Below are 72,089 nucleotides of genomic sequence, written 5' to 3' on the forward strand. Positions count from 1 at the left end.
GCGGCACGGCCGCTTATGTCTCAAAGTCAATCAGGCCTGTCTTCTAGCCCTGAAACCTTGGATGGACCCAATGTGGTTCAAGCGCGGAGTACCCTTACAGGCGGTCTCACGAAGGACGGTGCTCTCAACGGACACTTCCAACTCGGGTTGGGGCGCTGTGTGCAAGGGCAGACTGGCCTTCGGCTCGTGGAGTAACGAGGAAAGCCGTCTACACATCAACTGTCTAGAGATGCTAGCAGTGATGAAGGCCCTTCAGTCTTTTCAGGCTCACTTGACAGGACGTCATGTTCTAGTCCGATCGGACAGTATGACAGTGGTGTCATATTTAAACCACCAGGGCGGTCTCTCATCCAGCCGCTTATGCGCGATTTGGGAGTTCTTCGGGAGGGCAGAGATAGACCTCTTCGCCTCAGAAGACAACTCTCATTGCCCAACATTTTTCTCGAAGGAAGTCGATGCTCTGGCCCATACATGGCCCAGCACGCTCCTTTACGCCTTCCCTCCGATCGCACTGATCCCTCAGGTCATCAGGCGCATCAGAGAAGACCAACACAGAGTCCTTCTGGTGGCCCCGCTCTGGAGGAACCAGGTTTGGTCCTCGGAGCTGTTCAAGCTCTCCCTGAGAGCCCCGTGGCCGATTCCCCTGAGACGGGACCTCCTCTCTCAGGCAAACAGAACGATCTGGCACCCACAGCCGGAGCTTTGGGCTCTGCACCTCTGGTCCCTCGATGGGAGCCGACCAGCCTCCCCGGGGACGTCCTAAATACCATTTCTCAGGCTAGAGCCCCGTCCACGAGACGCCTCTATGACCGCCTCTATGCCTCTTGATTGGTGTTCCTCACGCAACATAGACCCTGTGGAGAGTGACGTATCCTTCATACTGTCTTTCCTCCAAGAACGCTTGGAAATGGGGCGCACCCCTTCTACTCTTAAGGTTTACGTAGCAGCCATTGCGGCGTTCCATGCTCCCATTGCTGGCCAATCAGTGGGTCGTAACGGCCTTATAATCCGTTTCCTGAGGGGTGCTAGGCGATTGAATCCTCCTCGCCCCCTCACCGTTCCCACTTGGGACCTCTCGCTGGTCCTCAGGGCCTTAAAGGGAGCCCACTTTGAGCCAATGGGTTCAGCCGATCTCAGGCCCCTAACGCTAAAGACCGCTCTGCTGTTAGCACTGGCATCGGTTAAGCGCGTTGGCGATTTGCAGGCCCTCTCTGTGAGCCCTGCATGCCTTGAATTTGGGCCTGGAGACTCGAAGGTCGTTCTGAAACCTAGGCATGGCTACGTTCCTAAGGTGCTCTCAACCCCGTTTAGAGCTCAGGTCATCTCGCTTTCTGCTCTTCCTCCCTCGGCGGATGAACGAGAGCTAGAGCTACTCTGCCCAGTCAGGGCATTGAGGACCTATGTGGAGCGATCGCAGCCTTTCAGGCAGTCGGATCAGCTCTTTGTTTGTTTTGGTGGCCGCACCAAAGGGTCTCCGGTCTCAAAACAGCGCCTTTCCCGTTGGATAGTGGACGCTATTAACCTGTGCTACTCCTCACTGGGTGCAGACTGCCCCATAGGAGTCAGGGCCCACTCCACTAGAGGAATGGCTTCCTCGTGGGCTTGGTCCAACGGAGTTTCCATTCAAGACATCTGTGAGGCGGCCGGCTGGTCTTCGCCGTCCACTTTTGTCAGATTCTATCATCTCGATGTCCCGACCTTGCAAGCTCGGGTTTTTTCAGTGTGATTAAGCGGCCTCTGGCGAGTTCCGCCTCACACAACCCCAGGAATTATTTCCTTAAGTGTAACTAGGGTTCAATTAAGGCTTTGCCTTCTCGCTTGTCTTTTGGACCCACTCCCATGTATCCAACTTCAGGCTATATCGTTCCCAGCCGTGGCACGGCGTGGTTGAATTCGTTCCCCATACGCAGTACGAGTGAAGTATCGAAAGGGAACGTACTCGGTTACTAACGTAACCTCGGTTCCCTGAGATACGGAACGAGTACTGCGTCACTTGCCGTGCCACGAGGCTGCGGCTGCGGCTTCAGGGTCGTCGCTTCAGTCGATTACACTGAAATCCTATGGCGAAACGCCTGCTTATATAGCCCCTAACCCCGCCCATTTCGGTGGGAATATTCGCGCGCTTTGTCGCCATAGGCCGCGCAGCTATGCCACGCCTGAGATACGGAACGAGTACTGCGTATGGGGAAAGGTCTCCCTTTTTCCCCGCTGCTGAAGCCTTTTTCAATAACGCAGTGTAACTGCATCGTCATTGGTTCACTCATAGACAAGTTGTTGAACCAATGATGATGCAGTTACACTGCGTTATTGAAAAAGGCTTCAGCAGCGGGGAAAAAGGGAGACCTTTCCCCATACGCAGTACTCGTTCTGTATCTCAGGGAACCGAGGTTACGTTAGTAACCGAGTACGTTTTTAAGATCACGCATCATTTATTAAGACCATTAAATCCACAGTCAGTGAAGGATGAAAACATTGTTTTTACCATTTCTACTCTGTTACACACACTTTATTTTATTTATTTATTTTACTTCTTAATAAGGCTTTGTGTAGAGTTTGTGTTGTGATTCATGGAGGCAGGAGAGATTGTGAATCTTTATGGAGAAAATGAACAAGACAAAAACTCCCAGAACAGAAATGACTGTTTACACTGAATATCATATTAATTCTTCTGCATGAGAAAAACTGTTATAATAAAAAAAATACTTTAGATTTCCTGTGGCATGTTGTTGTTGGTGTTTATTTGTTTGTTTGTTTGTTTGTTTGTTTGTTTTACTGAATTGTGTTTAGTGTATTTCTATTTAATTCAACTATTAAAATTCATGGAGCTATAATGTAATAATATTTGTACATTTAAAGCATCTTCATTCATCATCATAACCATCAGACCAACTTATCAGTATCATTCCATCTGAATTTATATTTATTGTTATACAACCTTCAATTAAAAATATAGGCTTATGATTTATTGATGTATATCAGTTGGTCCTGCTCAGTTCTCATTTTGCATTTGATGGTGTTTTATTGGCAAATATTTTTCTTCATTTGTGTTTCTGAAGCATTTGCAGCAAATTAAATGAAATATTGATGAATATTCTGGGTTTTGGTCACCAGATGGACCCAAAGTACACAATCACTTCTAAGAAAAAAAAACATCTGAAAATGCATGAATGTAAATCATATTATAGATTAAAACTATATTATAACAACTATAACAATATTTATGATATCTGATCTGTTTTTTTATTCAATGCCACAAGAAAACATAATTACATTATTTACATTACTGTCAGAAAGAGAAAAAATTACATAAAGCACATCAAACACACATTTCTATCATACACACCAGTTTTCTAATTTCTAAATCTTTCCAAAATAGTCTTGAGCAGATACAGTGATAAACATACATAATATAAATATAAACATATAAACATGCTTAACTGATAAATTCAGTGTTTTCTGCTCTGATTCTGTTATTCAGAAGAACAGCAGCTGGTTATCGCTCTGTTTCAGGATGTAGATGTGATTTTGCAGGACAATGTGGGACACGTGTGAGAGAGATACTTTACTACTATTATACTGTAATATACTAATATTATACTGTATTATACTATTATATGTAAATATTGATTTTCTTGTAGAAAAATTATATGTATCATGGCAAATGTTGCATCATGGGATTGTAGTTCATTCCATCGTAAAAGACAACAAGCAATCTCAAACTTAATCTCAAAATCTCAAATCTTTTTCCATATTTTCATAAATTTCACAATTTACACTGTTTTAATAACTGTCTAATGCTGTAAATGTGTTTTTATTCAACCGTCCTTCAATCTGATTCTGAATTCACAGTTTATTCTTATTATGACATATTCAAATATAGGCACATATATGATTCATGGATTGTATCAGTTCAGTAGGTAATATTTAGTTCAATTCTACAGTGATTTATTGATGTGACAAATATTTTTACATTTGTATTTGTGGCGTTGCTGCATACAATTATGACACAAAATTGAAAAATTAAAATAACAAATTAAGAAAAAATGAAAACTGTAATTAACAATGAAATGTAAAATTAAAGAATAAAATGAATTGTTAAAGAATATTTATCATTTTGGCCACCAGATATCACTGAACAATTTTTTTTTTTTTCATCTTTACAAATAAAACTCTTATATATGTCACAATATTTATGACATCTGTTCTGTTTCCTCCTTTTTACCTCTCGTAGATCTGACGTCATTGACCAGAAGAACAGCAGCAGCCGCAGCAGCCACGCCCATCAGAGCAGTGACGACCAATCGGAGCACAGCTTCAACAGAATCACAACAATGGGTGTGGACTTCTGAAAAAAACAAAAACAAATGAGCAACAATTAAATGAACTGTGATTTTCAACAAGCTGACTTTAGTCTGTCATGAACTAAAAAAAAAAAAAAAAAAAAAAAAAAAAAAAAAAAATCACCTTTTATGCTCCACACAAGAAAAAAAAAAACATATATGAAGTATATGATGAAGATGACAGAAGCTCATTCATCATTTCAGGCATCTTGAGTTAAAATGAAGATGTCTTGTTAAAATCAACAAATATTCAAATTCAGTGAATATTATCAGCTCTGTTGTACCTGCACATGTGTGACAGAGGTGAGTGATGTCCAGATGTTGAGTCTGGTTGCTGATGGGATTGTTCAGCACACAGCTGTAGGTGTTTTTATCCTGATATTCCACCTCCAGAGGTAGAGAGAGACTGATGCTGAGATCAGACACACTGATGCTGGACAATAAACTGTTTCCTTTGTACCAGGAGAGAGTCACATGACTCACATTCACAGCTGAACACACCAATGAACAATTTGATGAAGATGATGATGATGATGATGAACATTGTGAAGAGTCTCTGCTGATGACAGGAACAGACAGACGAGCTGGAAAACAAGAAATAAGATCAGAAAGTGTTTATTGCAGCATCAGTCAGTGATCTTCACTCCTCTCAACATTTTTAAATATTATTGTTTACACATATGGACAAATATCAGAGAGAAAAATGATTCATCATGATTCATTCATTCATGAAACTCTTGATCAGTCTCTTTCTCACACTGTTGGTCAGTAGTTGATAAACTCCAGCATGTTTCATTGTGGTGTTTGTGATGGTCAGAGATCCAGTTTGATGATCTACATTCAGTCTGTTTCTGAATCTCTCATCATATAAAATTATTGACATTGACAATCTATTAAAGTGTTTTCAGGTCCAAACCTCCACTAAACATCCTCCATCATTTCAGTAAGATCAGAGTTTGAGTGACTGAATCTCCCTCCATCACTGACACTGACTTCAGTTCATCAACAAACACTCCTGAAGAACAGCCCATCCAGACAGCAGGTGACTCCGAGCCAGATCCACGTTACTGTCACATCCATTTCACTGATCTAATACAGATCTAATCCAGGCCCGGAGATTCAGTGGGTGGGAACAACAGTCACAAAAAGATTTGCTTTCCGTATTCTTCAAAAAGCTTACGATGCGAACGCAGCGCCAATTCCATTTTTTTTTTTCCGTAAGTAGAATAGGGAAGGTGTAGGACATACAGCGAAAGCTTTTTGAAGAATAGTGCAAGGCGATCATTTGTGTTTATAAAGCATACACAGTTGTATTTTTGTAGAAAATGACTGATTGTTTCACTAGATAAGACTCTTATTCCTCGTCTGGTATTGTTTAAAACTCTTTGAAGCTGCACTGAAACTGTAATTTTGACTTTCAACCGTTTGGAGTCCATTGAAGTCCACTATAAGGAGAAAAATCCTGGATAATTTCTTTTCGACTGAAGAAAGAAAGACATGAACATCTTGGATGACATGGGGGTGAGTAAATTATCAGGAAAAGTTTATTTGAAAGTGAACTAATCCTTTAAAGAATATTTATGGTTTTGTCCACCAGATGGCCCCAAATACACCAGATTAATCTAATGAACCTTTTCTGATCCAGTTCAGAGGAGAGCATTGGTAAGCAAAGCTTTGTTTCAACATCACTATTTTTATGTTACATTTATGCATTCAGCAGATGCTTCTGTCCAAAGTTACATCCATCAAAGAGCCAATAATTGTTGTAGAACACAATCCCAGTGTATTAGACAACTACTGTAGATAAGAGGAGAGAAGACTGGACAAGGCTGTGTCCTGTGCTCTTTTTGATCTTTCTCCAGGAGCTCCTCACTGCAGAACACTGGAGATCCAGGGGGCGGAGTCGGGTAGGTTTAGGGATATGTAAAGTGGGAGGAGTTTGATTTTGTGTCCTGCAGTGAGGACCATCTCTCTTTTTCAGTGTTTTATTTCAGGGTGTTTGATGTCTTAGAAGGAAAACCAGTCTTACATTAACATACTCATATTTTCATTGTTTAATCGAATCTAAAGTGTAATTAAAAGCAAATATATTTTGCAAACATCTCCTCACTTTTGGTCACTATACTGTATCAGTCACTGACTCAAAGAATCGTCCTGATCAACAGGGGCTCAGGGTTTAACTGGATAGCAGCCTTAAAAAAGACTGTAATTTACTATTTTGCAAGTGGAGGCTTGTATAGTGTACGATAAACATGTTTTTCACTGTTGGTAAAAAAGGAGTGTTAATGCTGAGCATCAGTCACATGACACGAGGGCGGTTGAGGTCTGATCTCGCCTCACTGCTAGTGTTTGCAACAAAGGCTGTTACTGGAAAAGAGTCACTGTTTATAAAAACGTTAGTCTAAAACAAAATATTAATACTTTTAGTTTGAAACTCCCCAAAATGGATGAAACGTGCTGATCTGAAGGTCACAGTATTAATATGCAAATCATGGATATATAAAGAGATTCATATGCAGCTGAGAGTCAATATTATATTTCACATACACATAGTATAATATGATATACAGTATATTAATATTTTTTTCTTGTCAAACATTAGCGTTCACTAATTCTGTACTTTATTTCACAGTAAAGCTGTTTCTCATAAAGAGTAAGTTAAACTATGGGCGTTCTTTCACCCACACACTATTCACAGCTCAAGACATGCAAACACAAACTCACATTAACCACAAACGTCCAGAGATAAACACATTCTCATGCACATAATCTCTATGTAATGAAACTACATTCACATTATATATCTGAAGATGAAGCCTTCTGTAGATTGAGCCTAGCCTTATTTTGCAGTATTAATAAGAATTATGTCAATAAATATGCAGAATCTGTAATGTAATATAATAGTTGTGTACTCACCATAGACAGTAACATTGAATCTGTATTTAGTCTCTGAGCTCCTGCGGCTGATGTGAACTTCATAAACTCCAGCATGTTCAGTTCTGATGTTTGTGATGGTCAGAGATCCAGTTTTAATGTCCAGCTTCAGTCTGTCTCTGAATCTCTCATCAAGATGATCAAAAATCGTAATGGTCACTCCATCAGTTTCAGCTAAACGACTCCTGTTAGTTCCAAATGTCCATGTTATCTCATCACCTGTCTGTATTTCAGTATTAGTCTGTAGAGTGACTGAATCTCCCTCCATCACTGACACTGACTTCAGTTCATCAGCAAACACTCCTGAAGAACAAACAGAAACAGACTCTCAGTCACACATATTAAAGTTCAGTTAAATAATAAAGCTTTAATTGAAGTTAGCCATAGTTTTAAAATGATTACAAACTCTGGGCAAAATCCTCAGTGTTAAATTAACACTGAATCAGTGTTGAAGTTAAGTAGATAATTAAGTGATTAATTAAGTGCTGATTAGTCATTAATCTGCTGTTAACAAGCAGAATCACTGAAGGACAGAGGAACACAAGAACTACAATTGACTTCAGTCACAGGCTTAAAGCCGGGAGCACACTGTGCGATTTATAACAGTCCTTTACGATTGTTGCTTGTCAGACTGTACGAACATGATCCTCACGTCACACTGTGGGATCCCAGCTGTCATTTATGTCAGACGTGTTAAAAACGGACGTGCGCATGAAAACTTGTCCAGAGTTTTACATCATCAAACCACACACATTCGGTGACTGTGAGCCGCGTTACACACGGGACTGAAATAGCGGCTAACAAAGACATCTCTAGTGTTAATTTTGATAATGGCTTTGCTTGAAGAACTAAGACAATTTGACGTTCACCGCAGGAGGTCACACTGCAGGACTGGGTGCCAAATCTTCTGACACTGCCAGAATTTCGTCTGAAGTAAAATTTGATCCCAACGGTCATTAACCGGCTGTCGGTGAACATGTCAAACTAGCGATCAAAGACAACAGATTTTAGCCTAGGATTATATGAATCTTTTAGGATTTGCAAAATTTGTCTCAGATGACCAAATCGTGGCCAAAATCACACAGTGTGAACCAGCCTTAAGATGAAATCAACTGAAGATAAAAGACATTAAATCTCTGAAGATCTGATTCAACAACTCCACAAACAGCATTACCAGCTTCACTTATTACTAACCAGACTGACTTTATTTCTGTCACACGTCTACAGAAGATCTTACTGAGAATTAACAGAGGTTTAGATGTTGATTTATTGAAAATAAGCTCTGCTTGAAGTCACCATTACAGTGGTTAGTTCTTGCTTTAGTTAAGCAGTTTGACTCTTGACTTTTTAATATTACTTTTCTTTGGTTGTTTTAATTGTGTTTGTTATGGCAAGAACAATAAGAGAAAATGTGATCAGATGATGTTGGCTTGATGGTAAGAGTGTGATCATCATGTTATGGTCTCATAACTGATCTTATTCAGTCTAGTTTCTGTGTTTTAAGAACTGCACAAGATTGATTACAGTCTTGATATTGATCATAACTTGAAAAATATTAATAAATGGTCACATATTGTTATTTTTAAACAGACACCAGCTGAATATACACATATCAAGAATCAGCATATGAACCTCAACAATGGTGACATACTTCATGCCGCAATGCATGATGGGAGCCATACGTTTTATACTATGGTGTCTCCCAGCATGCATTGCGGCATGAAACATGTCACCATTGTTGAGATTCATATGCTGATTCTTGGTGTCTGTGTTTTTCTGAGAATTTTTATCCTAAATATATTTAAAAAATCAAAATGCATAACAACTGATCTCAAACAAACCAGTACAGTGAGAAACAAATGAACATTAAGCAAACACTTACAACCAGTAATTGAAGCAACTTTAAGATAATAAATATATCACCTGGTCATTTTTTCTTTACGGTTTCTTTTCCAACCAATTTGACAAACACACAGTTAAAAAGGCCACAAACATATCAATCCCCAGAGTCAGGAGCCCAACTAAAGCAAACACTCGTCACTACAACAGTGAGTATAAACCAAACTATTATTAATAAGATCTTCTGTATTCGTGTGACAGAAATAAAGTCAGTCTGGTTAGTAATAAGTGAAGCTGGTAATGCTGTTTGTGGAGATGTTGAATCAGATCTTCAGAGATTTAATGTCTTTTATCTTCAGTTGATTTCATTTGAAGTCAGTTGTAATTCTTGTGTTTCTCTTTCCTTCAGATTCTGCTCATTATCATCAGGTGTCTTCAATAATGCTCAATCATCACTTAATTAATCACTTAATTACCTAATTAGCTTCAACACTGCTCCAGTGTTACTCATAACACTCTGAGTGTGGACTCATATAAACTCTGTTCATTTAACACTGGGAAATTTGCTGTGTAGAAAGATAGAAACTGCTAAAGATAGAAATGTATGAAAATAGAGATATGAAAGTAAATAGATCAGTGTCAGTTTCCATTTCCTTTTTATTTATTGAAGGTGGAACTGAAGTTCATTAGAGCTAAAATAACATTTTACTGCAAAAATATAAACACTTTGATCCTTAAAATGGTAAAAACGGACTGAAAGTTCAGCTGCTCTGTTTGGTATTCTAGTGTAACAGGACAATCAGAGAAATACAAATAATTGATGAATAATGATTAAACAAATGCACTAAATCTGTAAGTGTTGTGAAATCTCAAACCAGGATCTGAAGACACTTTATATCAAGATCACATTCTTCTGACTGATTTAAATTGTGTGCTATTGATCTGTACTAATACCAGACCCCCCCCCAAAAAAACCTAACCAAAACACAAAAGCACAGCCAGAACCAAAAAAACAAAAACAAAAAAACAGTTTTTCTTTCAACAGCTCTGGGGTTTGAAATATGTGTTTATAAAGATTATCAGAGAGTGTTATGGACTGTAGTGAAGTCATGTAGGAAAAATTATATTTCTGTCTTTGTGGTTTTTTTGCTGAGTAGATTGTTGAGGCTGTTTGCAGAGAAAAAGATTTTTTGATCATACCTCAGTGATCATACCCTGCAATCAAAGCTTTTATAATATTTATATCTCAAATAATGATTATGTGAAAACATAACCAACAACACCTGATCATCTTTTAACTTTGCTTTTCTGGTTGGTTTTAACGCAATTAAAACTGCCCAAACAAAATCTAATACTAAAAAGGGTCAAGGGTCAAGAGCCCAACTAAAACAAACCCTGACCTCGATGATGGTAACTTAAAAATTGTGATTTTCTCCTTTGGTGATTCTGCTTGTTATCATCAGGTGTCTTCAATAATGCTCAATCATCACTCAATTAATCACTTATTTATCTCATTAACTTTAACACTGCTTCAGTGGGTGAAATAAAAATATGGCAGGACTTTTACTTTATAACCTTAAATATAAGACTAAAAATGCTGTATTCTGCTGTCAGGCCAGTAGTTGGCGATGTCACTTTGGAAAGAAACACTTCATGCTTATACTGAACACAAAACGCACATGACGTCAACTTTTGATAAATTTACATTTTTGTAGTTTACACGAAGATGACAATGTTATGGTTATCGTTTTCAAAAAAAAAAAAAAAGGCACCTCAGTCATTTCCTGTCGAACCAGCAACCTTTGCGTTACCAGTCAAACTCACTAACCATTAGGCACATGACTGCCCTCAAAACACTGTTGTAAAACACATAAAAAGAGTTGTTTCATATTTACACCTGGCCACTGCTTGCATGACATTAATATGGAGTAAGCTTCATGAGTTTTGAAATACTCTGACAGTATGACAGGTGTGACAGCGACAAATTATAATATTACAAAAGTTAGAGGCTTTTCTCATGGTCAGTTTTCATTGTCTTTAGTCTTATGGATTAATAATTGGAAAGGAATTGTCATAGAAATGTGTCAGAATGTTATATATTTAATTTTATACTACTAGGAATAGATATGACAATGAATATCCCAAATCTGTAATATATAAAAGATTGAGCTGTAATTCTTTACTCACCAGTGACAGTAACAGTAAATCTGTGTGTGGTCGTCCTGCTGCTGCTGCTGATGATCACTTCATAAAGTCCAGAGTCTGTGTTTCTGGTGTTTGTGATGGTCAGAGATCCAGTCTGATGATACAGCTTCAGTCTGTCTCTGAATCTCCCATCAAGAACATCATCATATGTGGAGATTTCATCAAGCTCTCTGTTGATTTTAGCTATTCGAGTGTTTCCAAACCTCCACTCTATCTGATCACCTGTCTGTATTTCAGTAAGATCAGTCTGTAGAGTGACTGAATCTCCCTCCTTCACTGACACTGACTTCAGTTCATCAGCAAACACTCCTGAAGAACAAACAGTTTCTCAGTGAACAAGTAAATACAGTGGGTGAAAAATCTCTATTTTAATTGATTAATGGTGGAAGTTGAAGTTCATTAGAGCATCACTCAAATAACATCTAACTGTTAAAACAACAAAGTTGTCCATAACTTACCAACCAGACAGCAACAGCAAAAAATAAATGCGTGAAACATTTTCTTCATCAATTCAGTGATCTGAAATAGTTTCAGTGTGAAATCCTGTGAGTGTCTGCAGTAAAGATGTGTGGAGAACAAGCTGCTGACAGTGTTAACTATTTACTAACTTCCTCCAGACTGAATTAGACCACGCCCCCGTCTCCAACCACACCCTCTCTCCAAAGCCCCCAATGCTGTGTTTTGCAGTTGCTTTAATTGTGAAAGATCCATCTACAAAGTTATGAATTTAAAGTAAGTCATCTTAATGTATAAATAATACTAAAACAAAATCTTCATATTCATGCTAAGAAAAATCTTGCTAACGTAAAATCAACCAGCTATCTTATTTTATATTCTAGTTTGTCATCGATTTAACAAATGTTTTCATCTGTCACACTTCTGATTTGGCTAGATCACAAATTTGAATATACAAGATCCAAAATCCCAAGCAAATGAAACTCTAATTACCATTATGGTGAATTCAAAACAAATACAGTAATAAACAATTACATTTCTTACATATAGACACACTGTAAAGAAAAAAATGTCAAAAAATGGTGAAATTCATGGCAGCACAGGGTGCCAAACGTTTACCATTAATGAAAATAACATTTGAAGACCATCAACTGAAACAGTAAAAAGGTATATTGACCATAAACTACAACATCATGCTTAAATTGTAATAAAAATGTCACGTAAATTAACAGTAAAATACTGGCAGCAGAGGTGATGTGTTAATGTTCATTTTACACTTATCTCTATGATTATATATACTGTAAAAACATTATGGAAAATAACCGATTTGACAGCAACTGCTGACAAACAAAAACATTAAAATTAAATTAAATCTCAATTATAATAACAATTGTTTTACAATTATTCCAAAATTATTACGATCAAACATCTTCACTGTTTAAAAAATATAAATAAATAAATAAATAAAAAGGTAAAATGACACAGCACAGGGTGCCAAACAAAAACCTTAAAATTAAAGTGAAATCTCCTTTAAAAGCTGAAAACACTGTCACATTACTGACAGAAACAGAACAGATCTCATCTTCAATCAGGGTATCTTCCGTTCATTCATGTTTTGATTTGATACTGAAATCAGAAAAATGAGAAAACCGCACATTTTTTCGTTTTTCATTTTTAAAATGAAAACGAAAAAACAAAAAACTGGCTTGATTTTTCTTTTTTCGTTTTGGGGTTGGAAACAAATAAGCAGTTTGAATATTCGATCTCTACATGTGGGCGGGAATGAAACGCCTCTTTCCGCTGATTGGTCAACCAGACGTCAAACCATGTCGTCATCAGTTGTTCATCGGTTCCGCTCAACAGAATAAAAGTCCCTCGCTCTACAGCTGTACGGATTCTTAACGCGTTTATTCTAAATTTAATCTCTTTCTCATCAAATAGCCAGACTAGTGAATGGCTTGACACAAATCGTTCGAGTCGGGGCTTAATTCTGTGTAGACATTAATTCATCATGAGAAATATTAGTTTATCTCATAAATATTAATTTACTTTGCAGCCTCACACAACTAGCCTACCCCCAGCCTACAACTTTGAAACATTGAGTGTAAAAATGTCTTTTGTTTTAGACAACATGGGATGGATATGAAATGATAGATAGGCTATGAATATTATGCCTATTCTATTTTGTTTCTATTTTTTTTTTTTCATAGAGAAGTGTAGGACATGTCAAATGTCAAATATTCAGTTATCCTTGTGTATCATATATATATATAATAGGCAACATGCTATTTTTTCCTTTTCTTAAAGTTATAACTTTTGTTTAAGGCAATATTCTGAGTTTATTTCATTATTCATTAATACTGAGTATTAATGAATGTCACACAAACTGGTGTTTTAATTTCTCTGCCGACTAAACTGTAATTGCTACACATATACTGCCCTCTCTGAGCAATCTAACAACTCATAAATCTAAAAGCAACTTCAGGTGCTGCTTCTTTGACACCTCTGCAAGCCTTTGGTTGATACTGATTTAATTGGTAACAACCTATAGCATCATATTATTCTAATTTAATTGACTAAATTTAAGAACTTAACATAAAAGAAAGCATACATATTTAATAAGATTAGGAAAAAATCCCAAAATCCCCTGAAAATCAATTAAATCAATTAAAGTTAATTTCTGACACAGACAGATGACAATAAATAGGCTATAAAAATACTCTTTATCTCATTATTGTTAGTGTTATTTCAGGGTTTTGATATATAGCCTAATATTGATAAAGTATAATTGATATCTTCTTAAGAGAGCACTATAATGGTTATTTTTTAACACTGTTTTAACATTTTTCCCTTTATTTATTTTACTTTTTTTAAATGTGTGATAGCCTATTTCAAATTGGCATAAACGAGTTCACCTCCGTCATCAAATCATCCAATTTACATTTTAAGTCCATCTCTCTATAGCACCGCTTTGATGAACTAATAACATGTAATATATTTTCATATCTGTCATATTTCAAATTCATCCCATGTCCAAAACTCAGGGTGTTGTCTAAAATAAAAGTTATGACTGCTGCATATTTACATCGATAGGCTACTGATTTGCACTTTTTAATTCAATGTGTGCCTATACATTCGCTGCCCAGTGCGTTGAGCAGCTTCGCTAGATTTTTATAGTTGGTCACTTCAATAAAACAGGCAGTGTGCTAAAGTTGTAGAATGGGGTAATTGTGTGCAGCAGCAAAGTAAATTAATATTTCAATAGAACGAGATTAAATGTAGAATAAACGCGTTAAGAATCCGTACAGCTGTAGAGCGAGGGACTTTTATTCTGTTGAGCTGAACCGACGAACAACTGATGACGACATGGTTTGACGTCTGGTTGACCAATCAGCGGAAAGAGGCGTTTCATTCCCGCCCACATGTAGAGATCGAATATTCAAACTGCTTATTTGTTTCCAACCCCAGAACGAAAAAAGAAAAATCAAGCCAGTTTTTTATTTTTTCATTTTCATTTTAAAAATGAAAAACGAAAAAATGTGCGGTTTTCTCATTTTTCTGATTTCAGTATCAAATCAAAACATGAATGAACGGATGATACCCTGATTATCTTCTCTTATTACAAACCAGTCTGACTTTCTTTCTCTCATACAAAACTTCTTAATGAGGTTTTTCTCTGACTGCTGTAACTGTGTGTTTCTGAAGCACATTTGTACTGGAAGAAGACCAGATTTATTGACGACGATTCACTGATTTCAGGCTCAAACAACATTTTCAGATAACAAGCTACTGAAATAAAAAAAAAAAAAAGATTTTTGATGATTGTCACAATTGTTGTTAGAATATCCGACTCTCACAACATCATAATATCACAAGGATGCTGTAAATAATACAAAACCGACAGCTAATATACTCTGAGACTAGACTTATTATGAAATCAGTGAATCAGGCCACTATATGATGACTGAACCATCAACATCAATAACCTTCAGACGAGAATTTCTCTTGCAATTTTTGTCATAACAAATGTGCTTCAGAAACACACATTTACAGCAGCCAAAGAAAAACTGAAGCAAACTAAAGCGAACACTGATCTCCATAACAGTTGCTGCATCCATTAGCATACTCTCTGTCCTAAATTGTGTTTGAAATTAAAATGAGTGTGTCACAAATAATAGTATGTTGAAATCCGGATCGTCTACTTTTACCAGTTAGAAGATCTGAGCACAAGCTAACGGCTAATATTACCTACAACCCATTGTGCGTTGGACAAGGATTCGATTAGAACTACAAACACACATAAAAAGTGTTAAAAAAAAAACTACAAACATGGTGGGTGTGTGAGTCCAACGTTTAAAGGAATAGTTCACCCAAAAATGAAAATGTGATGTTTATCTGCTTACCCCCAGCGCATCCAAGATGTAGGTGTCTTTGTTTCCTCAGTAGAACACAAATGATGATTTTTAACTCCAACCATTGCAGTCTGTCGTGTAATGCATGTCAATGGGAACTCAATCTATAAGAGTAAAAAAACACACATAGACAAGTCCAAATTAAACCCTGCTGCTCGTGACAACACATTGATGTCCTAAGACACGAAACGATCGGTTTGTGTGAGAAACCCAACAGTATTTATATCATTTTTTACCTCTAATACACCACTATGTTCTACTGAAGAAACAAAGTCACCAACATCTTGGATGCCCTGGGGGTAAGCAACATCACATTTTCATTTTTGGGTTAACTATCCCTTTTTAGTAGCGAGGTTTACATAAAGGGATTTGAGTGATTAATTTCCAGTATCTAACTTGACAAAATATATTTATTTAATGTTTTCCACATTATATTTAATCCGCAACAGCATTGTGAACTTTTATAATGATGCGTTTGATCAGTAACTTTTAAATTCATCATTATAAAAACACATGAGGAGAGTCTCCGCATGAAAGACCCATCACTGGCAGATCAACGTGCTACTGCATTTCTCTCTGAAATGGTAAGAAATGAAATTGAATTTAATGTGGAGGATTTTAACTGTAACAAGATGATTGACAGGGCAGTTTAAAGGTTACAGGTTGCAGGTATGTAAGCATCTGTTAAAGACACAATTATGGCAAAGTTTGTCCCAAAGCTTGAATTCTCTTCTGCTAAACATTCAAAAGTATGTACTTTTTTTCTTTTACAAAAACAATACAAACCGTTAGGTAATAGAAGGCAAACTGGTACATAGCAAGTGAATTTATAATAAACTTTTACAGTGACTTTATGATAAACTTTTATGATAAATTTTTACAGTCTATTTTAATGTTGTTTTTTTTTTTTTTTTATAATTTCTCCAGCTAAACTAAGAGACTAAGAGAGAGTTAGAGAACCTTTAAAGAACTATACAAGGGCCTAATGGATTCATGACAGTGGTGTGTCACCCCAAAGATCTGCTGAAGAACCAACATTTTGTTTTGTGTTTACTTTTTTTGGACTGTAGATGGCGCTCAATGCTGTGGTGTTTGTTTAATGAAATGCATGAAGAAAAGGATTGCCTGGTTAACATGACCAGTTAGTCTTTGCTGTTGAATGTTGTAACTAAACCATTATGTGAACAAAAGCAAGGTGTTCACCCAGTAACAGATTTTTGGAGGCTCTTAAAAAGTTTTACCTTGTATGCTGGAAGAAGTTTCAATATGGAGTGATCAGTCACATGACATTCTAACTAATTTCTCCATTATCACACTATAAACCCACAACAAAACTCATCAATAACAAAACATTTTTTTTTTTCACTTTTATTAAATGTGTAGTGACTGCATTTAGCCATTGGAAGGCAGCACTACACTACTGAAGAAAATAGTTTGTTAACAGCTTTGCTACTGTCACCGTTATGTTCAGTTAGATTCTTTTTAATGGACTTCTATTTTCCCACCAGCCGTTTGTCACCATGGACATTGATGATACACCTGCCTGTAATCAGTTCATCACCTTGTCTATTTAAGTTCCTCTTTAGTTCTCGTTCATTTGTCTGGTGTTCATAGAAAACTGTTTTGTGTGTTTGTGCGTTCTTGGGATCATTTGAGTTCTTTAATAAACCTTGTTTTATTTGATCCTTTTGGCATATACTGTCTGTAACTCCCCAAAACTGATGGAAACAAAATAAATGGTAACACTTTATTTTACAGTGCCATAGTTACACGTTACTGCATGTACTTACTATAGCAACAGTAAACTATGAATAATTACAAGTACCTAACCCTAAACCAAACCCTAACCCTAACTGTAACTTTATAATAAGTACATGTAGTTAATTAATAGTATTCAGTACTTATTTGAGTAATTACAATGTAACTACAGCACTGTAAAATAAAGTGTAACCAAACAAGCATCAGACATGTGCATGATACCATAAATGTTACAAAAGTAAATTATACAATGTAATTAACCTTAAAACTACTCCCAGATGTTTTATTTATTTTATGTATTTATTTATTTATTACAGGGACAATGCATATTAATAAACATTTCCGTCAATATGCCAGAGTTAGCCAGAAGGCTATTTTTCACCTAGTCCCTATGACTGACCACAACAGGGTATGTGCTTCAAAAAGAACAGCACAGGATGTGGGGACGAATCAATTTGATTTGAGATATTTTTTTTTTATTTTTATTTTTGTCAAACATCAACATTGGATTCTGTACTTTATTTTACAGAACTGTTTGGTGTAAAGAGGAATTCAAACTCTGAGAATAATATTAGCAGGACATAAAAACAAACACACTGTTACACATCACTGACACACCTGAACAAACGTCCAGACAAACATTCATGCACAAGCTGTTTGTCCACCAACAGATCAAACCACATTTCTTTCCAGAACTAAAGACATGAGACCACAGCAGGTTTCAGTTTGACTCTCAAACAGAGCAGTTTGACATTCAATTCACTGCAAATAACCTCAGTACATTTGGTGTCCGACGACAATGTTGTTAAAACGATCCCTGTTTACATGTTCACCCATTTTTAAAAATGATACAGTTATGGTCTCTTTGTAATGCCTGCTGCGATTTTGGCAATCCTGTAAGATCATTAAGTATAGAAGAATTAAAGTCATCAGCGTGCGCTAATGGTAAACGAATAAAGCAAGATGAATCACACTTTGGCAAGTGTGGTTTTTATGTGCACTGACAAAAAGAGGATGAATGAAAGACACATAGCAACAAAAACAATGTCAGATGATCATGCTAACTTTCTGATGCTGTCAGAAAATGATCACAGGCTATCTTTGGTCACAAGACCATGACAACAGCCATCTTTGAACCTCTCTCACTGTACAAAGTAGGACAACCGTTTAGGAGCCACAACCACCGAATTCGCCACAATTGGTCATCTTTTGTCTGGAACAGCATCAAATTTTACAATATGTACAGGGAATAAACTACAAAGAAACATGAATTTGTGAAAACTGTGACATAATGCACATGTGTATCGGCATGTGTATTATGTGTGTGTTGGGAGTAACGCATTACTGATGGCTATTGTAGTAAAAACAGTGAAATGCAATCTCAGAATACTAACAATACTAATATATAGAAGGAGCACACAGTGTCATTCACACACACACTAAACACCATCATGGTAACATGCACGAAATTTTAAAAATGCAATAAACATTAATTTAACAACATTAGATGTAACATAAAACCCTAATGTACATAACTGATTAGAAAAAAATGAGAAAAACTAAGAAGAAACAGTTATTTCAACAAAAATATATCAAATGTGAAGTGTCACGCAGGGAATTGTGGGAATGTCAATTTACGGTTTTTCACTGTAAATTTTACAATGAATTGTTATTTTTCACTTTCAAAAACTGTGAATTTAACGGTATTTTACCGTAAAATTACATTAAATGTACCGTTAGATCTATTACAGTTATTCACCGTATATAGTACGGAAACTTTCTGTAAACCAATTAACAGTTTTTCACCGCAGCATTTTTACAGTCTTTTACTGTTAAAATCACGGTAATTTTTTACAGTGTACTTCACGTATTTAATCTCACTTTATTACCCAATGTCTTTGCTGCTGACCTTCAATGATCCAATTCAATAATACTAAGCAAAAAACATCACATTTGAGATCAGCCTGAAGCTTATTCATTTCACTTTTGATGTGAAATGGCCTTTAAATTAGCCAATATTATATAATTTTTTTTGTTGATGTTATTAAAAAAAACAAGCAAGCAAGCTCAGCCCAGGTGAGAAAAAGTAACGCAAAAGTAATGTAACACATTACTTTTCATAAAAAGTAACCAAGTAATGCAACACAATATTGCAATGCATTACTTTTAAAAGTAACTTTCCTCAACACTGATTACGTGTTCAGTCTATAGGTGCGTAGTGTAGTGAAATCGCCATCTACTGGCCTGGCAGTTTACACTGTTTTTAGTCGTTTTCACAGATCTGTGTGATCATTTTGACCAAAGCCACTAGAAAGCAAGCATGGAAACTTAGCCGAAAAAAATGTCACGTCTGCTAACGCTGTGGTTATAGGGAAGGAGACGAGATGATTTTTGGATGTCAATGGATGTCAATGGAGGAGAGGCTTCACTATGCAGAATAAACCACTTTTGTGAGGAAATAGCTTATCATTTAATGAATCAACAGGACATTGGCTAATCTTCAGCATTTTAAAGTCATATTAAATTGGTTTACACAAAAAAAATTATTATAATAATTTCATTTTTTTTTTTAGTACATTGTTGTTGTGTAAATGTACCCTGAGTTGTCTGTGGGTGCTTTTATGTGGATTGGAGATCATTTGGGGTGTTCATACATATTATATCAGCCCAAGACCAAGGAACTAGGTGCGAATTCATACTCCACCTCATCTTATTCTTTAAATTTCTGAAAGAGAACACAAACACACATCACACAAGATACAAAGACAAAATTTTAATGAAAAAAGTAATAGATATGCTCCACTGGCTATGATTCAAAGTGAAATTTTCTAAGTGTTTTTTTTTTATTTACTGATCACCTCTGTTGCAATAATTATTTTATTGCAATTGCAATGAATATATGTTTCCATGTTCAAAATCCATGTTCAAATGTAATGTAATACATATCATGAGAAGCAAACATCATAGCAACATGTGTGAATGCAACCATATTAATGACTCAAAACAGGACTGATTGTAGCTAACAAAGTCTTTCAAACTCCAGACCAATGTTTCATGTGTTAACTTGTATAATAAATATTGGAGTCCCTGTCACTCTGTCTAGATTTAATTTGTGATAATGTCTGGCTGACTGTATATTATCCCTTACTCATTGACATATTATTTTGTTAATATCACCCTGGTGTCTGGCATGAGAATATGGTTAATCAGCGTGAGGGTTTGATCTTCTCTGCTGTTCATCTTTTCTGGGTCTGATGTCATAAACCAGCACAGCAATAGTAGCCACGCCCACCAGAGCAGAGAGAGCCAATCGGATCACAGCTTCAGTAGAACCACAACAATGGATACATTCTGAAGGAAGGTAAGAACAACACAGTGATGGAATTTTACATTTTAATAAACACTCAAACATACTTTGTCACTGTCTAACAACAGATGTGAGTGGCGCAACTCAACTCGACTAAAGACAATAGATCCCATTATAATCATGCCATCGACAACTGCATTCACACTGCAAACGACATCCAGCAACAAAGCAACACAATTCATTTTCATTAATTACCAATGGAGAGCTGGTGATTTCTGGAGACAGTAACCATTGGTGACAGGTAGTTGTGTCCAGCTACACAATAAAGTTGAAAAGTGTCTCAGTCTGCAGTCTGTCTGACATCCTAAACTGACAAACATCCAAGTGTGATGTCAGAAGCTATGCCCATGTCCAAATATGTCAAACCAGTTCAGCGGAAACTCCCAGGAGGCTGGTCCCAGTATAGGTCATAAACTCACATGTAATCTAATGGGACGTGAGACACACTAAGTAATCAAATAAACTGCACTAACCGATTCTGAGGGAGTGTAGGGTGGGACCTTGATACCACGGCTCCATTTCACGCTTGATGGCTTCACTTTTGGAAGAGAGTGAAGTGCGTCGACCATCTTTTTTTACAGTCTGTTTTTTAGCAGTAAGAAAACTAGGCCCACTAGTGACCTCACCATCAGCCACTGGTGACATGCAGAGACAAAGTCCCTGGCAGTGTGAACGCAGCATACACAGGATGAGGCGCGATCCGATGTGACACGACAGACATCAGTAAACTGATGGCTCATTCTATTTCTGACATACTCCAAGCGTTCACAGTGTTTCTGACACAAAGGACAAATGCATATGCAACAGTTGCATCCAGTGCAGACAGCCTCAGTCCGCCTTTCCACAGCACATGACTTTTGGACATGAGTGTCGGTATTTGCCCACTAGTGCGAGTCATACAGAACTTTCATTATGATCGTGGGAGAGAAGCTAATTCTCTCTGTCTCGGTGTACCTTAAGCCAGGCATACACTGTGCGATTATTAGCAATGTTTTTGTTAAATACCAACTCTCACTGTGCATCCATGTATACTGCATGCGATGTAAAGCCAAAGCTCATGATTTTTGTGCTCACACACTATACGGCCTGGTCATTGAGCTGCGACTTGACTGCTCACACTATATGTGTGAAATAAACAGTGGATTACATCACATCTGGTCAGTGCATCGCACACGGTGAGGTCGCTCAAGTTAAAAACAATTTTTTTAATGCATCCAAAAATTCCCCATCCGTAGGATCAGTAGCATACCTGCCAATAATTTGAGAGAAAATACAGTGCCAGACAACATAAAAAATATAAATATTAATTTAATAATTGATTACTTATCAATAACCATGTATTTTAAAAAGTTTTTAAATGTATCAAGTGTTTCTGATGAAGTTAAACAAAAAGTATTCATTGGCACACTGATCTGAAAGAAATAGGCCTACATTGGATTACATCACATCTGGTCAGCGTCGACAGCGTGCCGCAAATATAGGCCCTTGTTTATATTTTTACATGTTTTAATTAGACATTAGTATAATTAAAAGGAATAATAGTTAACAGTCTATTATTGGCCTGTTTTGGCCTGGAACAAACAAAACAAGCCCAGAAAATTGATAAAAAGAACACATCATAGACACTTGATATTTAATATTATTAGATGATTAGTTAATTGCATTTGATATTTTCAATAAATCATCTGAAATGTGTTTGTAAAAGGTGTTTTTATGCATGTTTTTTTTGTATTTACACTGTTCTGACCAACAGGGGTCACCAGCGTGTGGAGAATTGAACGCTTTGAAACAGTAAATAATTTTTCAAAGCAATTTGTTAACTTTTTAACTTCACTTTGAAAAGCTTACTTTCTCTCATCACTACCTAACTTTCCGCATAGCAAATAAATGACTTCCGGTCCAATGGCTGTCATTTGGCCCTGTCCCAAATGGCACCCTAAACACTCACGGCCTTCCTAGTCCGCACTTTCATGATGTAACGTCGCTTTGACTGTCGGGAAGAAGTCTGCCGCGGAGTTCGCACCAGTGCGGGCTCTGCAAAAGTGCGCATATCGGCCGCAAAGGGGTGCTCACGAGCACCCTCCTGAAGCCTAAAGTTGACAAATGGGACACCCTACGGTCTCGTGGACTTAACAGACATGCGCACATGGCAGCCATTGTAAGTCCACAAGACCGAAAGTGCATAGAAATGTGCCATTTGGGACTGGGCCTTTGTCATGTGCAGTGGAAAGGCGGCTATGAATGAATGACTTCCGGTCCAATGGCCATAGTCATGTGCAGTAGTAGAAAGGCGGTTTCAAATTGTTGCAGCGCGACATGACAAATGGTACTCACTGCAGAGTCAAATGACGTCTAATGGGGTGGAAGAATAGAGTTGTAGGGTTAAGGTGTGTTTGGATATTCTGGCTCCACCGATTAGGCCCAAATTACATTTGCTCCTCCTCACTGGATGTCTAGCGAGGAGGACCTAGACGTAAGCTCCACCCATTTGCTCTGCAGTGAGAACAAATGTACATAACGTAGCTGAAGATGATCAACAAAGCGCAGCTCAATCAATGATTACAATAATCAATCAACTTCTGATGTAGCCTACCTGAGCATGGCTGACAGAAATCAGTGTTGTTGAGATGTGTAGTCAAGTTGGTGAATGAATAAGCCACCACACAGCTGTACGAATCATCCAGACACTCAATCTCCAGAGGTAGAGAGAGACTGATGCTGAGATCAGACTCACTGATGCTGGACAATAAACTGTTTCCTTTGTACCAGGAGAGAGTCACATGACTCACATTCACAGCTGAACACACCAATGAACATGATGATGATGATGATGATGATGAAGAGTTATTGCTGATGACAGGGACAGGTAGACGAGCTGAAAAACACAAGAGAATAACAATAATAAATGATAACCTGCAAATGTTATCTTAAAGAGCCTTCCTGATGTGACCCATAAAATGAGTTTTGGTGGTATAAATCAATGTAATCAGGTAGAATCAGTGTTGTTAAATAGTATTTTAGATATTAATAAAACATTTTTTTTCAGTGTATGAGGTCATTATACTGAAAATTTCACCTGCTGTAGGTGAGTCTAATAGTAGTTAAAAGTTTAATAGTAAAACGAACTTGGCTTGCTGACCGCAGAGGAAGCTTGAACCCGAAGCTTGGCTCGAGTTCCGAGTTAAAAATAAATCACACTTATGTAGCACAAAACAGGCCTAAGAAGACCTAAACTTAAAAGCTGACTTTAACAATCCACTGATGCACATATTCAAATGAATGCAAATATAAAGCAAAGACGCATAAAATTATTTTGCAGTATTACTGTAAAACTATTTTGACAAATAATGTGCCAAAAACACTAATATTAATACTAACCATAGACAGCAACACTGAATCTGTATATGATCTTTGCCCTGATTTGATATTCTCCAGAGTCTGTGTTTCTGATGTTCATGATGGTCAGAGATCCAGTCTGATGATCCAGCTTCAGTCTGTCTCTGAATCTCCCATCAGGTGTGGAGACGATTCCAGTCCCTCTGTTGATTGTAGCTATAAGAGAGTTTTTGGATCCAAACCGCCATTGTATCACATCATCTGTCTGTAGTTCAGTATCAGAGTTTAGAGTGACTGAATCTCCCTCCATCACTGACACTGACTTCACTGGATCACCAAACACTCCTGAAGAACAGAGTCCGTTTCTCAGTCACACACTGAAGTTCTTAATGAAGAAATGTTTAAAATTCAAAACCGATCACACTTGATTAAATCGTCATGCTTTTGAGCTTGAGCTCAACTTGTAACAGTTGCAACGGTTTACACACTCTTAGAAGAAAAGGTTCTATATAGAACCAAAAAAGGTTCTATCAGGCGCTTCATATATGGAACCCCTAAAAGGTTCTATATAGAACCCCAAAGAACCTTTTTTTCTAAGAGTGCATTCAGCAGCATATTCTGCATATTCATACAGCTTGAGTAAGTAGAACATCGTATTCACACAACAGTGAGTGTTTAATCTGAGATCACAAACCTGAATCCAGACTAGATTTCACAGTGATATAAATTTGCTAATTAAAACCATAAAAACATGTTCTAACTTACCAGCCAAACACCAAAAGCAAAAACAGCAAAAAACAAATGAGTGAAACATTTCCTGAAATTAAGATGTCTCACTCAAGATGTTTGCAAAGATTATCTGAAAATGTCGTAATTCGAAGGAAAGTCTTGTAGAGATACACAGGAGTAATACTATTTCAGAATAGACCGAGTGCGAGTCTGAGAGTGTGTGTGTTTTTGCGTGTGTGTGAAAGAGCGAGAGAGAGAGAGAAGGGTGGGTTTCTCAAAGAGTGTGTGTGGATAATGATGTTGTAGACATACAATTTTGGACTGGATTGCAGAAGGGGAGAGAGAAGGGGGGGTTCTCAAAGAGTCTGTGTGGATAATGATGTTGTAGACATACAATTTTGGACTGGATTGCATAATATTGAGTATAGTAACATATGGTGCTGCTAAAATCTTTTTAGATTTATTAACATATTTCAAACATATTTAACAGTAACACTGGGACATTTCAGTCATGTGACTTCTAGTCATATCTACCTTTTTCATTTAATACACTTATTTTCACCATCTAATCTGCATCCAAAACTGACCACCCTAATCCAAACACTTCATTGAAATTACCGCATCTACAGCTGTTACATACAGTAAAACATGGTGAAAGCTGGTAAAAACAATACACAAATATAGGCCTACTATAGATTTAGTATATTCATACTCTGGATAGTCTATTATCATTGTGTTTTTAATAGTTTCATATCATGGTTTAGGAAGTCTATCTGCACGCATGCCACATCCAACAAATAACAGCTCAAACCACATCTCTGCACAGATGTCAATGACGGAGACCACAGCAGATTTCACAAACTGAGCTGGTCACAGTAACAGTCATTCTGCTCTCTGCAGGAGAAAAGCTGTGATGACATGCTGAATTTAACATTTTTTTATGTTCACTTTCAAATAGGCAATCATTCATCTGTTATTAAAACAGACATGTTGATCTGCTTTATCAAAAATGTTTTCTGAAAACACCTGCAGTTGCTGATAAAGAAGCAACTCTACAATAGTCAAGGGTCAAGATATCAACTAAAGAAACATTTTCAATAAGACATCAACATCTAAACCTCTGTTCATTCTCAATAAGAGCTTCTATAGACGTGTGACAGAAAAGTCAGTCTGGTTATAATAAGTGAAGCTGGTAATGCTGTTTGTGGAGTTGTTTAATCAGATCTTCAGCGATTTAATGTCTTTTATCTTCAGTTCATCTAAGGCTGTGGCTGAAGAAAGTTGTAGTTTGTGTTCTTATTTCTCTTTCTTTCAGTGTTTGTTCACAGCAGGTGTTTGAATGATTGAAAGAAAGTTTCAGGAACATCAAACTAACCTTAAAATAACATTCTACTAACATTAAGGAAACTGGACAATTTTTATGCTCTTGGAATGTTACAAATCAACGTTCCTACAATGTGGATTTTTTAGATCAAAATTAAGTTGAAAGAACATTTGAGGAACATTAACTTATAAATACGTAACGTCAAGAAAACTTAGGCTAATGTTTTTTTTATGTTCCCAGAACCAACACTGAATATTTAGAGGGCGTTGTGTGATTGTGTGTTTCTCCTGCAGTAGAAATCGCGTTCCGGGGGGGAGAAATGAGAACGCGAGAGCACCGCGATGCGACCGCAAAGGGCACTTTCACTTTCGAGATCAAAGGGGCAGGCTCAAGCCCCCCAGCTCCCCCTGTGCAACGCCACTGGCTGGGGGTTATGTCATTAAAGTGCGGACTGCGGAGTCGGACTCGTAAAAAGAACTCGAGTGTTTAGGGTGCCATTTGAGACAGAGCCTTTCTATCATGTTTGCCTATGAATGAGGATTGAGCATCAGAGCAGGTATGGGGCGGTTATGCAGGCTGCAGACAGGTGTACTTGCCCTGACTGGCCCTCGCATGTCACGTGTTGTTTTTATGACAGTTTCAATGATACTTGGGAGTATCCACTGGCACTGATCCTGGAGCCGTCCCTATCCTGTGTCACGGAGAATTCGGCCCTTTTTTGCTTTTAATGACAGATAACAGATATTGGCTAATCAAATAAATTCATCAACAGTCGGCATTGAGTTTTCTGTCGATCTTCAGTCGAGTTTTCAGTGATTTGTCTATCAATCACCTCGGGAATAACTGACAACGACACAGCGGCGCAGATTACAAATAATAGCCTATCATCTTCATGTGTTCGTATATTGATATTTTACTGACATCCACAGAAATATGACGAACATATTATTGTTCTTTGTGTTCTATATTGTCTTTGACGGTAAGATTATGTTTATTTACATAACAGTTTATTAACTTGCTTTGTAAAATCCCAGTTTATTTTCATTCATTTCATATTGTTATTCACACAGTTTCCTAATAAATCAACTATATTTTAGTAGCATTTAAGGCACGAACAGTTTCCTGACCTTGATAGCTACATTTACTCCCCATTTAAAGGGCACGATGTTAATGTTTGTTAAGATGGGGTCAAAGGGGTTTTTTTGTTTCTCAAGTGTTTTAGTAAAAGTAGGGGAGATTGAGGATGGTTGTTTAAAACACATTTGTGGTAATCTCTGTGTATTTTGAAAATGGTAACACTTTACAAAAAGGTTTCATTAGTAACATAAATTAACTACTTTAGTTGTTGTTGTACATGAACTAATTAATGCACAATACTTCTACAGCATTCATTAATCTTAGTTAATGTTAATTACAGACATCCCAACCTGCAAAAAGTCATTTCAGGGAGGTATCATTCCCCCCCCAAAAAAAGAGGAAGGAGCTATAAGCATAGGCATATCCAATTATTCGTTAATTATGTTTAAATATGTAGATTACTTTTAAAAGTTTATACTATTTATGTAAACTGCTTTTATTTATTTTCATTGCAACTTTAAACAGTTAAGGAGTGTTGTTTTCATGTAGCTGGCAACTGCCTGAATAATATGCACATGAAATGAAACTTGTCAACTCACTATGATAATTGATTGGTTGATTTGCCGAAAAAGGCCATTCGGGATGCTCTCTGTCTTACATGCGCTTCGCACACTAGCACACACACACACACACACACACGCAAGGTCTCTTTCGCTCCCTCTCCCTCTCTGCCGTGCGCGCGCTGGTTTGAAACACAGTCTCTATGCGCGCTCTTGCTCGCTCGCTCTAGATTCCGGGAGATTTTAACTAATTTGCGGGCATCAGGGAGCCGCTATCAATATGCGGGAGACTCCCGGAACTTCCGGGAGACTTGGGATGTCTGTAATTAATCATTTATCAATACATTATTCAAATCAAAAGTTGTATTAACATTTGTTAATGCACTGTGAACATGAACAAACAATTGAATTACTGTATGTTTATTAACTAACATAATTGTTCATTGTGAGTTTGTTAGTTAATACATGATATATTGTTTCCCTATATGTCTGACAGAAAATTTAATTCGATCTACTCATGGAAATACTTATCAGAAACTGTCAATTAATGCCATGAACAAAGAGTAAATGTAAATAGGGAAAGTAATGCAACAACCCTTGTCATCTGCTAACATTTATTTTTCCTTATATTTAATATTTCCTGTTTTTTGAAAGATTCTGCACCATGTGCAGATTGACAAGCTTTTATTACAACAAATACATGTTCCCTTTCGATACTTCACTCGTACTGCGTATGGGGAAAGGTCTCCCTTTTTCCCCGCTGCTGAAGCCTTTTTCAATAACGCAGTGTAACTGCATCGTCATTGGTTCACTCATAGACAAGTTGTTGAACCAATGACGGCGCGGCATAGCTGCGCGGCCTATGGCGACAAAGTGCGCGAATATTCCCGCCGAAATGGGCGGGGTTAGGGGCTATATAAGCAGGCGTTTCGCCATAGGATTTCAGTGTTTTCTCCTTCAGCGACGACCTCTACTTCTCTTCGCTAATCTCCGCCTGAAGCCGAAGAAGCTCGCCGCCTTCCTGACAGCTCTCGCCGCCGTCTGAAGAGGCTCCCGCAGCGGACTCGCCTGGATTCGCCAGACGAGGACAGCGCCGGCGCCTTCACTGACTGCAGCTGCAGCGCCGTCGTCTAGCCGCCGCTTCCCGCTCCCGGCCGCTTCCTGTGCGTCCCCTGCCGCCATCCGGCGCGCCGCCTGAGAGCTTCACCCGCGGCTTAACGCCGCTCTAAAAGAGCGTTTAACAGTGGTTTTCACCGCTTCTAAGAGCTTCCGCGGCCCTCGCCACTCTACAAAAGAGCCACCCAACTGCCGTTTTCACGGCACCGGCATCTCCCGATGCCCCGTCACTCATGTGCCCATCTGGAGCCCATTGAGCACGGCCAGGGCATGGATGCCGAACTATTCCGCATCCTGTCCAGAGCCGTGGAAGAGCTGGACCTCGAGTTGGCCCCTCCAGAGGAGCCGTCTCGCAGCCGCCTGGACGAGTGGTTCCTGCCAGGCCGCCGCCAAGCACCTCGCCAGCGCTCAGCGCCCTTTTTCCCCGAGGTCCACGAGGAGCTCACGAAGTCGTGGCGCGCTCCGTATTCCGCCCGCCTTCACACAACGCACCGCTCCGCCCTCACCGCCGTCGACGGCGCCGAAGAGAAGGGATACGAGCACCTGCCACCCCTAGACGAAGCGGTGGCTGCTCACCTCTGCCCTCCCGCGGCTGTGGGATGGAAGACCAAGAGGGCCCTTCCTTCCAAGCCCTGTCGGACCACCTCTACTTTGGCTGGACGGGCTTACACCTCGGCGGGCCAGGCTGCCTCCGCGCTTCATACAATGGCCATATTTCAGGTCTTCCAGGCCAAACTCCTCCGCTCGCTGGACGAGTCTGGAATTGACGCGCCGGCTTTCAAGGATCTTCGCAGCGCCACCGACCTTGCCCTGCGAGCCACGAAGGCCACGGCCCAGGCCATCGGGCGTTCCATGGCCAGCCTGGTAGTTTTGGAGCGCCACCTGTGGCTCAACCTTACGGAGATCAAGGACCTGGACAAGACGGCCTTCTTAGACGCCCCGGTCTCTCCCTCTGGTCTCTTCGGGCCTGCAGTGGACGGCTTCACCGAGCGCTTTACTGCTGCGCAGAAATCGTCTCAGGCTATGAGGCATTTCTTGCCTAAGCGCTCCAGCTCTGCTTCTGCATCCAGCCGCCCCAGGACTGCGCCGGCTCAGCAGAACAAGCCAGCTCCACCCGCAACACAGGCAGCGCCACCCAAGGAGCATCGCCAGCGCTCGCGCCCTGCGAAGCGCCCTCCCTTCCCGAGACGCCAGGGACCCCGGCCCAAGATTGTGCTGGACCCGGTGCCTCCGAAGTCGTCCTGATTCGTCAGGAAGGAAGAGGATGGGGGATCGTCCCGTTGCGACCGGACAGCCCCAAAAGCTCCCACGAGTAATTTCCCCTCCGCCTCGTTTAATTCCGGGCGTGGGAAACATGCTCCAAGTGACAGCTGGGCCCACACCTGTTGCGCCCACCCTAAACGCCGTTTTCACGGCGAACAATATTTTACCTCATCAAAAAAAGAGCAAATTTCCTCTTCCACCTCTCTCGGTGTACGACCCCCTCAACGGCGGTCTGTCGCCCGATATCATTCAACCCCTTGCCACTCAGGCCGAGGCCTGGCAGGCCATCCCCGATGTGTCAGAATGGGTTATGGGGATCGTAACCCAGGGCTACTCGCTCCAGTTTGCACGACGGCCCCCTCGCTTCGGCGGGGTGCTTCAAACCTCGGTCAATCCGGACGACTCGCATATCCTCCGAACCGAAGTCATGACGTTGCTAAGAAAGGGAGCTGTGGAAATAGTTTCCCCGACAGAGAGCGAGTCAGGCTTTTACAGCCGCTACTTTCTGGTCCCCAAGAAGGTCTCAGACCCATTCTAGACCTCAGACTTTTGAATCACTCCCTCATGAGACGGAAGTTCAAAATGCTGACGCTGAAACAGATCCTTGCGCACATTTGCCCCAAGGACTGGTTCTGCTCGCTGGACCTGAAGGATGCGTATTTTCACATCCAGATAGCCCCCCGTCACAGACGATTCTTGAGATTCGCATACGAGGGAGTGGCGTACCAATATACGGTCCTGCCCTTCGGGCTGTCTCTGGCTCCTCGCACTTTCACCAAGTGCATGGACGCGGCGCTTTCCCCTCTGAGGCAAATGGGAATCCGGGTCCTAAATGATCTCGACGACTGGCTCATTCTAGCCCGTTCGTGAACCGAGCTGGAACACCACAGATCCGTGCTCCTCAGCCATTTACAATGTCTGGGTCTCAGGGTCAACTTAGCCAAGAGCTCGCTGTGCCCCACCCAGCGAATCTCGTTTCTGGGGTCAGTTTTCGACTCAGTCCGCATGACGGCAGTAGTCTCGCCGGAGCGTGCTCTAGCGATTCAGCAGCTCACGGCCTCAATCAAGAACAAAGCCTGTCTCCCTCTGAAGTTTTTCCAGAGGCTACTAGGGCTGATGGCTTCCGCCTCCCCGGTGCTGCAGCTCGGCCTTCTTCGGATGCGGCCTCTTCAGTACTGGTTGAAGTTCTGGGTTCCTCCCAGCGGCTGGCGGCACGGCCGCTTATGTCTCAAAGTCAATCAGGCCTGTCTTCTAGCCCTGAAACCTTGGATGGACCCTATGTGGTTCAAGCGCGGAGTACCCTTACAGGCGGTCTCACGAAGGACGGTGCTCTCAACGGACGCTTCCAACTCGGGTTGGGGCGCTGTATGCGAGGGCAGACCGGCCTTCGGCTCGTGGAGTCACGAGATAAGCCGTCTACACATCAACTGTCTAGAGATGCTAGCAGTGATGAAGGCCCTTCAGTCTTTTCAGGCTCACTTGACAGGACGTCATGTTCTAGTCCGATCGGACAGTATGACAGTGGTGTCATATTTAAACCACCAGGGCGGTCTCTCGTCCAACAGCTTATGCGCTCTGGCGAAACGTCTTCTGGAATGGGCTCTTCCGAGGCTTCAGTCGCTCAGAGCGACTCATGTTCCTGGCAGGAACAATCTGGGTGCAGACATGTTGTCACGGAGCAACATCCCCTCCGACGAGTGGATGCTCCACCCCCAAGTGGTCCTCAAGATTTGGGAGTTCTTCGGGAGGGCAGAGATAGACCTCTTCGCCTCAGAAGACAACTCTCATTGCCCAACATTTTTCTCGAAGGAAGTCGATGCCCTGGCCCATACATGGCCCAGCACGCTCCTTTATGCCTTCCCTCCGATCGCACTGATCCCTCAGGTCATCAGGCGCATCAGAGAAGACCAACACAGAGTCCTTCTGGTGGCCCCGCTCTGGAGGAACCAGGTTTGGTCCTCGGAGCTGTTCAAGCTCTCCCTGAGAGCCCCGTGGCCGATTCCCCTGAGACGGGACCTCCTCTCTCAGGCAAACAGAACGATCTGGCACCCACAGCCGGAGCTTTGGGCTCTGCACCTCTGGTCCCTCGATGGGAGCCGAACAGCCTCCCCGGGGACGTCCTAAATACCATTTCTCAGGCTAGAGCCCCGTCCACGAGACGCCTCTATGACCAGAAATGGTCTGTCTTTGTTGATTGGTGTTCCTCACGCAACATAGACCCTGTGGAGAGTGACGTATCCTTCATACTGTCTTTCCTCCAAGAACGCTTGGAAATGGGGCACACCCCTTCCACTCTTAAGGTTTACGTAGCAGCCATTGCGGCGTTCCATGCTCCCATTGCTGGCCAATCAGTGGGATGTAACGGCCTTATAATCCGGTTCCTGAGGGGTGCTAGGCGATTAAATCCTCCTCGCCCCCTCACCGTTCCCACTTGGGACCTCTCGCTGGTCCTCAGGGCCTTAAAGGGAGCCCCCTTTGAGCCAATAGGTTCAGCCGATCTCAGGCCCCTAACGCTAAAGACCGCTCTGCTGTTAGCACTGGCATCGGTTAAGCGCGTTGGCGATTTGCAGGCCCTCTTTGTGAGCCCTGCATGCCTTGAATTTGGGCCTGGAGACTCGAAGGTCGTTCTGAAACCTAGGCATGGCTACGTTCCTAAGGTGCTCTCAACCCCGTTTAGAGCTCAGGTCATCTCGCTTTCTGCTCTTCCTCCCTCGGCGGATGAACGAGAGCTAGAGCTACTCTGCCCAGTCAGGGCATTGAGGACCTATGTGGAGCGATCGCAGCCTTTCAGGCAGTCGGATCAGCTCTTTGTTTGTTTTGGTGGCCGCACCAAAGGGTCTCCGGTCTCAAAACAGCGCCTTTCCCGTTGGATAGTGGACGCTATTAACCTGTGCTACTCCTCACTGGGTGCAGACTGCCCCATAGGAGTCAGGGCCCACTCCACTAGAGGAATGGCTTCCTCGTGGGCTTGGTCCAACGGAGTTTCCATTCAAGACATCTGTGAGGCGGCCGGCTGGTCTTCGCCATCCACTTTTGTCAGATTCTATCATCTCGATGTCCCGACCTTGCAAGCTCGGGTTCTTTCAGTGTGATTAAGCGGCCTCTGGCGAGTTCCGCCTCACACAACCCCAGGAATTATTTCCTTAAGTGTAACTAGGGTTCGATTAAGGCTTTGCCTTCTCGCTTGTCTTTTGGACCCACTCCCATGTGTCCAATTTCAGGCTATATCGTTCCCAGCCGTGGCACGGCGTGGTTGAATTCGTTCCCCATACGCAGTACGAGTGAAGTATCGAAAGGGAACGTACTCGGTTACTAACGTAACCTCGGTTCCCTGAGATACGGAACGAGTACTGCGTATGGGGAAAGGTCTCCCTTTTTCCCCGCTGCTGAAGCCTTTTTCAATAACGCAGTGTAACTGCATCGTCATTGGTTCACTCATAGACAAGTTGTTGAACCAATGACGGCGCAGCATAGCTGCGCGGCCTATGGCGACAAAGCGCGTGAATATTCCCGCCGAAATGGGCGGGGTTAGGGGCTATATAAGCAGGCGTTTCGCCATAGGATTTCAGTGTAATCGACTGAAGCGACGACCCTGAGCCGCAGCCTCGTGGCACAGCAAGTGACGCAGTACTCGTTCCGTATCTCAGGGAACCGAGGTTACGTTAGTAACCGAGTACGTTACTTTGTCCTGCTGTGCTGACACAGTTATAGTATTCATGAGTTCTGTATTTAGGAGACTTGGGTAAAGTTGGTTTTATATTCGCACATTCGGACTTCTGATAAATTCAGACTTTCCAATAAATGTGCAATAAATTAATGTTTGTGAATTTTAAGCAGCGACATGATATTGACAACCAACGATTGTCAACTTACAACATTTTTCACAGTCGATCAAAATAGGCAAGTATTGTTTTAATGGCATATTTACTTGTGAATGTCCACTGAATGTCCAATGTAGTGTGATTAACAAGGCTATTGAATACGGATGTCCGAATGTGCGAATATAAAACCAACTCTTACCCGTTTTGTTAGCCTATTATTAAATTAAATCTATAATTTGTATTTCAATTTAATGTAAACTATAAATTAGTTTTTTAGGCAAGACTAAATTACATCAAGTCTGTATGCTGACAGATTACATTTAATTATTTAGCAGACGCTTTTATCCAAATGACGAGAACAATAGAAGCAATCAAACCAAAAATAACCAGTCCCAGTTAGTCTAGCACAGTACATGTTGCAAACATTTTTAAATTAAAAATAGCATAGAAATAGAATAGTAAGTGTTAGTATTAATAGGTCAAGTGTTGACGAAAAAGCTCAATTTGAGTTGGTCAGGTCATTCCACCAGCAGGGAACAGTCAAAGGTCTGTAAATGTGATTTTGTGCCTCTTTGGGATGATGACACCACAAGAACACAAGCTTCTGGAGTGCACATAAGTCTGTTTATAATTGTATCTATTTTTTGTCTGTCTAATTGTTACTTTATCTGCAGGTGTGTTTGGTGATTCAGTGTCAGTGGTGGAGGGAGATTCTGTCACTTTACACACTAACCTCACTGAAATAGAGAAAGATGATGTGTTAGAGTGGAGGTTTGGAGCTGAAGGCGTCCGCATAGCTCAGATCAACAGAGGAGCCAATAAGAGCTTTATAGATGATGAAGCTCTTAATCAGAGATTCAAAGGCAGGCTGAAACTGGACAATCAAACTGGAGATCTCACTATCAGAAACATCAGAACTGAACACTCTGGACGTTATGAAGCAACCAGCGGACATACTCTAAACAAGATATTCAGTGTCATTGGTGAGTATCAGTTTTGTAAATGTTGTAATTATTGCCTGCTCTAGTTCTCATATGCCTGGAAATGACCATACATATAGCAGATGTGATTATTTAGTCATGGAATCATAACTTCGCTAACCAACTTCGCCTCATTGACAAGCGCAGGTCAAACAAGAGTGAGGAATTATTTTATGAACACATTTTCTTTTAGAAGTTTTCTGTTTTTGCTTTCCATCCATCAGTTCTCCAGATTACTTATCCTCTGGATGGTCGAAAGTGTTGTTGCTTTATCCAGGAGATCTTCAAGAGCTGAAATGTGCTTTTGGACCAGTGATGATCTGAACAGTTGCAGTAACTATTTCTGTTTCTTTTCCAGCTCTGCCTGTTGATCCAGTGAAGTCAGTGTCAGTAATAGTGGGAGATTCAGTCACTCTAAACACTGATCTTACTGAAATACAGAATCAACACCCTCCTGTAGCTGAAATCAATAGAAAGGCTAGAAAAGTCTCTAAACACAATGGTGCTGATGGGAGATTCAGAGACAGACTGCATCTGTACTATTTGACTGGATCTCTGACCATCAGGAACATCGGAACCAATCACTCTGGATTTTATGAAGTCGACATCACTACCGGCAGCAGCAATCACACCATACACAAGTCATTCAATGTGACTGTCAGCGGTGAGTAGCTTGTGTTTTCAGTCCCAGTTTCACAGACAGGGCTTAGATTAAGTTTAAGATTAAGCCTTAGTTTAATTAGGGCATTTAACACAGTGCATCACAGTTTGTTCCGTATGGAGCTGCAGCCGCAGAACAGTCAGGGAAGAGCCAACATTTTCTTTTACATCACGTGGATGGCTGGGTGTGTGTGCGTCGCTTACTTGGGGAACACATGGCACCAGGATGCACTATGTGAAGAAGGAAAGCCGCCGGAGGCAGTGTGATGCTTTGGGCAATGTTCTGCTGGGAAACCTTTGGCCACCTACCTAAGCATTGTTGCAGAGCATGTAGACCTTTTCATGGAAACGGTATTCCCTGGTGGCTGTGGCCTCTTTCAGCAGGATAATGCTCCTGCCACAAAGCAAAAATGGTTCAGGAATGGTTTGAGGAGCACAACAACGAGTTTCAGGTGTTGCCTTGGCCTCCAAATTCCCCAGATCTCAATCCAATCCAGCATCTGTGGGATGTGCTGAACAAACAAGTCCGATCCATGGAGGCTCCACCTCACAACTTAGAGGACTTAAAGGATCTGCTGCTAACATCTTGGTGTCAGATACCACAGCACACCTTCAGGGGTCTAGAGGAGTCCATGCCTCGACGGGTCAGGGCTGTTTGGCAGCAAAAGGGGGACCAACACAATATTAGGAAGGTGGTCATAATGTCAGTGCAAGTTACTTTAAGTTAAAAAAGCTCAAACATGCAATTTAGTCTAGGACTAGACTTAAGCCTTGTCTGTGAAACAGGGGTTTAATGTAATAATATATTTAATTGGATCAGCACTAAAAAAATTTAAGATTAAAATTATTGTTTGCACTGAATATTTTGTATTAAGGCTTAAACAGATAAATAACTGGAACTATTAGTTTAATAATTATTGTCCTCAAACTCTCTCTTGTGGAAAAAGCTTGATTTATAATTGCACACTTTATATCTGAGAGAAGCGGCTTCTAAACAAGAATAAATGTTATGATGAAATCTCTTCCTGTATGAATTTCATTCTCTGTTCTTCGTATGTTTGTTGTTACAGGTGAAATGAGGACGGAGTCCGTGATGAAGAGAGATTCTGTCACTTTACAGACTGGTCTTACTGAAATACAGACAGATGATGAGATAATGTGGATGTTTGGAGACACTATCCTAGCTGGAATCTATAAAAACCAGTCCTCGCTGACCCAACAGTTCTATACATATGATGGTGATGATGAAAGATTCAGAGACAGACTGCAGCTTAATAACCAGACTGGATCTCTGACCATCACCAAATGCAACACCTCAGACTCTGGACTCTATGAACTGCAGATCAACAGCAACAGACACCTGAGATTCACTGTTACTGTCAGTGGTGAGTCCATCAAGGGTGATCAGAGCTCTATAAACAATCCTAAAGTTAAATGAACAATTTAACATGTCAGAGCCCAAGACATCTGAGTAAATGCTTTAATACCGCTGACATGTTTCAAAATATTAGTGGCTCATTATTCACCTTAAACCGAATCAGATTCATATTTACCTTGTTTTAGCCAAATGCAATTTTTTCAAAGTGTTTTAGTCAGACTCATTCACTGACACTAATGACTGTCTCTCTTTATCATTACAGTACCCAGTCTGTCTTCAGTTGTAATAGCAGGGATTGTTCTTGTTGTTGGTGTTGCAGCTGTTGGGTTTTGCTATCGCCACAAGATCCCTATACTAGTTCATCAAATTATGGCTAAAACAAGTAAGGGAAAAACAATGAGCTTTGCTATACATTAGAGTTTGTTCAAATTCAGGTGGCTGGTTGCATAAACTGCTTAAATTACTTTTAAATTTAGTCATCTAATTTTTTTTCTTCATGGTCAGAACTTTTCTAAGTCAGTTACATAAAAAGGCTGATCGGTCTAATTTGAATCCAAAAAACTAACCAGTTGGTCAAACTAGTTTTCAGGACAGTCTTAACTTGGCAGCTAATGCAACATAATAATAATAATAATAATAATAATAATAAGTTTTATTTATATAGCGCCTTTCCAGAGCTCAAGGACACAGTATACATAATAAGGAAGAGATAATACGAGTAGACAATGAGAGAAACAATAATGAAAATGGAAGTATACAGAAAAAGGAGTCAAGTACAAAATTACAAAACAGGACTTGAGACATAACATTCAGAGAAATATTAGTAATAATGCAGTGCAAATAATGAAACAAATCAAGAGGTATAACATTCAGAAAACAGGTGAGTTTTGAGTAATGATTTAAATTCAGAGATATTATTGACACAACAGAGTGAGCGAGGGAGAGAATTCCAGAGTTTGGGTGCGATAGTACTGCATGATCTGCCCCCCATTGAAGAGAGGCGATACCGAGGGACAACAAGAAGGCCAGAGTCAGAGGAATGTAGTGAGTGAGTCGGAGTGTAGGGGACGAGCAAATTACAGAGATAATGGGGAGCCAAGCCATGAAGAGATTTAAAAGTGAGCAGGAGAATTTTGAATTTAATACGGTAGGCAACTGGAAGCCAGTGGAGATCATACAAAATTGGGGTGATGTGAGCAGAACGCTTGGTATGGGTGAGTATGCTAGCAGCAGAGTTTTGAATGTATTGTAATCTGGAAATGGAGCTGGACGGTAGACCAATGAAAAGAGCATTACATTAGGCAAGGCATGATGAGACAAATGCATGAATGACAGTTTCAGCGTCTTTGGTACTGATGAAGGGACGGAGTTGGGCAATGCGACGTAGGTGAAAGAATGCAGATTTGGTAATAGGGGTAATATGAGACTGAAAGGAAAGGGTGGAGTCAATAATTAGACCTAAATTTTTAACAGTATTGGATGTTTTGATGTGAGAACCAGCAATTTCACAGGTGAGATTGGTAGAAATATGGCTAGTAAGTGAGGGAGTTCCAATGAAAATAATCTCAGTTTTGTCCATGTTGAGTTTCAGAAAATTTGAATTAAGCCAATTTTTTATTTCTTTAACACAAACAGAGATTTTGTCTGTTTAGGGGTAGAGTAGGTGTGCAGATTGAGTATAATTGAATGTCATCAGCGTAAAAATTATAGTTGAGACCGTGACGTTGTAGAATCTGACCAAGTGGTATGATGTAAATTATGAATAATAAAGGCCCGAGAACAGATCCCTGGGGAACACCTCTCTTTAAGGGGACAGTCGGTGATCGAAAATCCTTAACTGAGATGTAAAATTGTCTGTCAGAATGATAGGAAGAAAACCAAGAGAGAGCAGAACCAGAAATACCCAAATCGGAGAGACGAGAAACAAGTAATTCATGGGAGACGGTATCGAAGGCAGAGCTGAGGTCAAGTAGCAGAAGTATAGACAGAGAACCAGAATCAGCAGAAAGCAGTAGATCATTCACAAGTGCAGTTTCAGTACTATGGAGGGGCGAAAACCAGATTGAAAGGGATCGAAGAGATTATTTTCAACTAGAAAAGACTGGAGTTGGGAGGCAACAGTGCTTTCCAGTAATTTTGCTATGAAGGGTAAATTTGAAATAGGACGGTAATTAGATAGAACAGTCTTGAGGTGGAGGTTTAGTGAGCTTATTTATTGTGTTGAATAATGCTTTTGGCCTGTTGCTTGATTTATTAATTGTGGCAGAGACAAAACTAGAGCGAGCCGAGATGAGAGCAGATTTGTATATTTTGAGATGATCAAGAAATGCTAAATAATGTACAGTAAGTCCAGTTTTTCTGTAGAGACGCTCAAGCCGTCTACCAGTAGCTTTGAGAATATGGAGCTCAGGGGTATACCAAGGAGAAGAGTGGGAAGAGGGGACACTTCTGGTCTTAATAGGAGCATGCTGCTGTAAGATTTCAGAAATTATGGAGTGATAGTTAGATAATATCATGGAGGGAGAAGAAATATCAAAGACATCTGAGAGGTTTGAAGAAACAATAGAGGTACAGAATGATGCAGTATCAATAGCTTTCAGATTACGGTATGAAATAACAGTTTTGAGGCATTTCTTATGCATCGGCAGACTTAAGCTAAAGTCAAGAAGTGTGTGATCAGAGATACCAGTGTCAGAAGAAGAGATGAAACAGCCTCGATGTACATATCAGATCGAGGATATGACCACGAGAATGGGTAGGAAAATGAACATGCTGAGTCAGATTAAAACATTCAAAGACAGACAGTAATTGATTAGTGTTAGAGCAAACAGTATCGACATGAATATTGAAGTCACCAAGCAGGAGAATGGGAAATGACAATGAACAGGCAAAGATTAACAGTTCACTGAGTTCAGAAAAAAAGTTGGACAGGGCTTTAGGAGGACGATAGAGCAAAATAATTATAAGAGAGTCAGCTTTTAATACCATATATTCAAATGTATTGGTATCATGAAAATGAAGTTGCGTGAGACGGAGATTGTCCCGGTAAATGACAGCGAGACCACCACCTTTACCATGCAGACGAGGTCTGGACAGATACTTATATCCTTCAGGTGCGAGAAGATTTAACTGTAGAAAATCATCCGGAACTTGCCAAGTTAAAATGTCAAGTTTATTGTCAGTGATAATTTCGTTGAGATAAGGGGCTTTGTCCGATATGGATCGACAGTTCAGAAGGGCAAAATGACGATGCAGGGAATTCAAGTTAGCAGTACGTTGCTGGGCATCAGTGAGATAAATTAAAGAGTGATGTATAGTATTGCCGGTGGGTACTTGTCTGGGCATGGACGACGATCTATGATTAGTCCAGATGCACGGAGGGGTATCAGGTTTAGAGCAAAAGGTACTCCTGAAGACACGCCGTGAGCGGTGTATGGGTTGGGTTGCACCAGTAAGTTATTACATAAATTGGAAAGTGAAGTCCACACTAGAGGACTAGACTACTAGCTAGTTTGTAACCAACTCTGTAGTTTATTTGGTTGTACCATTCCCAGACAGCAACATAGTTCCAGATCTGGTACATGTGGATTACACGTGGACCAGGGTTGGTCCTTAAGGCAGAACATAGCTAGTAGGTCATAAGCTTTTTGTAGAGTAATGCATATAATACGCATAATATGATGTTTACCTTCAATAATCCAATATCAGCCTAGAAATACATGGGCAGAAGTTGTGTTGAAATGCTGTGAGGTTCAGTTTATTCTTCATTCTAAGTTATTTTGCCTTATATAACTAACGGTAAAATTTCCATTAAATATGATGCTGCTAAATCATGAATAACATAGGTAATTTTATATGTAAATATCATTCATAAACTGTATTTAAAATTAATAAGGATCAAAAAACAAGTACTGATACAAAAAAAATAATGTTAGGACGGGTTCATGTTGAAGAGACACTAACAAAATCAATTATTTTTTATATATACATAATGATTTGGAGTGTAAATGTCAGCTTTATCATATATAAAGATTGAAGTCTGTCAGGTAAAACAAGAGCTTACCGGTGCAGTTCAGTCAGTCTGATATTTTATTTCAAACATTACTCTTGATTGGACGTTTCTGTAAATATTTAGTTTAGATATCTGATCAAAGAGTCACGTTTTAACTAAGATTAATGGTGCAACTCAAAAATATTTAGTAGTGTGCAAGTCGTAACTTGATGCCTCTTTACGTCAAAATTATGCTAAGTTATAACTTGCACACAGCTTGTGCAACCTGTTTCATCAAACTGTGTGTGAATATGTATTTGTGTGTGTGTGTGTGTGTGTGTGTACTGTATGACTATTTTGTAGTCTTCTGGGGCACAATATTTTTCCTGGCCTGTTGAAGCTGGTAACATGGTCTTAGCTGGTCTCCCAGCCTGGTCTATGAGCTGATTTTAGAGTCATTTTGGGCTGCTTAGGATGGAAGACCCGCTTTAACAAGCTTCCCAGCGAACAGAATTTTGTTATAAGAACGTTCTCTAAATATTCAGTGTTGGTTCTGGGAATGTAAAATATGTCCAGTTCTCTTGATGCTAGAGGAATGTTTTTTATAAGGTATGATGTTCCTCAAATGTGGTTAATGGTTAAATGACTACATTAAAGTGGTTCAAACAACCTTTTTTTCTGCAGTTTTGCTTATTTTAGGAATTGAATGGCTATTGGAAAAGGAAATAATAAACTCAAGTGAGGTGATAAAAAACATTTCATGTTCTAGGAATGTTACAAATCAACGTTAATTTGTAAACGTCAAAATTAAGTTGAAAGAACGTTTGAGGAACATTATACCTAATAAAAACCTTCCTGTAACCTCAAGAAAACTGGGCATTATTTATGCATAACCGTCTCCAAGTCCTTATTTGAAATGATAAGTTTCAGTTTGGACAATTTTCTCAACTGAAAGAACGATGTTTTCATGACGCTATTAATTTGACGATCAAAGCGAAGTTCAGGATCGAAAATGACTCCAAGATTTTTCACATAACCGTATGTATTATTGGAAAAAGATCCATATCGTTCAACCAGGTCGTTACCAAGCCAAACATAATAAACTCAGTCTTATCCTCATTCAGTTGTAAAAAATTATTTGCTAGCCATCCCTTTACCTCAGCCAAACACTCATAAAAAGATGTACAGCCATCACAGTCCAAAGGAAAATACAGTTGTAGATCATCCGCATATAAATGATAATTAATATTGTATTTCCTAAAAATTGAACCCAAGGGCAACATATATAATGAAAACAAAGTCGGGCCAAGAATTGATCCCTGAGGAACCCCCCAAGAGATAGTTGCAGATGCAGAAACATAATTTCCAATTTTAACAGAACATGTTCTGTCATGGAGATAAGAAGAAAACCACTTAAGAGCTATACCTTTAATCCCAACATAATCTCTGAGGCGTTCTATCAAAATCGCATGATCTAAGGTATCGAAGGCTGCACTTAAATCTAACATCATTAATGCAACACTTTTCCTGGAGTCAAGACCTAACAAAATATCATTTGTGACCTTTAATAATGCAGATTCTGTACTATGTTTGGTTCTAAAACCCGACTGAAAAATATCCATTATATTGTTTCTAGTCAAGAAGTCAACAAGTTGGTTGTGAACAACTTTCTCTAAAATTTTGTTTATAAAAGGCAATTTAGAAATAGGCCTAAACATTTTTATATCCTGTGAATCTAAATTCATTTTCTTTAAGACAGGTTCAATAACAGCATGCTTAAACTCTTATGGTACAATAATAAAATACTGGGACAAATAGTGTCTACCACGTCCTTAAACAATCGTGATGGAAGAACGTCATAAAGAGAGGTCGTCAGCTTTAAATGCAATATTATATTTTTCAGCTGACATTTACATTTATATAATGAGAGGTTGGGTTTATATGAGATACTGAGCGTTGGTGTTGCTTTTTACTATGGTTTGTTTTCTTGTTCTAAATTCTCTACTATATTTTCTGTTTCTGTGCTGCTTTACAGAGATAAAGTCAGTGTCAGTGAGGGAGAAAGAATCTGTCACACCGAACACTGATACTAAAGTACAGATAGATGACTCTGGGGATAATGAACAACCTAACTACAGAAGACGAAAAAAATCAAGCAAGTTGTCTGGTGAGTAACTCATATATTCCAGTGTTATAAAGACCTTATTTTAGATCAGCACTGTCAGTCATTTAGATTAGCCCTGTTCCTGAAGTTCTAGCTTTCCGTGTTTGTAATTATCCAGTGTTCTTGAAAATCTTAACGAGCTGCTTCACGTCTGTTTGATTGTAAAAAAAGCCTGGCAAGATCTAACAGTGTAGCTCAATGGATGAGAGAGTTGTTAATGTGATATCAAAGAAGGGCTCCTTTGTTAATATGTAACTTCATCTGTAAAGATGTTTTTGGATTGAAATAGCTTTGAATTGAAAAAAATAACCTTCCAATGCAAAAAATGACAAAAGATTTCTGTTTTCAATCTTTTAGAAACTGTTATGTGTTTAGAAGTGCTTTTTTGCATAATAATTTGGAACTGCATTTTAAGTTATTTTGCAAAAAGATGCCATTATCATCATTGGTAATTTTGTTTAATAAAATCCAGATTACAATATAATTGTTGAGGAATGACAAATCCTATTGACTGCCAATTATATAGGCTTTTTAGGAAAAAATTTACAAAAACCGCAATGCATAATAGTTTGAAACAAAGTGTACATGCTGTTTACAGCGTCTGTTTTTACAAAAATAGAGTGCAACATAAGCATATATTATTTAAATAACAATGTAGTGGGGTCTACATATTTTATCAGTTTTACTGTACTTTGTATAGTACTTTGATGCCAATCGTCACAGTCACATGGCATTGGCATTGGCATTGTATCAAGTCAGACAAATCGGCATGCACTGCTTCAAGTCAGCCCCCGATCAGTCTGTGCAGTGCTGCATCAAGTCAAACAAGCTTATATAATCTCTATGAGGCCCCTCCTTCTGAAAGGAACAATCTGCTCTGATTGGTCGGCTGGAGAAGTGTGTTGTGATTGGTCAACAGCTTCGAGAGTGTTTGGAAAATGTCCCACCCCTTATCATATCCACCAGTTTCAACACACTTCTAACTAACTCAACCAGGCCCCGCCCCTTTATTCTGCATATGAATTATTTGAATAAGGAATTTTGTGACATGTTCGTTTCCAGAAGAAATCTCAAGACTACAATGGAGGCGTTTCAGGGAGTTCAGAAACAGTGACACTGATATAGAGAAGATATATAGAGAAGTTTTTCAAACAGCATCACACAAGACAAATAAAGATGTTAAAAAGCAGAATATGTCCTCTTTAAACACATTGACTTCAGATGGTTTAGATATTATTATATTAATTATATATTTGTATTTCATATGTCATCCTCCATACAAAACCAAAGATTTTCATTAATGTCATCTATCTCATGTGTTTCCTTTCAGATCCCACTGCATTCAGAAATATGCCAGAGAAAAGGCATTTATTGCCATCGGTGTGTCTGCAGCGTAAAAAAACAGTGTCGCTATAAAGTGCCTTTGGTGTCATCAAAATCATTCAGTCATCATGAACATAATGTGAAATAATGAAATTCTGAGGTTTTATGATAAACGACCAAACATTTGCACACATACAAGTACAATGATAAGTCTCTTTAAAGGTGCCCTAACAGATAATCACAAATCTCTTTATCTAAAATGTTTTTATTGAACTCTAAAGAAATAAGTTCATAGTAATAATATGTTTATATTATTAGCATATAATAAATATTAGTTTGTAAATTTAAATGGCAGTCGGAAAATTTGAAGCAGTTGGTTTCTGCAAATGAAATGAGGTAACATGAGTTTTAATTTAGTTCATGGTATCTTTACAGTAACATACTGTAGATTACAGTAAATAACTGTACAATCAACAGTAAATTACTGGAAACAGTGTTGCCAGTATATTACTGTAAAAAAGCATGGAAAGATCCTACCATGTAATATAGTCAATATTGTCTGTTTTTGTTCTATTTTTTCCAACAAAAATAGTTCAAAACAAAGCCAGAGCGGAGCTGTTCTGCATCTCTGAGCAATACAAAGTGGTGATTCGTTATGAATGAAGCCAGGGTTTTAAACAAATCAAGCGCGCAATTGTAGTTTAACCCCTTAACTACAGTTGACATTCCAGGGGTCAGAAAGTAGAAGTTCTGCCATATTTTTTTTTCCACCCACTGAAGCAGTGTTAAAGTTAATGAGATAAATAAGTGATTAATTGAGTGATGATTGAGCATTATTGAAGACACCTGATGATAACAAGCAGAATCACCAAAAGAGAAAAAATTTAGTCACCATCAAGGGGATAGGTGTTTGCTATAGTTTAGTTCTAGCAAGCTATAATTATATTTTGTTTAGCTACTGTAACTGAGTTACAACAGCCATACAAGAAAAAAAAAAAAAAGTTTTCGCATAATCATTATTTGATCTGAATCATCAAATTTTTTTCAAAATAATTCAAAGGATTTTTAATAATGTGTGATTTATAAAAGCTTTCATTTAAACACACAGACATCAAGAATCATCCTGTGAATCTCAACAGTGGTGGCCATCATAAAGCATGTTGCAGTGCATTCTGGGAGCCACCAATCAAAATTCATCCATGGCTCCCATCATGCATTGCTGCATGAATAAATTATGAGCTGAATTGTCTTAGTAATTTCATTTATTCTCACTATTAAAATTTTGCTGTTTTTCTGTGACTTTTTAGTAGCTTGTTTTCTAATGTTCAGAGTTTATCTGTTGATCAGAATATGTTGCTTGTCACCGTTGTTGAGATTCACAGGCTGATTCTTGATGTCTGTAACAGTATTTTTATTTTTATCTTAGTAACAAAAACGGTCAAATGATTGGCAGCACTGAGTGCCAAACAAAACTTAATAAAAAAAAAAAAAAAAAGAATTCTCCTTATTTAAAAGCTGAAAACACATCACATGACTGGCAACAACAGAACATTAAACACTAGATCTCAGCATCTTCACTTATTACAAACCGCTCTGGCTTTATTTCTCTCATACAAAATTACTTAATGAGAATTAACAGAGGTTCAGATATTCATATTTATTGAAAATAATAAAGTTTGAAGGCACCATTATGGAGGTAAGTGCTTGCTTCAGTTGAACTCTTGACCCTTGATTTCTTAACTTTAATGTTCCTCTGGCTGTTGGAACTGTGTTTCTGAAGAAGAAAAAAATTTTTTCTTTATTCTCACCATTGTTGAGATTCATGATGTCTGTATGAGTCTAAAGACACTGTTCAAATCTCTGTATAATGAATTTAAAAACAAAAAAGTTAGAATATTTGATTCTCACAACATCATAATATCACAAGAATTCTGGGAAACAAACAAAACCAACAGCTAATATACAGACTAGACTCATTATGAAATCAGTGAATCAGGCCACTATATAATGACTGAACCATCATCATCAATAACTTTTGTAATTTTAACAAATGTGCTTCAGAGTTACAGCAGCCAGAGAAAAAATGATGTTAAAAATTCAAGAGCCCAACTAAAGCAAACACTGATCTCCATAACAGTTTCTGCGTCTAATTTGCATACTATCTGTCCTAAATTGTGTTGTCACAAATCATAGTATGTTGAAATGAGTTTTCCAAAGATACCTGGATGGTCTACTTTCGAAATGCAGATCTGTGCACACTCTAATGCCTGATATTACCCACAACCCATAGCGCATTGGACAAGGATTCGATTAGAACTACAAACACAAATAAAGTGTTAAAAAAACTACAAACATGGTGGATTAGTGAGTCCAACACATTGAGAGGTTTAGATCAGTGTTTCTCAACCCTGGTCCTGGAGGACCCCCAACACTGCACATTTTGAAAGTCTCCTCTGTCTGACACACTCATTTCAGGTAGTGGAGTTTCTTCTAATGAGCTGATGAGTTGAATCAGGTGTGTTTAATTAGGGAGAAAGACAAAACCTGCAGTGTTGGGGGTCCCTCAGGACCAGGGTTGAGAAACACTGGTTTAGATAATCATATTATCAATATCTAACTTGACGAAATTAGTTTGTCCCAAAGCTTGCATACTCTTCTGCTACACATAGTATGTACTTTTTCTTCACAAAAACAGTACAAACATTTAGGAAATACTATAAGTAGGTGAATTGGGATGCAGCAAGTGACTTTATGATAAACTTTATTAATTTAAAATAAATATGAACATCTTAATCTCTGTTAATTTTAATTAAGAAGTTTTGTATGAAATAAATATAGCCTAAAGTCAAAATGATTTGTAATACAAGCCAATGAACCACATTTAATGCTATTTAGCACCATTTTTCTTTGAGGTTACCATTGTGCTAGAGAGTAGAGCTTATGCTTCAGTCCAGGAGAAGAAGAAATATTGCTGTTATACTGCATGTTGCATTATTTAAAGGCAGTAACTGTAGCTGCTGATGCAGTGATAGATACATTAACTCAAGCATGTTGTTAGCTAATTGTTGACTGCAAGGATTTTGCAGAAAATATTTCACAAAATTATTTCAGAAAATATTTGAAAATTAGCTTTTATTTATTTATTTTTTAAACTTAGGAAAAAGGATATTTTACCTTTTTTTTTTTTTACCATTTTAGCATTTGTTTGGCAGACTCTTCTTCTGCATTTCACTGTTTGTTTGTTTTTTGTTTTTTTTGTGTGTGTGTATTTTAATATTGTTTTTTAATAATTTCTCCAACTAAACTAAGAGACTAAGAGAGAGTTAAAGAACCTATAAAAAATATATACAAGGGTTTAACAGGTTCTTCATAAGGCAGTGGTGTTATAAAGCATCTCAACCACCCCAAAGATCCGCTGAATGACCATATTTTTTGTGTGTTTAAGTGCAAGTGGTTGGACTTTTATTTTGGACAATAGATGGCGCTCAATGCTGTGGTGTGCACAGTTTGTCTGAAGAAATGCTGAACTGCATGAAATAAAGGTTTGTCTGGTTAACATGACCGGTTAGTCTTTGCTGTTGAATGTTGTAACTGAACCAAAAGCAAGGTGTTCACCCAGTAACAGATATTTGGGGGCTCTTAAAAAGTCTTACCCTGTATGCTGGAAGAAGTTTCAATATGGAGTGATCAGTCACATGACATTATAAAAAATTCTCCATTATCACACTATAAACCCACAACAAAACTCCTCAATAACAAAACATCAGTCTTTACACTTTTACAACAATACACCTGCCTGGAATCAGTTCATCACCCTGTCTATTTAAGTTCCTCTTTAGTTCTCGGTCATTTATCTGTTGTTCATAGAAAACTGTTTTGTGGTGTTTGTGCGTTCTTGGGATCATTTGAGTTCTTTAATAAACCTTGTTTTATTTGATCCTTTTGGCATATCCCACTGAGCAAATTAGGTCCAGAAGACGTCTTTTTGAGGTCTTGTCTCAGGTTGAAAAGACGTCCACTGAGGGGCCAGAATGAAAGTTTTTATGACGTCTTTTTTTGACGTCTTCTGGACATCCGATATAGACGAACACGCAGAATCACCAAAGGAGAAAAATCACAATTTTTAAGCCACCATCGTGGAGATGAGTGTTTGCTTTAGTTGGGCTCTTGACCCTTGACTTATTAATATTAGAGTTTGTTTGGGCTGTTAATTGAGTCTTAACAGCCAGACAAGTAAAGAGAAATGATCAGGTGGTGTTGGTTATGTTTTCACGTAATCGTTATTTGACCTGAATCACTGAACTCATTTAGAGCCCAATCTGTGAGTTAGATTTACGTTATTGCAGCAGAACTGTGATTCTACAGCAGAAGATCAGCTTTATCAATATAATCTGAAGGATTTCACATAAGGTGTTCTGAGCAAACAAAAAATCTTTTGTCTTAGGCACACACAGACATCAAGAATCAGCCTGTGAATCTCAATGACGGTGACAAAGGAAAGGAAATTACTAAGACAATTAAGCTCATAATTTATTCATGCAGCAATGCATGATGGGAGCCATGGATGAATTTTGATTGGTTGCTCCCAGAATGCACTGCAACATGCTTTTTGATGGTCACCACTGTTGAGATTCACAGGATGATCCTTGATGTCTGTGTGTGCCTAAAATAAAAGCTTTTTTTTTTTGTTCAACACCCCTTTTCTGAAATCATTTGAATCATATTGTAAAAGCAGATCCTCTGCTGTAGAATCACAGTGATGCTGTAATCAATAATGTAAATCTAACTCAGAGATTGGGCTCTAAATGAGTTCAGTGATTCAGGTCAAATAATGATTATGTGAAAACATAAACAACACCTGATCATGTCTCTTTATTTGTCTGGCTGTTATGATTCAATTAACAGCCCAAACAAACTCTAATATTAATAAGTCAAGGGTCAAGAGCCCAACTAAAGCAAACACTCATCTCCACGATGGTGGCTTAAAAATTGTGATTTTTCTGTGATTCTGCGTGTTCGTCTATATCGGATGTCCAGAAGACGTCCAAAAAAGACGTCATAAAAACTTTCATTCTGGCCCCTCAGTGGACGTCTTTTCAACCTGAGACAAGACCTCAAAAAGACGTCTTCTGGACCTAATTTGCTCAGTGGGATACTGTCTGTAACTTCCCAAAACTGATGGAAACAAAATAAATGAACAAGCATCAGAAATCTGCATGATACGTTTACAAAAGTAAATTACAGTCTAATGAAGCTTAAAGCTACTCCCAGATGTTGACTGACCAAAACAGGGTATGTGCTTCAAAAAGAACATGCAGCACAGGATGTGGGGACTAAGTGTGAAAATCAAGAACGTCTCCTCTTACTGACTCAGTATTTCCTGCAGAATCACAGCATGATTATATCTGCTCATAGATATAGTGAGCTGCGTATCTATTAATCAATTAATATTTCACAGACACAAAGTATATGGTGTTTTCATATAAAATATAAAAACACATATTAAATATTTCATATTTCTCATTCACACAGTATGATCTCACTATTTGATTTGAGATATTTTTTATTTTTGTCAAACATCAATATTGGATTCAGTACTTTATTTCACAGAACTATTTGGTGTAAAGAGGAATTCAAACTCTGAGAATGATATTAGCAGGACATAAAAACAAACACATTGTTACACATCAAGACATGCACTTATTGACACACCTGAACAAACATCCAGACAAACATTCATGTACAAGCTGTTTGTCCACCAACAGATCAAACCACATTTCTTTCCAGAACTAAATATTTAAAGAATATTTTTGGTGTGCCAAAAAAACAAAATAATGGCTTATTTAGTGATGGCCGATTTCAAAACACTGCTTCAGGAAGCATCGGAGCATAATGAATCAGTGTGTCGAATCTGCTGTTCGGAGCGCCAAAGTCACGTGATTTCAGCAGTTTGGCGGTTTGACACATTCATGATTCAATACACTGATTCATTTATGATATGATGCTTCCTGAAGCAGTGTTTTGAAATCGGCCATCACTAAATAAGTCGTTATTTTGTTTTTTTGGCGCACCAAAAATATTCTTGTCGCTTTATAATATTAAACCACTGTACTCACATGAACTGATTTAGATGTGTTTTTAATATCTTTATGGATCTTGAGAGAGGAAATGTCATTGCTCCCTATGGAGGCCTCACAGAGCCATCGGATTTCAACTAAAATATCTTAATTTGTGTTCCGAAGATTAACAAAGGTCTTACGGGTGTGAAACAACATGAGGGTGAGTAATAAATGACAGAATTTTCATTTTTGGGTGAACTAACCCTTTAAAACGATCCCCATTTTTAAAAATGATACACAACATGGATCTAATAAACTTTGGTACGACATGAATGACACCAATAGGCTGCATCCGAAAACTGGAAAATGCTGCCTTCTGAGGACACATTTCAAGGTAGTAAGGCATCAAGGCACGTCCGGAAGTTAGCTTCACTTCCTGTCTCCTGAGATACCTTCATCTGAAAGATTTTTGAAGGAAGCATAGATGTATCCTTAGCTGCTTTTGATATCCCACAATCCTGTGCTTTCCATTCTGTGACAGTTGAGCTAGAAAAATAAAGATGGCGTCCGAAAGTTGCGTTTGCTGCTCAGTTTGTGTATAAATGTACGATTTTGACCAACATATTTCAATTTTGATTTCAATTCTATAGAGAAATTACTACTTTAGTATTTAAATATTTGTTTATTTCTCACCAAAGCTTGTGCAATATTGCTGTAGATCAATAAACTCTGTATGAAGTCTGTACGAAATCAGTTTCCTGAGGTGCCTTCATGCACAAACGCTGCCGTTCAAGTCATTCTCTTATAAGGCAGTGAGGCAGCAAGACAGCTACCTGTTTTCAGACGCAGCCATTGAGTTGTAAGTTATGACGCAAGTTAGTATAGAAGATCTAAGACCATGACAACGGCAGAGGTGGGTAATCCAGGGGTCAAAGAGTAAAAGTCCTGCCATATTTTTATTCCACCCACTGAAGCATTAATGAGATAAATAAGTGATTAATTGAGTGATGATTGAGCATTATTGAAGACACCTGATGATAACAAGCAGAATCACCAAAGGAGAAAATCACAATTTTTAAGTTACCATCATAGAGGTCAGGGTTTGTTTTAGTTGAGCTCTTGATCCTTGACTTTTTAATATTAGATTTTGTTTGGGAAGTTTTAACTGCATTAAAACCAACCAGACAAGCGAAGTTAAAAGATGATCAGGTGTTGTTGGTTATGTTTTCACAAAATCATTATTTGATCTGAATCACTGAACTCATTTAGAGCCCAATCTCTGAGTTAGATTTACATTATTGATTACAGCAGCACTGTGATTCTACAGCACAGGATCAGCTTTATCAATACAGAATTTTTTTTTTTTTTAAAAGTTGTCCTTATCACAAAAAAAAAAATAAATTTTGGCACACACAGACATCAAGAATCAGCGTATGAATCTCAACGACGGTGACAAGCAACATATTCTGATCAACAGATCAACTCTGAACATTAGAAAACAACCTGCTAAAAAGTCACAGAAAAACACCAAAATTTTAATAGTGAGAATAAATGAAATTACTAAGACAATTCAGCTCATAATTTATTCATGCAGCAATGCATGATGGGAGCCATGGATGAATTTTGATTGGTGGCACCCAGAATGCACTGCAACATGCTTTATGATGGCCACCACTGTTGAGATTCACAGGATGATTCTTGATGTCTGTGTGTTTAAATGAGCTCTGTTTTTTTTTTTTTTTAATAAGAACTCTAAAAAAAAAAAAAAAATGTATTGATAAAGCTGATCTTCTGCTGTAGAATCACAGTGCTACTGTAATCAATAATGTAAATCTAACTCAGAGATTGGGCTCTAAATGAGTTCAGATCAAATAACGATTATGTGAAAACATAACCAACACCTGATCATCTTTTAACTTCGCTTTTCTGGTTGGTTTTAATGCAGTTAAAACTGCCCAAACAAAATCTAATATTAAAAAGTCAAGGGTCAAGAGCTCAACTAAAACAAACCCTGACCTCGATGATGGTAACTTAAAAATTGTGATTTTCTCCTTTGGTGATTCTGCTTGTTATCATCAGGTGTCTTCAATAATGCTCAATCATCACTCAATTAATCACTTATTTATCTCATTAATGCTTCAGTGGGTGGAATAAAAATATGGCAGGACTTTTACTCTTTGACCCCTGGATTACCCAACTCTGTTTAACAGTAATACTGGGCACATTGCAGTCATGTGATTTCTAATCATCTCTACCTTTTTCATTTAAGACACTTATTTTCACCATCTAATCTGCATCCAAAACTGACCACCCTAATCCAAACACTTCATTGAAATTACCGCATCTACAGCTGTTACATACAGTAAGACTAAAAGCTGGTAAAAAAAATACACAAATACAGTGGTGATCAGAATTATTGGCACCCTTCATAAATATGGTCAAAGATGACTCTAAAAATAAATCTGCATTGTTTATCCTTTTGATCTTTAATTTATAAAATTAGCAAAAATCTAACCTTTCATTGAAGGAAAAGAATTGAAAGTGGGGGGAAAATAACATTATGAAATAAATCTTTTTCTCCAAAACACGTTGACCACAATTATTGGCACCCCTAGAATTTTTTATGAGTAAAGTATATTCCCATTCATATTTACATTTTTTAGCACACCAGGGTGATCATGAACATGAAATTGTCCAGCCATGACTTCCTGTTCCACATGAGTATAAACAAGAGGAAACACAAAGGCCAAATTCCCTTAATCATTCATCACAATGAGAAAAAAACAAAGAATATAGTTCTGATGTGCAGCAAAAGATTGTTGAGCTTCACAAAATAGAAAAGTGGCTGTAAGAAAATAGCTAAAACATTGAAAATCCCCATTTCCACTATCAGGGCAATAATTAAGAAGTTCCAATTAACTAAAGATGTTACAAATCTGCCTGGAAGAGGACGTGTGTCTAAATCATCCTCATGCACGGTGAGGAGGAGAGTTTGAGTGGCCAAAGACTCTCCGAGGATCACAGCTGGAGAATTGCAGAGATTAGTTGAGTCTTGAGTCTCAGAAAGCCTAAAAAAAAAGATCAAACAGCACCAACATCCCCACAAGTTGTTTGGGAGGGTTTCAAGAAAAATCCTCTGCTCTCATCCAGAAACAATCTCCAGTATATTCAGTTGTCAGACAAGACTGAAACTTCAAACGGCACCGGCTTCTATGGTCAGATGAAACTAAACAAAGAGCTTTTTGGCAGCAAACCCACCAGATGGATTTGGTGCACACATGAATAAAAAGTGCCCCATGCCCACGGTCAAATATACTGCTGGATCTTTAATGTTGTGGGCCTGTTTTTCTGCTGGAGGTCCTGGACATCATGGATTCTATCAAAAACCAACAGATAAAAAATCAAAACCTGACCGCTTCTGCTAGAAATCTTATAATGGGCTGTGGTTGGATCATCTGTCGGGACAATGATCCAAAACAAACATCAATTGTTTTGTCATGTGTTCTCCAAACTCATCAGGCATTATAGAAGAAGACTCAGAGCTGTTATCTTGGCAAAAGGAGGTTGCAAAAAGAATTGAATAAAAGGGTGCCAATAACTGTGGTCAACGTGTTTTGGAGAAAAAGATTTATTTCATAATGTTATTTACCCCACTTTCAATTCTTTTCCTTCAATGAAAGGTTAGATTTTTGCTAATTTTATAAATTAAAGATCAAAAGGATAAACAATGCAGATTTATTTTTAGAGTCATCTTTGATCATATTTATGAAGGGTGCCAATAATTCTGATCACCATTGTATAGGCCTACTATCGTTTTAGTAAATTCATACTCTGGATAGTCTATTATCATTGTGTTTTTAATAGTCTCATATCATGGTTTAGGAAGTCTATCTGCACGCATGTCACATCCATCAAATAACAGCTCAAACCACATCTCTGCACAGATGTCAATGACTGAGACCACAGCAGATTTCACAAACTGAGCTGGTCACAGTAACAGTCATTCTGCTCTCTGCAGGGGAAAAGCTGTGATGACATGCTGAATTTAACATTTTTTTTATGCTCACTTTCAAATAGGCAATCATTCGTCTGTTATTAAAACAGACGTGTTGATCAGCTTTATCAAAAATGTTTTCTGTAAACACCTACAGTTGCTGATAAAGAAGCAACTCAACAAAAGTCAAGGGTCAAGAGCTCAACTAAAGAAACATTTTCAATAAGACGTCAACATCTAAACCTCTGTTCATTCTCAATAAGATCTTCTGTAGACGTGTGACAGAAATAAAGTCAGTCTGGTTAGTAATAAGTGAAGCTGGTAATGCTGTTTGTGGAGTTGTTTAATCAGATCTTCAGAGATTTTATCTTCATCTTCAGTTCATCTAAGGCTGTGGCTGAAGAAAGTTGTAGTTTGTGTTCTTATTTCTCTTTCTTTCAGTGTTTGTTCACAGCAGGTGTTTGAATGATTGAAAGAATGTTTCAGGAACATCATTCTAACCTTTAAATAACATTCTACTAACATTAATGAAACTGGACATTTTATGTTCCATGGAATGTTTCGAATCAACGTTCCTACAATGTTGAATTTTAGATCAAAATTAAGTTGAAAGAAGGTTTGATGAACATTATACCTTATAAAAACTTTCCTCTAACGTCAAGTACGGTGGCCCAGTAGTGCACAACACAACGAAATTAAAAAAGCAAACATAAGTTCACAACACAACGGAAACAAGCCACAACACAACGAAATAAAGCCACAACACAACGGAATAAGCCACAACACAACGGAATTAAACCACAACACAACGGAATAAGCCACAACACAACGGAATCAAGCCACAACACAACGGAATCAAGCCACAACACAACGGAATTAAACCACAACACAACGGAATCAAGCCACAACACAACGGAATTAAACCACAACACAACGGAATCAAGCCACAACACAACGGAAATGCTCCCGACCACTTGGGGGCTCTCAGAGCTAGGTAATATTACTATTCCTTGCCACTGTTCTATAGAGTCGACAGTTTTACAAAGATATCAATACCATGATTAGTTTTAAGTATGTAAGCATTGTATATCGACATGGTATATTAATTAAAAATCAACTACGTTCACAATAGCTTCATATTTATACTTGTGAATGATTTGACGCGATACCACGGCGCATGATAAAGGGAACATCCACCAATTCCACCAAGTGGTTAAAACGTATAATTTGTATTCATTAAAATTACTTTTAACATTTAAAAACAGACATGTTCAAATTCCAAAGGTTGTTAGTTCCTGTTGGTAAGACTGACAAGCTTTGGAATTTGAATATGTCTGTTTTTAAATGTTAAAAGTAATTTTAATGAATACAAATTATACGTTTTAACCACTTAGTGGGATTGGCAGACGTTCCCTTCATCATGCGCCGTGGTAGCGCGTCAAATCATTCACAATTATAGGCCTAAATATGAAGCTATTTTGCACGTAGGTGATATTGAATTAATATTTCATGTCGATATGCAGTGGTTACACACTGTTTAAACTAATCGTGGTATTGATATTACTGCCGACTCTATAGAACAGTGGCAAGGAAAACTAACTTTACCGAGCTCTGAGAGCCCCCTAGTGGTCGGGAGCATTTCCGTTGTGTTGTGGCTTGATTCCGTTGTGTTGTGGCTTTATTCCGTTGTGTTGTGGCTCGATTTCGTTGTGTTGTGGCTTTATTCCGTTGTGTTGTGGCTCGATTTCGTTGTGTTGTGGCTTTATTCCGTTGTGTTGTGGCTCGATTCCGTTGTGTTGTGGCTCGATTCTGTTGTGTTGTGTCTCGATTTCGTTGTGTTGTGAACTTATGTTTGCTTTTTTAATTTCGTTGTGTTGTGCACTACTGGGCCACCGTAGTCAAGAAAACTGGACGTTTTTTATGTTCCCAGAACAACACTGAATATTTAGAGGGCGTTGTGTGATTGTGGGTTTCTCCCGCGGTAGAAATCGCGTTCCAGGGGGGAGAAATGAGAACGGGAGGGCACCGCGATGCGACAGCAAAGGGCACTTTCACTTTCGAGATCAAGGGGGCAGGAGCTCAAGCCCCCCTGGCTCCCCCTGTGCATGTGCACGCCACTGGCTGGGGGGATTATGTCATTAAAGTGCGGAGTCGGACTCGTATGAAGTGTTTAGGGTGCCATTTGAGACAGGGCCTTTCTATCGTGTTTGCCTATGAATGACGATTGAGCAAATCAGAGTAGGTATGGGGCGGAGTGACAGGTGTAGCCCCGCCCAGTTATGCAGGCTGCGGACAGGTGTACTTGCCCTGACTGGCCCTCGCATGTCACGTGTTGTTTTTATGATAGTTTCAATGATACTTGGGATTGGGAATATCCACTGGCACTGATCCTGGAGCCGCCCCTAACTGTACCTATAAATCGAGTGTCACGGAGAATTCTGCCCTTTTTTGCTTTTAATGACAGATAACAGATATTGGCTAATCAAATAAATTCATCAGCAGTCGGCATGAAGTTTTCTGTCGATCTTCAGTCGAGTTTTCAGTGATTTTGTCTATCAATCGCCTCGGGAATAACTGACAACGACACAGCGGCGCAGATTATTACAAATAACAGCCTATCATCTTCGTATGTTCGTATATTGATATTTTACTGACATCCACAGAAATATGAAGAAGATGTCATGGTTCTTTGTGTTCTGTATTGTCTTTGACGGTAAGATTATTTTTATTTCTTGAACGGTTTAGTATTAACTTACTTTGTAAAATCCCAGTTTATTTTCATTAATTTCATATTGTTATTCACACAGTTTCCTAATAAATTAACTATATTTTTAGTAGCATTTAAGGCACGAACAGTTTCCCGACCTTGATAGCTACATTTACTCCCCATTTAAAGGGCACGATGTTAATGTTTGTTAAGATGGGGTCAAAGGTGGTTTATTTTTTACAAGTAGGGAAGATTGAGGATAGTTGTTTGTGACACATTTGTGGTAATGTCTGTGTATTCAAAAAGTTTCAAAAAAGTTTCATTGGTAACATAAATTAACTATTTTAGTTGTTGTTGTACATGAACTAATTAATGCACAATACTTCTATAGCATTTATTAACCTTAGTTAATGTTAATTAATCATTTACCAATACATTATTCAAATCAAAAGTTGTATTACCATTTGTTAATGCACTGTGAACATGAACAAACTATTGAATTACTGTATTTAAGATAAAAGAGATAAAAAATAAATAAACCAAAAAATAAAGCAACAATATGTAAGTGCTGTGATCAGTCCCAGTTATTCTAGCCCAGTACATGTTGCAAACATTTTAAAATTAAAAATAGCATAGAAATAGAATAGTAAGTGTTAGTATTAATAGGTCAAGTGTTGACGAAATGATGACACCACAAGGCGCTGTTCGCTTGCAGAACACAAGCTTCTGGAGTGCACATAAGTCTGTTTATAATTGGATCTATTTTTGTCTGTCTAATTATTCCTTTTTTATCTGCAGGTGTGTTTGGTGATTCAGTGTCAGTGGTGGAGGGAGATTCGGTCACTTTACACACGGATCTCACTGAAATACAGAAAGATGATGTGTTAGAGTGGAGATTTGGAGCTGAAGGCGTCCTCATAGCTCAGATCAACAGAGGAGCCAATAAGAGCTTTATAGATGATGAAGCTCTTAATCAGAGATTCAAAGGCAGGCTGAAACTGGACAATCAAACTGGAGATCTCACTATCAGAAACATCAGAACTGAACACTCTGGACGTTATGAAGCAACCAGCGGACATACTCTAAACAAGATATTCAATGTCATTGGTGAGTATCAGTTTGTAAATGTTGTAATTAGCGTCTGCTCTAGTTCTCATATGCCTGGAAATCGCCATGAATATAGCAGATGTGATTATTTAGTCATAGAATCATAACTTCGCTAACCAACTTCGCCTCATTGACAAGCGCAAGTCATACAAGAGTGAGGAATTATTTTATGAACACATTTTCTTTTAGAAGTTTTCTGTACTTTATGATCTTCAAGAGCTGAAATGTGCTTTTGGACCAGTGATGATCTGAACAGTTGCAGAAACTATTTCTGTTTCTTTTCCAGCTTTGCCTGTTGATCCAGTGAAGTCAGTGTCAGTAATGGTGGGAGATTCAGTCACTCTAAACACCGATCTTACTGAAATACAGGGAGATGATGTGATACAGTGGAGGTTTGAACATCAACACCCTCCTGTAGCTGAAATCAATAAAAAGAATAGAAACATCTCTAAACACGATGGTCCTGATGAGAGATTCAAACACAGACTACAGCTGGACTATTGGTCTGGATCTCTGACCATCAGGAACATCAGAACTGAACACTCTGGATTTTATGAAGTCGACATCATCAGTAGCAGTGGACACACCATACACAAGTCATTCAGTGTGACTGTCAGCGGTGAGTAGCTTGTCTCTTGTGTCACAGATAGGGCTTAGATTAGGGTTAGTTCACCCAAAAATGAAAATTCTGTCATTTATTACTCACCCTCATGTCGTTCCACACCTTTAAGACCTTCGTTCATCTTTGGAACATAAGTTAAGATATTTTAGTTGAAATCCGATGGCTCAGTGAGGCCTGCATCGCCAGCAATAAGGCTCTCTTTTTCAATGCCCAGAAAACATATTTAAATCAGTTCATGTGACTACAGTGGTTCAACTTTAATATTATAAAGCAACGAGAATACTGTCTGTGTGCCAAAAGTAACAAAATAGCGACTTTATTTTACAATATCTAGTGATGGGCGATTTCAAAACACTGATTCATGAAGCTTCGAAGCTTTACGAACCATTTGTTTCGAATCAGGGGAATTGGATGGTTGTGGATTGCTATTGGTGGATCTCTTGTGAGTGACAGGTTGCCCTGCCCTCCGTATCAGAAAAGAGATGTCGCTGCAGATGGGAGGGGAAACTATTTAGAATAAAGATCATGAGGGTGCATGCAAATATAAATCAAATAATGAATGATGCATATGGATAAATTATTTAGAATAAATATTGCAATGTTCCATAATTTTGATTTCATGTTGACTAATTTGGAGGCCACACCTTTCCCCATAAAAGAAAGTCTTCTCATGCAAGAGATATGTTGATGCGTGTGTGTGTGTGTGGAAGCATGTTAGTTTGTTTCATCACTTTAGCAGGGATTGCTTGTTTGTAAAATTTATTTTGAAGTACGCCCCTTCAGTGCCAATTTCGCGTAGAGACAACATTTATACATCAGACCCACACAATCACTTGATCTTATGATCAAATTTCTCTTCCTTCTCTTTATTAGTGAGCATTTTTATCTGCAATATTTGTTTAATCTTCCTGTATGCATTTCATTCTCTGTTTTTCGTATGTTTGTTGTTACAGGTGAAATGAGGACAGAGTCCGTGATGAAGAGAGATTCTGTCACTCTACAGACTGGTCTTACTGAAATACAGACAGATGATGATATACTGTGGATGTTTGGAGACACTATCCTAGCTGAAATCTATAAAAACCAGTCCTCGCTGGCCCAACAATTCTATATATATGATGGTGATGATGAAAGATTAAGAGACAGACTGCACCTTAATAACCAGACTGGATCTCTGACCATCACCAAATGCAAAACCTCAGACTCTGGACTCTATGAAGTGCAGATCAACAGCAACAGACACCTGAGATTCACTGTTACTGTCAGTGGTGAGTCCATCAAGGGTGATCAGAGCTCTATAAACAATCCTAAAGTTAAATGAACAATTTAACATGTCAGAGCCCATGACATCTGAGTAAATGCTTTAATACCGCTGACATGTTTCAAAATATTAGAGGCTCATTATTCATCTTAAACAGAATCAGATTCATATTTACTTTGTTTTAGCCAAATGCAGTTTTCCAAAGTGTTTTAGTCAGACTCATTCACTCACACTAATGACTGTCTCTCTTTATCATTTCAGTACCAGGTCTGTCTTCAGTTGAAATAGCAGGGATTGTTGTTGGTGTTGTCCTGATGATGGTGCTTGCAGCTGTTGGGATTTGCTATCGCCACAAGATCTCTAAACTGATACGTAAACTGCATAATAGTATGGCTGATACAAGTAAGGGAAAAACAACAAGCTTTGCTAGACTATGTTAGAGTTTAAAGGTATAACTCTGACAGCAACATAGTGTTGGCCCAGATCTGGCCCACATCTGGTGCTGTCTGGGAAAAATGTTCACAGGTGGCTGGTTACATAAACTCCTTAAATTAGTCTTACAAGTTAGTCATCTAATTTTTTCTTCACTGGTCATAACTTTTCTAAGTCAATTACATAAAAAGGCTGATCGGTCTAATTTGAATCCGAAACAGGAACTGGTAGTTGGTCAGACTAGTTTTCAGGACAGTTTATGCAACTGGGTCGGGTTGCACCAGTCGTTCGTAAGTTCTTACTTGTAACGTAAAGTCCACACTAGAGGAGAAGACTACTAGCTAGTTTGTAACCAACTCTGTAGTTTATTTGGTTGTACCATTCCCAGACAGCAACATAGTTCCAGATCTGGTACATGTGGATTACACGTGGACCAGGTTTGGTTCTTAAGGCATGTAGCAAGTAGGTCATAAGCTTTTCGTAGAGTAATGCATATAATACGCATAATATGATGTTTACCTTTAATAATCCAATATCAGCCTAGAAATACATGGGCAGAAGTTGTGTTGAAATGCTGTGAGGTTCAGTTTATCCTTTATTCTAAGTTTTTTTTTTTTTTTTGCCTCATAAAATTTCCATTAAATATGATATTACTAAATCATCAATAACATAGGTAATTTTATATGTAAATATCATTCATAAACTGTATTTGAAACAAAATTAATAAGGATCAATAAACAAGTACTGATACAAAAAAAATAAGAAATTACATTTATTGATTATGACTGAATTTATTTGATATGCACAGCATGGACCGTTGCACACAGAGGATGTTAGGACGGGTTCATGTTGAAGAGACACTAAAAAATTAATTAATTTTTTATATATACATAATGATTTGGAGTGTAAATGTCATCTTTATCATATATAATGATTGAAGTCTGTCAGGTAAAACAAGAGCTTACTGGTGCAGTTCAGTCAGTCTGATATTTTATTCCAAACATTACTCTGATTGGACGTTTCTGTAAATATTTAGTTTAGATATCTGATCAAAGAGTCATGTTTTAACTAAGATTAATGGTGCAACTCAAAAATATTTACTAGTGTGCAAGTTGTAACTTGGTGCCTCTTTACGTCAAAATTATGCTAAGTAGTAACTTGCACACAGCTGGTGCAACTGGTTTCTGGCCCCAGGTTTCAAATCGTTTTATCAAACTGTGTGTATATGTATTTGTGTGTGTGTGTGTGTGTGTGTGTGTACTGTATGACTATTTTGTAGTCTTCTGGGGGACAATAGTTTTCCTGGCCTGTTGAAGCTGGTAACATGGTCTTAGCTGGTCTCCCAGCCTGGTCTGTGGGCTGATTTTAGAGTCATTTTGGGCTGGACAGGATGGAAGACCAGCTTTAACCTCAGGCTGGTTTCTCTTGTGATGTTCACTGTTTACTGTTTAGAGGGTTTAATGATCAGGCACTGAGTAGGTGAGAGATTTGGAGTGAATGACCATTTTGATCATTTCTGCTGTTCTTGTTCTAATTTCTGCGTTTCTCTGTTTCTGTGTGCTTCTGATACAGATACAGTGACGCCACTATCATTGCTTAAAGGAGAGGATGTCACCCTAAACACTGATGCTGAACTACAGACAGATGATCAGATTCTGTGGATGTTTGGAAACTCTCCTATAGCTAAAATCAAAAGAGGAGATAACTTTACATATGATGGTCCTGATGGGAGATTCAAAGACAGACTGAAGCTGGATCATCAGACTGGATCTCTGACCATCACAAACACCAGAACCACAGACTCTGGAGAATATAAACTGAAGATCAGTGGAAGTGGAAAACCCTCATTCAAGAGATTCAGTGTTTCTGTCTTTGGTGAGAAACTCAAATCTTTCAATGTAATAATGATTTTGTTTTATCTCTACACTGAGTGAATCATTTCAATGAAGGACTATGACTAGCAGACAATTCATGTGAATTCAAATAGTTATTCTTGACAATAACTGTTTTTTGTTCATTCATGAATTGCAAACATCTCAGTCCCAGTGATGCTGTGAAACACAGTGCTGTTTCTCTCTGTGTTCTCTCTGTTACTTGAGTTCCGTAATCAGATTACGTTTTCAAGTAACAAGTAATGCATTACTTTTTCAATTTAGTAATCAAAGTTACTTTTTCACATTTATTGACTGACAGATCTCCTGTCCCCGTGTTGAGAAAAATAAAGTGGAGAGGTGTTGTGTGCGCTGTGTGTAAATATGATGGTTATTGTAGTTCTACACTAAATGTGAACATGCATTTAATCATCTCACTTGCACGAAAACATTCAGTGTTCCTCAAAATAAATAAAAACAGTCAAATGCAATCCCACAATTTTATGCAAACCTGTAATAATTAACTATATTAAATTACACAAATATACTTTATGTATTTAATCTCACTTTATTAACGGGTGTATTTTCTGCTCACCTTCAGTGATCTGGTTTCACTAACATCTGATCTGAAACGTTCAAAATGAATGATACTTTCCTTCATCTGCTCTCTGTGATTGTTTTCATACAGAAAGCTAATGAGATTTCAAGTTTGATCTTGTTTTTTGGCTTTTCTCTTTGACTGTTTTTCCTTTAATAGCTTATATATGCAGCATTAAGCACAGCTATTGAAATATAATGCTGTATATAAAGGTACAGTTTGATCTAGGTCAGTATCAGTTGAGATGGGCATTGATTCATGATCTTCAGTACCAGACTGGACTAAACCAGATCCGTGTGTGTCACTGAGGATTCATGTCAGACCTATGAAGAGCTCTTACCTTGACAGCTGTCTGAGAGGCAGCATTCTGCTTGCAATCAAAAAACATTGGCACAAGGAAATAAAACTTTTATAATTAGGTTTATTTATAAAAATATAATTCTGCCCCTCACTCTGATCTGCAGAGAACTCTTATGTTACCTAACAATGACAATAGTGACAAAACTCAGACAAAAATAAAAAATTAAAACCTATGTTTTATTTTATACTAAAATATAAAGTCTAGAGTTGATGGTACAAACAAAAGTCAAATGTAGAACAAATGACAATGAAAAATGCTGATCATAATTTAACAAAATTAAACTCACTGATGTCTATTGGTTTAGTGAATTAATGCCACATATATTACAGTAACTGATCATACATGAATAAGATACAATGATGGTCCAAAACACAGATCACAACAAACATGGGAAATGAGCCATCTGACTTAAGAGTTACATTTATATTCATATAATGAAAAGTTGAGTTCAAATGAGATACTGAGCATTGGTTTAGATGATTTTTACTGTGGTTTGTTTTAAAATCTAAATTCTTTATTATTTTCTGTTTCTGTGCTGCTGTGACAGATGAGGTAAAGCTAGTGATGGAGGGAGAATCCGTCACAATGAACTCCAATACTAAACTACAGTCAGATGATGTGATCCTGTGGATGTTTGGAGACAAAGACACTGTCATAGCTGAAACCAAAGGAGGGACCAGAGGGACCACTACACATCATGGTCCTGATGGGAGATTCAGAGGCAGACTGAAGCTGGATCATCAGACTGGATCTCTGACCATCACAAACATCACAAACACAGACTCTGGCCTGTATAAACTACAGATCAACAGAAGTAGACAAAACTCATTCAAGTTTTGCAATGTTTCTGTCTCTGGTGAGTAACTCAAATATTCCAGTGTAATAAAGACCTTATTTTAGATCAACACTGTTCCTGAAGATCTAGTTTTCCGTGTAGTTCAATCCAAACTCTAATCAAACACATATGTTTCCTCTTTAAACACACTGACTTAAGATGGTTTAGATATTATATTAATATTTGTGCAGCACATTTAATTTGGTCAAGACATCCTCCATACAAAAGCAAAAATTTTAATGTCATCATGTTTTCTTTCAGATCCCACTGCATCCGGAAGTATGCCAGAGGAAAATCATTTATTGCAGTCGGTATATTCAAGCAACAACTCTTCCATTGGTTTAGTGTAATACTGTCATCAGTTCCAGTGTTATGGATCAACATGAGGATGGTCTTACGCTGATGATACTCAGCCCTATTTTTCTTCGCACCCTGATGAAACTTACCAAGTCACAAAATTAACGGAATGCATAGCTGATTGGATAAAACAAAATTGGATGATTAGTAGTTGTATGGAAGTATGACCATATTAGCCCAGTTCTGTCATCACTGCATTGGCTTCCTGTTAAACATCGTATAGATTTTAAAATCTTGTTAATTACTTACAAAGCACTAAATGGTTTAGCCCCCCAGTACCTGAGCGAGCTCTTAATGCATTATAGTCCTTCACGTTTATTGCGATCTCAGAATTCAGGCCAGCTGATAATACCTAGAATATCAAAATCAACCGCAGGCAGTAGATCCTTCTCCTATTTGGCACCTAAACCTAAAAACGCATCACCTGGCATGCACATAACACCTTATAAATTTATATTTTCACACCCGTTAAAGGATTATTAAGCTTCATAAATTAGGTCAGCCGGAACCGGGAACACTTCCTGTAACACCAGATGTACTCGTTACATCAGAAGAAGAAAAGCATCTAAGCTAATGTTAGTCTCTCTGTTTATCCTGAGGTTACTGCTGTCAGCTGATCCGGGCCGTATCGAGATCAGATGGAGGACCTGCGCCTAGACACGACGACAACGCAGCCCTGAAGTATCAGCTAGATTGTGTCAACTAGATGTGATGGCCTCATCGACACGACAGCCAGTTGCACAGTTCCTCAACAAACCCGTCTGCATACCAGCATGAGGAATCCAATCTTCAACCTGATGGAACTGGATTAAATATTTTGAATCTGGATTATTTATGAATCATAATCACAACCTGTACATTGTTGGCCAGAGGAGGACTGGTCCCCCGACTGAGCCTGGTTTCTCCCAAGGTTTTTTTCTCCATTTTTGTCACCTGTTGGAGTTTGGGTTCCTTGCCGCTGTCGCCTCTGGCTTGCTTAGTTGGGGACACTTGACATTCAACTTGATATTCAACAGTGTTTTGATCTGCCTGCATCGACACCATTGTACGCGAACTGAACTGAGCTGGATGATGACATTACTGTTTTCTCCAGAGCTGCTGTATGTAAATGAACTAATAATAACGATTTTCACAATGGAACTGAACTAAAGCTGGACAATGATACCATTTTCTTCTTGAGATGCTGTGCAGCCAAAATTATTTCCTGTTATCACTGTAAAGCTGCTTTGAAACTATCTTCTATTTATATTGACTTGATAAAGTAAAGGTATTAAGGGAATTTTTTTACTGTCATTTGTTTAACATTTGACTTTCATTCTGGTTCATTTAAAAAAAGAAAACATAGGGATATGTTGATTTGAATCTGTTCATAAGAAGTGTTGTTTTTATGTAATCTATTTATTTATATGAAATATATTTTATGTAATCTATTTATATGTATATATATATATATTAAAAATTATTTAATTTTAATTTGAGATTTCTTGCTTGTACACACATCTGAGACCTGTCTGAGTATATGCCACTGTATATCCTCTGCCCTGGGCATAAAGCAGTTATTATTATAAATAATAATAATAACTCCGGTCTTGCGTTATATCGCGTTGTTTCCTTGTCACATCTCGCGTGTGTTTGGTTGTGAAACGTAGTTTGCGTGAACTCGGCATTAGTGAGTTTTTGAAATGAGCGCATGCGTAAGAACAGCCCCTCTCCTTCACAGCTCATTTCGAGGGAACGCCTCCCAAAACTCGTGCACGAGTATTGGAACACGAGTGTTTACCACCGGCATTCGCTGTGTCGTGTTAGTGGATTCATTATGTCGGACTCACCGCAGGAAACTCATAATCTGCAGTTGTTACTCCTGTCTCCTGACAAAAACATTGCATGCGGCGCCTGTGGAGTGTGGAAAGTTACTGGAGCGCGCAGCCGCGCTCGTCTCTCACAAGGAACGTCACGGCAGTGATTGACAAGCCAGAGGGCCAATCGTTTACGCGTTCATCGATTGGCTGGTGTTTTTAAGGCCCTACCTCGTGCACAGATGATGTATATTAATATTATTCCTTTCTGTGCACCTAATAAATAGTCTTTTATCAGTTAGTAAAGACAGTTTCAAGTAATATTGCAGAAATGTATAAAACAAAACATCCTCTTTAGCACCTTTAAAGAATAAACTGAATAATTTATGTTTTGGGGTACAGCTGGGTACAGCATATCACTTTTTGGATTTCTCAGTTTGTGTAAATCCACTTGAGTTTCAGAGTATGTATTTTTTTTATTTATTGATTGATTAAATTTCCCTTGCTCAAATATTTTTGTATTTCTAAAGCATTTGCAGCAAAATAAATTAAATATTGAAGAATATTCAATTGGGGGGGGGGGGGGGGGAAGAGTCTGAAAATGCATGAATGATCACTATTATAGATCTCTCAATATTTGCAAACTCACAATATTTATGATATCTGATGTTCTTTTTTTTTTTAATTTATTCAATGCCACAAGATAACAATCACATTATTTACATTAGCTGCCAGAAAGAGAAATATAAAGACATTATATAAAGCACATCAAACACACATTTCTATCATACACCCCAGTTTTTTTCATATATGTGTATATATATATATATAGGTTTATTAGCTAGGTTTAGGTTTCTACATCTTTCCAACATGGTCTAGATACAGTGATAAAAAAGTGCTAAATATTTCAAAATTCACACTTATATGAAATGGTGACTTTTTAAAACATACTTAACTGGATAAATTCAATGTTTTCTGCTCTGTTTCTCTGTTATTCAACCATCATTGACCAGAAGAACAGCAATTGGTTATCGCTCTGTTGCAGGACAGTGGATGTGATTTTGCAGGACAATGTGAGACACGCATGGGTGCTGGGGGAGTAAGGATGATTCTAAGGGTCCATGCACTTTTAGTGCCCCAGAGATCAGTTTTATTACTAGTAACAAGTAGTAATGTAATACAAATTATAAATGTATAATCTACCAAAGAGTAATCTACCAAATTAAGCAAAATTACAGCTTATTACAGCTTGATTACTGTACTGTGTTTTTCTTTTACATTTACATTGGCATCATAAATCATCTGCTAGCTACAGCCATAGGTCTCTGACTACATACTGATGCCTAGTGGTCAAAAGAAATAGCGAAATTAATAGGTCATTATTATTAAATTGCAGACAAAGATTTTGGATAGCTAGGTTGGCTTGTACATTTGGTGCGTAATAGGTGTGGTAGGGGGCCCAACCTCATATTCTTTCATAGGGCCCAAAATTGGGTACACATGCGAGAGAGATAAATTTACTATTATTATACTATGTAAATACTGATTTTCTTGAAGAAATAAAGAAAATCAAAATAGCATGGCAAATATTGAATCATGGGATTGTAGTTCCATCACAAAGTCTTAAACCGGTCTTTTTTCACAATTTTAGTGGTTTGGTTAATGGCATATAATTTTAGTGAATTCCTTATAGAGAAAATAAAAATAGAAAAATACATCAAGAATTAAGTCTGCTGGAAACTTGGTCTGTCACTTTCTGTTGCACTATATTTCCTCCCCTGTGTTAAGATGTGTACATTTACACTATGATTTTTAAATAAACAGTCTAATGCTGCTGTGTTTTTATTCAACCATCATTTAGTCTGATTCTGAATTAATCACTCTTATTATGACACACCCATTCAATTAAAATATAGGCATATATATAAAAAAAATATATATATATAAAAATATAGGTTATATATATATAACTCATGGCTGTATTTCAGTTTGGTAGAAGATAATATTCAATTAAATTCTACAGTGATTTATTGGTGTAGATATATTTGGACATTTTTACATTGTATTTGTGCGGTTGCTGCATACAATTATAAAATAAAATGAAAATAGCAACATCACATAAATTAAGAAAAAAATAACCAGGTGTAATTAACAAAGACATTAAAAAAAAGAATATTTATCATTTTGACCACCAGATGGCCCCAATACACTAGTTTTGAGGAGAGAATAGGTAAACAAAGCTTTGTTTCGCATTACTAAACAATTAGACGCATATTTTCATCTTTACAATTAAAACTCTTATATATGTCCCAATATTCATGATATCTGTTCTGTTTCCTCCTTTTTTCCTCTCGTAGATCTGACGTCATTGACCAGAAGAACAGCAGCAGCTACAGCAGCCACGCCCATCAGAGCAGTGACGACCAATCGGAGCACAGCTTCAACAGAATCACAATAATGGCCATGTAATTCTGAAAAAGCAAAAGATAAAACAAAATTGAGATTTTCAACAAACTGATTTTAGTCTCTCAGGAACTCGGATATCGGCAAAAGATATCTGCAAAAACTCAAATCTGTTTAAAATGACGAGTGAAATATAGCTGCGAGCAGCGATACGGAAGAGCAAAAACTGACAATTTCTGGATCAGGTGCCTCACGTGTTCACACAGATTCCAAAGTTAGTTAAAGTGATAATTAACTCAAAACTAAGAATTTTGTAGAAATACACCACATGTTATTATTTTGAATTAGTTTAAAAATAAAACTACAGATTAAATAATTCTCGGAAAGACTAGAACAGAAGCAACTTTTACAATTAACCAATTAGCATGCTAAGCTAACACAAGACAACAATCTCAAGCAAGGTCACATTCAGAGACGAATAACTCAGGAATGGTAGTGAATATAAAAAAAATCCATTCAGTCATTTCTATGCTACTCGGTCCAAAGATCTTCTAAGCCGAATTTGGACAAAATTTGACAAAATTTGTAGGAGGAGTAGCAAAAAAACCTTTTACATTTACTTAAATATGCTGGACAGGTACATTTAAAGAAACTGACAAATTAAACATCAGCATTAGCCAGGGAACAAAATGACAGAGAATACAAATTTTGGACAATGTTTTCAAAAGTCAAAAGGGTTTTTGCAAAAATCCTTATATCTCTAGAACACTAGGTGGCGCTGTGTTCAAACTTCCCAGGTACCTTCAGGACACCCTTCCCCATTCAACTTACGAAAAAAATGGAACTGGGGCTGCGTTCATTCCTTAAGTTGAACAGGGAAGGTGTAGGACATACAGCGTAAGCTTTTTGAAGAATACGAAAAGTGGAAGAATGTGCAATGCAATCATTTGTGTTTATAAAGCATATATAGTTGTATTTTTTTTTTTTCGAAAATGACAGATGGTTTCTCTAGATAAGACCCTTATTCCTCGTCTGGTATCATTTAAAGCTCTTTGAAGCGGCACTGAAACTGTCATTTTGACCTTCAATCGTTTGGAGGCCATTGAAGTCCACTATAAGGAGAAAAATCCTGGAATGTTTTCATCAAAAACCTTCATTTCTTTTCGACTGAAGAAAGAAAGACATGAACATCTTGGATGACATGGGGGTGAGTAAATTATCAGGAAAAGTTTATTTAAAAAGTGAAGTAATCCTTTAAATAATATTTATCGTTTTGGCCACCAGATGGCCCCAATACACCAGATTAATCTAATGAACCTTTTCTGATCCAGTTCAGAGGAGAGCATTAGTAAGCAAAGATTTGTTTCAACATCACTATTTTTATATTACATTTATGCATTCAGCAGATGCTTCTGTCCAAAGTTACATTCATCAAAGAGCCAATAATTGTTGTAGTACACAATCCCAGTGGATTAGACAACTACTGGAGATAAGAGGAGAGAAGACTGGACAAGGCTGTGTCCTGTGCTCTTTTTGATCTTCTGTCTTAGCAGGAAAACCAGTCTTAATTAAACCAGTGTAATTAAAAGCAAATACAATTTTGCAAACATCTCATCACTTTTGGTCACTATACTGTATCAGTCACTGACTCAAAGAATCGTCCTGATCAACATGGTTTAACTGGATAGCAGCCTTAAAAACGACTGTAATTTACTATTTTGCAAGCAAAAAGCATCTTTTTTCCATTAATGACAATGCAAAAGTAGTAAAATTTTTTGGAGGCTTTTAATAGTGTACGATAAATGTGAGTTTTCAGTGTTTGTTAAAAAAGGAGTGTTAATGCTGAGCATCAGTCACATGACACGAGGGCGGTTGAGATCTGATCTTGCCTCACTGATTAAATTCTTCTGCATGAGAAAAACTGTTATAATAAAAAAAAGACTTCAGATTTCCTGTGGCATGCTGTTGCTGGTGTTTATTTGTTTGTTTGTTTGTTTTTACTGAATTGTGTTTAGTGTATTTCTATTTAATTCAACTATTAAAATTCATGGAGCTATAATGTAATAATATTTGTACATCTAAAGCATCTTCATTCATCATCATAACCATCAGACCAACTTATCAGTATCATTCCATCTGAATTTATATTTATTGTTATACAACCTTCAGTTAAAAATATAGGCTTATGATTTATTGATGTATATCAGTTGGTGCTGCTCAGTTCTCATCTGACATTTTATGGTATTTTATTGGCATGACAGATATTTTTCTTCATTTGTGTTTCTGAAGCATTTGCAGCAAATTAAATGAAATATTGATGAATATTCTGGGTTTTGGCCACCAGATGGACCCAAAGTACACAATCACTTCTGAGAAAAAAACATCTGAAAATGCATGAATGTAAATCATATTATAGATTAAAACTCACAATATTCATGATATCTGATCTGTTTTTTATTCAATTCTATTTTTTATTCTGCTCTGATTCTGTTATTCAGAAGAACAGCAGCTGGTTATCGCTCTGTTTCAGGATGTAGATGTGATTTTGCAGGACAATGTGGGACATGTGTGAGACAGATAAATTTACTACTATTATACTATGAAAATATTGATTTTGTTGAAGAAAAAAATTATATGTATCATGGCAAATGTTGCATCATGGGATTGTAGTTCATTCCATCGTAAAAGACAACTCATCTCAAACTTGAAAATCTCAATCTCAAAATCTCAAATCTTTTTCATTTTCATGAATTTTTCACATTTTACACTGTTTTAATAACTGTCTAATGCTGTAAATGTGTTTTTATTCAACCGTCATTCAATCTGATTCTGAATTCATAGTTTATTCTTATTATGACATATTAAAATATAGGCACATATATGATTCATAGATTATATCAGATTTCAGAAGGTAATATTTAGTTCAATTCTACAGTGATTTATTGATGTGACAAATATTTTTACATTTGTATTTGTGGCGTTGCTGCATACAATTATGAAACAAAATGAAATGGTAAAATAACAAATTAAGAAAAAATGAAAACTGTAATTAACAATGAAATGTAAAATAGATTGCATTAAAGAATAAAATGAATTGTTTCGGCCACCAGATGGCCTCAATACAGCAATTCTGAAGAGAGAAAAGGTAAACACA

General features: G+C 38.1%; 3 protein-coding genes across 3 annotated transcripts in view; 2 read left to right on the forward strand and 1 right to left on the reverse strand.

Moving 5' to 3' along the window:
- Window positions 1-11,920, reverse strand: part of LOC125261175 (SLAM family member 9-like) — a 17,604-nt gene extending 5,684 nt beyond the window's left edge. Inside the window, exons 1-4 of the mRNA XM_048179783.1 lie at window positions 11,777-11,920; window positions 7,257-7,577; window positions 4,625-4,924; window positions 4,223-4,345 (exon numbers count right to left, since the gene is read on the reverse strand). Coding sequence (XP_048035740.1) covers window positions 4,223-4,345; window positions 4,625-4,924; window positions 7,257-7,577; window positions 11,777-11,825 — 793 coding nt within the window. The 5' untranslated portion in view covers window positions 11,826-11,920. The remainder of the gene's footprint in view (window positions 1-4,222; window positions 4,346-4,624; window positions 4,925-7,256; window positions 7,578-11,776) is intronic.
- A 14,945-nt stretch (window positions 11,921-26,865) lies between these two features.
- Window positions 26,866-45,548, forward strand: LOC125261173. The gene is made up of 7 exons (XM_048179781.1): window positions 26,866-27,178; window positions 34,711-35,019; window positions 35,375-35,680; window positions 36,747-37,061; window positions 37,317-37,436; window positions 43,081-43,212; window positions 44,540-45,548. The coding sequence occupies exons 1-7, from the start codon at window positions 27,133-27,135 to the stop codon at window positions 44,623-44,625; spliced, it is 1,314 nt and encodes a 437-aa protein (XP_048035738.1). The 5' UTR covers window positions 26,866-27,132; the 3' UTR covers window positions 44,626-45,548.
- A 10,881-nt stretch (window positions 45,549-56,429) lies between these two features.
- On the forward strand, window positions 56,430-65,018 carry LOC125261172. The gene is made up of 8 exons (XM_048179780.1): window positions 56,430-57,298; window positions 58,091-58,399; window positions 58,686-59,018; window positions 59,975-60,289; window positions 60,544-60,684; window positions 62,287-62,589; window positions 64,092-64,400; window positions 64,641-65,018. Exons 1-8 carry the CDS (start codon window positions 57,253-57,255, stop codon window positions 64,727-64,729), a joined length of 1,845 nt encoding a protein of 614 aa, XP_048035737.1. The 5' UTR covers window positions 56,430-57,252; the 3' UTR covers window positions 64,730-65,018.
- The last annotated feature ends 7,071 nt before the right edge of the window (window positions 65,019-72,089 follow it).

Source organism: Megalobrama amblycephala, unplaced genomic scaffold (genome assembly GCF_018812025.1).
Source record: "Megalobrama amblycephala isolate DHTTF-2021 unplaced genomic scaffold, ASM1881202v1 scaffold343, whole genome shotgun sequence".
NCBI lineage: Eukaryota > Metazoa > Chordata > Actinopteri > Cypriniformes > Xenocyprididae > Megalobrama > Megalobrama amblycephala.

What these genes read in the sequence shown, in the direction of transcription:
- LOC125261173 (XM_048179781.1), top strand. Translation starts at nt 27,133, where the DNA reads ATGACGAACATATTATTGTTCTTTGTGTTCTATATTGTCTTTGACG. An exon ending in ATTCAATGTGACTGTCAGCG is followed by an intron (nt 35,681 to 36,746) that starts GTGAGTAGCTTG and finishes TTGTTGTTACAG; the next exon opens with GTGAAATGAGGACGGAGTCC. An exon ending in ATTCACTGTTACTGTCAGTG is followed by an intron (nt 37,062 to 37,316) that starts GTGAGTCCATCA and finishes TTATCATTACAG; the next exon opens with TACCCAGTCTGTCTTCAGTT.
- LOC125261172 (XM_048179780.1), top strand. Translation starts at nt 57,253, where the DNA reads ATGAAGAAGATGTCATGGTTCTTTGTGTTCTGTATTGTCTTTGACG. An exon ending in GTTCTGTATTGTCTTTGACG is followed by an intron (nt 57,299 to 58,090) that starts GTAAGATTATTT and finishes TTTTATCTGCAG; the next exon opens with GTGTGTTTGGTGATTCAGTG. An exon ending in TAATAGTATGGCTGATACAA is followed by an intron (nt 60,685 to 62,286) that starts GTAAGGGAAAAA and finishes CTTCTGATACAG; the next exon opens with ATACAGTGACGCCACTATCA.